This window comes from Lactuca sativa, chromosome 3, assembly GCF_002870075.4.
Source record: "Lactuca sativa cultivar Salinas chromosome 3, Lsat_Salinas_v11, whole genome shotgun sequence".
NCBI lineage: Eukaryota > Viridiplantae > Streptophyta > Magnoliopsida > Asterales > Asteraceae > Lactuca > Lactuca sativa.
The window spans coordinates 111,287,058-111,359,146 of record NC_056625.2 but is presented as its reverse complement, the minus strand read 5'-3'; the positions used below and the strand labels follow the sequence as shown (position 1 = coordinate 111,359,146).

Sequence of the window (72,089 nt, the reverse complement as noted above, 5' to 3'; positions counted from 1 at the left end):
GTCCCACAACACTCTTTTGCTGACTAGTAGATACTACGGTTCCCCGCAATCCCACAACACTCTCTTGCTGAATCATGAATGCTACGGCTCCCCATAGAATTACGATACCCTCTCGTACTGCCTCGTAAATGCTACGGATCCCCGTAGTATTACGATACTCTCTCTTACTGACATCATGAATGCTACGGCTCCCCGTAGTATTACCATACTCTCTCTAACTGACATCATGAATGCTATAGCTCTTCGTAGTATGATGATACTCTTTCTTACTCGCCATGGGCTCACCCCACGGTTTTCCTGACAGTCCTAAGTGATTACTCCCATTTGGATCCACTCACTCTCTTCTCACCCCACAATATCACCATCAAGCTACCACCATACCATGTTCACTAACTCATCCTCTGCGGTCCAACATAGATAGGTGCGCTCACCTTCCCAAATTTTGCATCACTATTATTGATGAAAATTCTAGTAGACAAAGCACTTTCCCTCGGTACAGTTCACGCCCCTGACAATCATCGTATGGCGACAATTAACTGATGGTCTCACATCTGGAAATATAGTCACTTGATGTTCCACTTGTCCTCTGACAAACCCAAGTCTCATAGTAATCCAACAATTTAGGGCATCATACTTGGATACCTCAATACACCATCATAGAATCTCACGATGTCTTGCCATGACCACTGATCTTCCACTCATACAACTCGAAGCCTTGAAGTGCTCCAACTCACAACTTGAAGCATGGAAGAATCATCAATGACTGAGAACACGTTGACGAAAATCTAAAGCCCCATCCTCTACTGATCAAGCTCATGCAAAACTACTCAATACCAACTCTGAAGTTGACTCGCACATCAACTGTTGCCCTTTCCGGAGTCACAGATAACAATCCATACATCGAACTATCAATCTCTCAGCAATCGAATATTGACCTCCGCAACCCAACCGTCTCGATACTCAACATTGGCATGCCAAAGAAACATGGGCCATCTTAGATTCATGTCCAACGGCCACCTACCGTGAAGACACTTATTCTCTCCTAAGCATATGCAACATGCATCATCTTGCTCTATACCTTGCCTTGACTACCACATAACTCAAATCTCATATACCCGGGATGCAGATCCTCCTATCCAATCTTTTGAACTGCAACTCAAGCAGATCGATGATCCTCCCAACAGAATACGTAGTTCTCCCCCACTTAGGTTTCGAACCATCGTCCATTGGCATGCCAAACAGACCATACTATAGACTGGCGCACCAGATATACCATTCCCGACTCATGGAACGTACCATGCAACACTCGATGATCTTCCAGATGATGACCAAATAAATCCAAGTATCCCTCATCTTATATGAAAACCTCGGAATCCTCCCAATATGACTGCCTCTAGTCACCAAAAATCTCATACCAACACATCACCAAACATCTCGACTGTCCCGAATTAGTTACAACTCTCGCACCTGATAATAATGAACTATCACACACACCTCATCTCTGATTCCTCAGCCAACATTTCATCGTGTGAATTATCATAGAAGCAGGAGACCTCCCCCTCATAGTCGATATACCACGTAAACAACGAGGGCCGCCGCCCCAATATACCCCTCTTGATTACCTGGAGTTGCTGCTAAAATATGCCTTACTGTTCTCAACTAAAGCATATCCTTGTTCTCATACATCTTAGTCCCCTATGATGACTCTCTCACGCTATAAGAAATACCTCGCAGCAGACATGCCACACATACTCTAGTGAAAATATCTCAACCATATGCTACCCCCACAGGGTTTACCACCAACTCTGAAACCAGAAGCTCATTATCTCTTTTGCTCTACACGTGAAACGAAATTCCTCTTCATAGGAAGTGACACCTCAATCACCGACCGATCACTCAATCCAGACCTCAATCCTCCACAAAGCATTATCTCCACTTTTCCTCGAGTCCTGCGACCCCATCTGGCACCTCACCAGTCAAACCCCTCGGGATCTAAACTTAATTTTTTTCCTTGCAAGGTACACTCTATTAAAGCTCGACTGACATGGCCGCTGGCCCAACAATCTACCACATCCACTCTCAGTCTGAACAACCACAACGGGATAACTGGTAAAGACGGAAGCACACTCCGCTACGAATCACGGTACCCGAACCATGTTATCTCCCCTCATTCTGCTACTTAGAACCTTTGGAATTCTCATTGTTTCGAGTATGGGTCCTCTGCTTTCAGTAGTACGGGCCCACACTACCTGCCACATCTACCCATACTTTTCACACGGATCGTCCCAGATTTCCTAAGTAGCTGCTCAACCTTCTCGATCACCAATCCCATTACACATGTTCGCTCTCGAGTGAATACTCACCTCTAATGGCGTACCCATCAGACTAAAATAACTCCCTAGACTCGCCATCAGCTGCTGAAGATCTCCTCATGATGCCAACCATCTACTTCCTGAATATCGTGATATTCACTTAGCAGCTGGCTCCCATCATTCAAGAGTTCCACAAAGCACAAAGCAAGCAACATTCGGGCATAGAATAATCTCCACCAACGCATAAAACCACTCTAGCATACAACTCCACTTTCTCTATCCACAACGCAAAAGGCATCACCGAACTCAGGAAAGCCTACCTCTCATGTGTATCTAACTACTCTCTCGATAGATTCCTCAAATGCACATCTAGGTATCTCTCATAGATTACTCTACTACTCAAAGCTCTCTTTAAAGGATTCCTGCTAGGTATTCCTACTCAGCACATACATAGAGAAAATAGCAGATAATATCAATCAATAGCATCCCCTAGGCTAAGGCATCATGAATCAGGCAACTCTAGCTCTAATTTCCTGAAATACCTAACCTATCCTCTAACATGCAGCTCTAATATCTCATAAGTATCTCATAATATAATCAAGTAATGGTATTTTGGGAAATCACAGTTCAGGCTCTAGTTGATTGTACACACTGATCCTTCTCGTTTTCTCTTTAAAGCTCTTACTCGTTTTAGAAAAATCATTTCTTATTATAAAATTTTCTCAAGTCCTCAGTTTGAGTTCAGACATACCCAAGAGTACATTCGAATCACTCAAACCAAGCCTCTGATACTAACTTGTAACGCCGTAAATTTTCAAACAAAATTTTCACTTTTAAAATCACATAAAATCCAATATCACATTTCTCAAAAACCACAAATATATAATTTGTCAAAACACAAGTCAACAATTGTTTGATAATATCCTAGAATCCTCAAAACATAAACTCCAACTTGTGTGTACAATCAAGCCGACGCCTTCCCGCGATCCTAAGAAGTACCTAAAACATATATGACACAACATGGTAAGCATGAATCTTAGTGAGTTCCTCAAAATACCACACATATCTCATTAGCCTCTCATGGCTATATCTCGATAATGACCCTCTAGTCAATGTGTCTCATTTGAGACCCTCCGGTCCCACAACTCGGGTTGGACTCTCCGGTCCTAACTCAATGAAGCTCAGAATACAACATAAATCACAAAGACATAATGCAGGATGTCATAATACTCAATAATACCATACAAGACCCTCCGGTCACACCAAGTTACCACTCATGGTAAGTATAGTGAGAAGACTCACCTCAGAAGTAAGCAAGTAGATCTAGTATTCCACGAACAGTCTAGACTCTGCCTACACAATATAATTATCTCTAATAAGCAAATCAAAGTAACCAATCCAAGATGCTAAGCTAACTCCTCCACTAAATCCCAAAAGGGGAAAAAGACCATTTTACCCTTCCATGGTCTCCAAGGTCCACAGTTAACCAAACCCTAAAAGTCAACAAAAGTCAACGCTCAAGTCAATAGTCCATGTTGACTAAACTCGTCGAATTCATCTATGCGACTCGTCGAGTTCCTTCACTTTCTCTGAAATATCGGGAAAATCCAACTCAACTCGCCGAATTGTAGCTCGTCCAGACTATCGGGTAAAACCTTTGCTGGCTCGTCGAGTTGGCTCATGTACTCGTCGAGTCCCTCTTGGCCAATTCTCATTCAGTCGATTCTAAGTAGAAATAATGTCCCAAAATCTAGATCTAGCCTACCAAGGCTGAGATACCACGTAAAGCTGTAAGCTTTACGTTCATGCATGACATCTATGGCTCAAAATGCAAAAACAAGACTCTATAGAAAGTTTAGTGCATAGAAGGTTGCCAGTAACCTGATAAAGTTTGGATCTTTGGGCTCTTGGGACCTTATATTGTTCAGATCTGGAGTCTCAACTCCATGGCAAGCTCAAGCAACTCAAAACCAAGAGATGGATGGGAAAAGCCATAAAACTCCCTAGAAAGAGATCTAACAAAAGAAATGATCAAGGTGGTGACTTTTTACCTTCAAACAGAAGCTAAGGATGAATGAACATTGAATCCAAAAGCTCCCTCTAGTCCCAAGCCTTTTGCTCCTCAACCTCTTCCCAAAAGTGCACCAAAGTATGAAGTGTTAGCCTCTTTTTTTCGCACATAAGGATATAGCTCGATTAGGGTTTCTTACAGAGTGTTAGGGTGATAAGGGAGGCCGAAATGAAGGCTTAAGGTCCTTTAAATAAGACACAAGCCTGGAAAATTAGGGTTTTCTTACTCAGCACCTACTCGTCGAGTCGGGGTCCTCCGACTCGTCGAGTAGACTCTAAAATCTCGCGACTATCTCAAACTCTACTCGACGAGTTGTGTCCTCTAACTCGTCGAGTTCCCCTTTCAAAATGAATATAAAAATAATTAGATAGTATACCTGGGACTCGGTATGTTAGATTTCGTTTTATGATGCAACGACTAGACTCATGTCTCTTTGAGTCGGATCCTCACACGAAGGATACCTTCCTTTATGTTCTAATGTGATATAATTACATTCTAGCATGTAGCACTTCTAGCTACAGGCTGCTTAATCCTCACGGCGACTGCGATACTTCTATCGTTCGCTTCGATTATCTTTTCCTTCAATCAAAAGTCGGACGCTACGTCGAACTTACCTTGTAGATTAGTCGGAATCGATTCATTTTGACTACTAGGGTCAGAAAATAAATCATCACTAAAACAAATTTAATGATGAAAATGAACAAGAATGAATACTCTCACTAGTGCCTTAGTAGCCTTGTGACTCTCCTGATCCAAGTACAAGTCATGTGTTTCCTGTAGTACAGGCCTATACTACCTTCAACACCTACTCATACTCATCTAGGCAGGATAACTTTCTTATTAATCACCATTTGACTTCCAATGAAGTGTTGTGGCGAGGTAATCACTAGTCAAACATCGTCGATTACGAAGGCTCATGGTAATACATTACAACAACAGTAGAGATCCGACTACCAAGAGGGACGCCTTAGAGTGGTAGATAAAATACGTTAGGATTAGTAAAACATCCTAAAATATAGTAAATTTGGATTAATAAAATATCCTAAAAGATATTAAATTTGGATTAATAAAATATTCTAAAAGATAATAAGATAAGATCGTTAAATATCATACAAAGATAGTAAATTAGGATTAATAAAGTATCTTAAAAAGATAGTAAGCTAGGGTTGATAGAATATTTTATGAAAGGTTTTTCTAAAAGAAAAATGATTCTTATTTTAATGCAAATAAATAAAGCAAAAAATTATAAAAACTCATGCAATCACCAACATTATGTTGACTTTTTCAAAAATACATGTATTCTCAGGGAGATGAGTGGGGAGGATAGTCGTGCCAAGGAGGATATCTTCTAAAGAAGCTTGACGGAGTCTAGTTTCGTCTGTTTGTCATTTCTAGTTATGTTGAGGATGTGTGCTTGACCTTTTAAATAATTTAATCCTAAATATATTATATTAAATAAAAGTATGATTGGTGATATACAACGCTCTCTATCTCTCTTTCTCTCTCTCTCTCTCTCTCTCTATATATATATATATATATATATATATATATATATATATATATATATATATATATATATATTAAAGCTCATTAATTTATTTTGTTTTTTTATTTAAATTTAAAAGAAAAAAAATCAATTTTAATAATTCATTATTTTTTTATTTTCTTATAAATCCAAAGTTCTTAAATATTTAGATTTTTATATTTAATTTTTTTAATTAACCCGTGTAATACATGTGTCTTATACCTAATATATATAATAAGTAGGATAGTACCATATCTCTGCCCGCCCCGCCCCCGCTTCAGGTATCAAATTTAAGCTTCATCCCCTCCCTGTTACATGTTTAGTCAGTCGGGAATGCCCACCATATTAGGGTCGGGTACCAGAATCCACGAGTCAAATTTGCATACCTAGTAATGTTAGGTATTTACTAAAATTTTGATTTCCATATATATATATATATATAGGATAGTACTGTATCCCCCCCCCCCCCCCCCCCCCCTTAGATCCCAAATTTAAGCACCATCCCCGCCCCATTACATGTTTAGTCGGGAATCCCCACCCCGTTAGGGTCGGATACCAGAATCCGCGAGTCAAATTTGCATCCCAAGTCCCAATTGCATGAAGTGGACATGTGTATTATGTGTCGATTCCTCTCATTCAACCAATTTAAATGTTAAACACATATCAAAATCATAAGTTGACATTACATTGAAAGTTACCTCTACCCATATCATGTCCATACTTTGTAGGACAATTATCAAGTCTTTGAAGTCTATATAAAGGCTTATGTTTAGGTAGATCCAGTTTAATTAAGCGTGTTTTAATTTTTTTTAATGATAATGATATACTCTTATTTGGAGATCTTAGGAATAAACGTATCCACAACAATAAGATGAGTTATGGGTCATTAGGTTAAGCGCTTAAGCGGTTTAGATGATGTCGTTTATCAACTTTTACTGATTGACAACAAATACCATCATGATGACAATAATTTGAGTTTGTATACAAGATTTGGACGTTCTACTAAATATTTTTGTTACGAATGATATAATACAAAATTTCATAGACCAAAAAAATATATGTTTAAAAACGAGTTTTAGAACTGTCATTAAAGCTATTATTATGACAAGGTGTTTTTTTAACTTTAAACATTTAATTAAGAATTTAGTACTTTTACGGAGAAAATAGTATACTATAGAGGCAAGAATTATGTAAGAGGTCTCAAGGAGTGATTCTTACTCAATCATTAATGATAGCCGATTAAGAAAAGATTTTAGTTATAGTTTTATAATTTATACCGGGCACCATCATTTCAAAATATCAAAACAAATATATATTTATGATTATTCATGGTTTAAGATTATTATTAGAATATTAGTCCAATAGTGTTTTTTGACATATTTTAGGAAAAAAGCAAACAAATAATAAAAACGTGTTTTTTATTTTTCAAGAAGAAATTATATATATATATATATATATATATATATATATATATATATATATATAAGAACAGGTGATGACTTTTTTTAAAGTGACGATTCGTGAAAACATTTTAAAAAAATTTAAAAAAAATACAAATCATAAAATCAAACACAATACTATATCGGAGAGAAAAAAATGTGGAATTTTTTTTTGGATCCTTAAAATTGAAATATGGATCATTTTTATGATCTATGATTCAGTTATTATGATCTATGATTCAATTTAAATGATGCAAATAAATTTTTCAATTTTTTTCCTCCCGGATATAATACTATGCTCGATTTTATGCTTTGTATTTTTTAAAATTTTTAAGGTGTCCTCACTTTAAAAAGAGTCCTCACCGAACCCTATATATATATATATATATATATATATATATATATATATATATATATATTTATATTGACTCAAAAATAAGTAAGGACTGCAATGACAAAGTTTTGCCGCAGGATTGAAAAAATAAAAGGTGAACATTTGAATTTATTTATCGTCAATATATCACGACCATATGGTTTTACTTTTGAGTTCTTTAAAAGATATTGGGAGGTGATCAAAGAAGATGCTTTCAATTTGGTGTGTAGTTTTCAGCCATGCAAGGGTATTCCTAAAGGATGTAATCAATCTTTTATTTCCCTTATTCCTAAAGTAAATGATCCCTCATTTACGTCTGATTTTAGACCTTTAAGTCTCATAGGAAACTTCTTGTCAATCGTCTTGTTGTGGTCATTGATTCAGTAGTGAGTTTTGGGCAATCTGCTTTTATCAAAAGGCGTCAAATTCTTGACAGTCCAATGATGTTAAGTGAGATTATTGCTCAATATTAAGGGTGTGGTAAAAAATTGGTGGTGTTTAAGGCGGATTTTGAGAAAGCTTGTGATTATCTTTCATGGGATTTCCTCTTTGAAGTTATGCAGAAGATGGGATTTAGTGATTTGTGGAGTAATTGGATTAGATCCCCTCTTAATTATTCTAGGATTTCAGTGTTAGTCAATGGGGCTCCTACCGAAGAGTTTGATATTTTCGTAGGTCTTTGTCAAGGAGATCCGTTTGATATTTTCATAGGTCTTTGTCAAGGAGATCCTTTATCTCCTTTTCTTTTTGTCTTGGCCATGGAGGTTTTCCATGTCTCTTAGAGGCTAGTCGGGCAGGGGCTTTTATAGGTGTGCTTCTTGGATCCTCGAGACTTGAGGTGTCTTATTTTTATATGCAAATGATGTTGTTTTACTTTGTGATTGGGAGGTGGAAAATGCTAGGAAGATTATCCGCATCCTTAGAGTTTTTCAAATGACATCTAGCTTAAAGATTAATCTACATAAAAGTAAATAAATTGGAGTGGGGGTTCACTTTGATCGAGTCCAAGAGGTTGCTTCTATGCTGGGTTGTAGTGCTATTGACCTTCCTTTTTGTATCTTGGAGTTCTGGTAGGTGCTAACATGAACAAATTTGCTAAATGGCAGTCTATAATGGATAATTTTTTGAGCAGATTGTCTTCTTGGAAGGCAAAATTATTATCCATTAGTGGTCATTTAACTCCTATGAATGTGGTTTTGGTAGTATTCCAATCTACTTATTAAGCTCTTGGAATCATTAAGAGCTAGTTTTTATGGGGGGCAGACATTGGAGAGAGAAAGCTACATTGGATTTCTTAGAGTAAAATGATGAGTTCTAAGGAAATAGGAGGTCTTGACATTGGAAGCATTTTTGCTTTTAATAGGGCTCTTTTATTCAGGTGGCATTGACGTTTTTTGCAAAATTTAAATGCTTTATGGGCTAAGGTGATATCGGCTTTACACTATTCTTCTGGAGGTCATGTGATTACTCGAAGTGTAGGTTTAAGTCCGTGCTGAATGTTATTAGGGGGATTGAACATTTGAAGCAGAAAGGTGTTTTTTGGAGGATATATGTACTAAAAAGGTGGGGAATTATGAGAACCCCTCTCTAAAACTACATCATATTACTTCAAAACATGCTACATGCATATTCATAAACAACATTTTACATTGATAGTTTAATTACAAAAGACTGGATACAAACTGCTTACGTTTTAGTATATTTTATAACTACCCAGGAAATTATAATATTATACATACACGATTACTAAATACAAAAGTAATATTATTAACTATTCTAAATCTTTCAACAGTATGTGTCTATATTGGATCCGTATTACCTGCAATAGTTAAACACCGAGAGGGATAAGCGGTAACTCTTAGTGAGTTTAAAAATAGATACAATATAACGTTATGTCATATATATACCAATATGACAGAAACAAAGAGGAACAAAGAACAACAAAGACATATGTGAATTATGTGACAAACTTTCCATATCAACAAATGATCTGATTAAAAGATTTACAATCCATGAGATACAACAATTTCAACTTGATATAAAACAATAAGACTTCTGCCTATGTGGCATAAAAAATAAACGATTTCTGAATAAATATTTTGCTAGAATTTACAGGCTTTCATCCCAATCCAGCATTCTGCCAATGCCAAAGTGATGCTTACTCATTCACTTCATGATCAAAGGCTACATACCAATACCCAAGTGATGATTAATCATTCACTTCGTGGTCAAAGGTATAGCTCATTATCATACTAACACGAGAAAGCATATTGCGCATATAACACATAACATACAACTGTTCCTATAATTTGAACCCACTGTGAAATAATTGAAGGTTAAAATAGTAATTTGGGCAACACTTTGTTTCTATAATTAACTTTATTTGATAAAATCCGGGAGCTTTATTGAAAATTGGGCCTTGCGAGGGTTGAGCTTCAAACCCAAAATATAAATTTCTCAGGGTCTTTGGGCACTTCGAGACGTTTTTCAGGTGTTAGGTATGATCCCGGGGCTTCGGGGGTTTAAAAGTAGCTTAAAATAAAGTTTAGGGTGTAAAAGTGTGCAAAATTCTAACCAAAAGCGGGAGGGTTCGCACCTCCCTTTTATAACCTAGGATCGGAGGGAAGAAGGAGCCACACGGCAGCTTCGCAGGCGAGGGGGAGGGCCAGGCATTGGACAGGAGGCGAGACACGCGTCTCGGTTCGGATTAGGGATGTCAACGGGACCAAACGGGAGCGGAATTAGCTGCCCCCGCCCCCGCTCCCGAAATCACTTGTTGCCCCCGCTCCCGGTCCCGCCCCCGGTTCCCCCGTTTAAACAGCCCCCGGTCCCGCTCCCGGTTACCTCCATCGCCCCCGGTCCCGCCCCCGTTCCCCCGGTCCCCCCGGTCTATGGGCTTAAACATGGAATTTTTTTGGTAAAAAATTGCTTTGTTTTAGACTAAAAAGACTATTTTTAATAACTTAAAAAGCTTAAAACCTAATCTTTTAGAAAAAAAAATAACATTAAAAATCCAACATTACAAAACACCAATTCCAACAATCTTACAAAGATAAATCCAATATACAAATGCAAAATACGACAAATCCAAAATTACAAATATAAAATACCAACATGTCCTACATCTTCAATATCCATTAATTTCCTTCAACCCTTCATTCATTGACATTTGAATATCCTCCCTAAATAAATAACAAAAATAATAATAAAATAAATTGTTATCTTAGTTTATTCAATAAAAAACCAGAAATTTAATAATTTTACCTCAATTCCCTCGTCGTCTTCATCGGAATGTAAATCATCACCATCAATAGCACCACCTAACCAAGAAAAAAATTAAAGGTAATAAGAAAAATATATTAAAATGAAAAAAACAAATAATGGTTCAAGCAAATTCATACATACATTTTTTTGCATAACTTATGGTGAGAATGCATCCCTTTGGTTCCATTTTTGGTTGCATAAGTAATTTCCTTTCTACAATACTTACAAACCGCCATTTTGGTTCCATTAACTTCTTCATAGGTGAAATGACGCCACATTGGAGATATAAATTTCATTTGTTTCTCACTATAGTTAACTGCAGAATTGGCGGTATCATTAACCGTGGTTGAATCATTGGGTTGATTCGGCTCTGCTGAAGACATAACTACAAAAATCTGAAAATGGTTCACACAAATATACTAATCATCATTATTTTTTCATAGAAATAGCAAAATCTATACACAACTACACTATGTAAATAACTACAGTAAGATCCCATAATCTGTAAACAACTACTATAAAACCTGTACACAACTAAAATCTTTACACAACTACAATATGTAAACATGAGTATATCATGAAATATAGTGAACAACTACAATATGTAAACATGACTATATTACAGTGAGTAGTGAACAAATTCAGATTTGCAGCCAATCAAAATAAACACGAGTATATCATAAAATATAGTGAACAAGAAACTAGCAGTCAACAACAATCAACAAAAAACCACAAAAAGTCAAAATACACATGACTTATTTCCGATTTAGTCATTAATGTAAGAATAATTTTTTGTATCAGAGATTTGAAGATGAATAACTTAAAATCATTGGAACCAATTTCAAATCTACGGTTTCAGCCCATAAGGTAGTGGTTTAATCTGGATTAAACCAACAGTGCAAGCATATTTTTTCTGCCCCTAAGCCCTAAGGTTCAGATACTGGATACAGGTAATTGAACTTGAGATTAAGAAACTGGAATGCATGAGATTGAGAAACTGGAATGCAGAACTTGAGACATTTGTGAGTTATTTATCAAATAGTCAACTGATCTTTAACAGAGTTAAACTTGAGATTGAGAAACTGGAATGCAGAAGGTTACAACATTACCGTGGAAAATGGAATGCAAAAGGGGGTCGCTGCAAGCCGACGCTGCCTTGTTGCCTCGTTCGTTGCCTACGGGAGTCGGGAAGAAAGGACGATGCCTCGTCTTCACTCTTCCGATTTCAATTCTTCATTCGTCGGTCGGAAGTCGGAACTCGGATTGTCGCTGTCGGTCGGAACTCGGTCACGCGGAACCTAGTCGTCTTCACTCTTCAGACTTCAATTTTTCATTCGTATAAGGAGTAATCGTCTAATCGAGTTATGGAGTAATTAAGTATTGTGTATTGACGGAAGTTGGAACACAGAAAAGTTCAAGCTGTGTCAAGGGGTCTGCGGTCAAGCTCAAGCACTCAAACCCTAATATATATATATATATATATATATATATATATATATATATATATATATATATATATATATAAACGGGGCCCCCGCGGGAGTACGGGACGGTAATACTCACTCCCGGTCCCGGTCCCGAAAATAAACGGGAGTTAATATCGCCCCCGTTCCCGCTCCCGCTCCCGAATTTTTTTAAAAATTAGTCCCGTGCGGTAGCGGGGTCCCACAGGAACGGGGTCCCACGGGGATTTTTGACATCCCTAGTTCGGATGCCTCCACCGCAATGGCATGCGTCGGATCCGACTGGGTTGTGCTTCGGATGTGAGGAGCTGGCAACACACGTCGGACACGAAGAAGATGCGAGAGGCGGGTAACGTGGCCAATTCTAGGCCGTGTGTATGCGAAATTTCTCAGATTTTGTGCCAAACTTCAAAATTTTATAACATACGCATACGAACTCTGTTTTTTGATGTTCTTTATATGCATACGTAGGCGAGATTATACTTTACAACTTTTGTTTGGACTCTGTTGGCTAATTTTGACTTTATTTTTAATATTATTATTTTTAACAGACCGTGACAGGAAAATCCGTTAAAAATTAATAACTTCTTCATCTGACGTCCGTTTTTGTCTGTCTTTCTACTGTTGTATTACTATTGACAAGACCTTCGATTTTTGTTTAGGTTGTGTCGGCTAAAAATCACTCAGTCTCATTTATTTCGAGTTTTTAGTTGTATACAGCTATACCGAAACTAAGAAAAATAATAAATTTCTCATACGAAGTCAGATTTTGACGTTCTTTTTATGAAAATTTTTAATTTAACGAATACTACGACTTTCAGTTAGATTACTAAAGCTAAAAAGTAGTTTATTGAAAATTCACTTTTTACGCTAAATAGTGTTTTGCCGGTTTTGTCATGGATCTTCGATTGGTCATAACTTCTTCGTTATAACTCAGATTTCGATGAGGTTTTCTCTTAAATGTTTCTAACGAGATGATCTACAACTTTCAATAATATTATTTTTATTTATTTCCAACTTTATATATTTGTTAATTTCGATAGTTGACTTTTGATTGGAATTTCATAAGACTTCCAATATTTTACGAATGATTCTAAACATAGTTTTACTTTAAATCCTCATAAAACTGTCTTGTTAGAACTCAAAACTCAAAATCATATATTAAATAATATTCGTTTTTAAACAAAACACGATAACTGAAAGTGTATGTTACAAAAACCTCCTCCTTTTGAGGATTTCGTCCCCGAAATTACAACGATTTAAACAAATGGGGATATTTCGCTCTTATCTCATTCTTATTTCCCAAGTACAATTTGGGCCTCTATGGTGTTTCCACTTGAAAAGCACCAACTCCACTTATTTGTTACGTAATTTAGTCGTTCTTTCATTTATGATCTCTTCAGGATCTTCTACATATCTTAATTTATTATCCAGTTTCACTTTGGATAACAGAACCGTTTCATCATATATGCTTAAATATTTACGCAGATAACTCACATGAAACACATCATGAATACCTGCCAAATCTTCAGGCAATTCCAAGCGGTATGCTTGCTTACCAATTCTCTGAATGATTTTGAAAGGACCAATAAATCTAGGACTTAGTTTTCCTTTCTTTCCAAATCGCATAATGCCTTTCCATGGGGATACTTTTAGCATTACGAAATCACCCACCTGGAATTCTATGGGTCGTCTCCTCTTTTGCACATAAGAATTTTGTTGATCCTAGGCTGCTTTCATTCTTTCTTGTACAATTTGAATCTTGTCAATGGTATCTTGAATCAATTTAGGGCCTCCAAGGATTTTTTGTCCTACTTCACGTCAACATAATGGAGTACAACATCTACGTCCATATAGGGCTTCATATGGTGGCATTTTGATTGAAGCGTGGTAACTGTTATTATATGAAAATTAGACAAGAGGTAAGTACTTGTCCCAGTTACCACCGAACTCTAAGACACATGTACGAAGCATATCTTCTACTGTTTGGATTGTTCTCTCCGTTTGACTGTCTTTCTGGGGACGATAAGCGGTGCTGAGAGCAATTCGAGATACTAATTCACGTTGCATACTCGCCCAAAAATGAGAAGTGAAGCGAGTATCACGATCGGAAATAATATTTAGTGGCACGCCAAGTCTTGCAATAATTTCATGTAAGCATACTTGTGCATATTTCTCCATTGGAGCTGTTTCACGCATGGCAAGAAAATGTGCACTCTTAGTCAGTCGGTCGACAATTACCTAAATGCTATCATTCTGTCTCGTAGTCTTTGGAAATTTGGTAATAAAATCCATGGATAGCTTCTCCCATTTCCATATAGGGACATTAATACCTTCTGGACTACCATATGGCTTTTGGTGTTCCGCTTTGATTTGTAAGCATACTAAGAATTTATGTACGTATCTTCCAATGTCTCTCTTTAATCCAGGCCACCAATAATCGGCTCGTACATCATAGTACATTTTACTTGTACCAGGATGTATTGACAGTTTATACTTATGAGCTTCATCTAAAATCTTATGTCTTAAGCCACCAATCTTTGGAATTCATAGTCGATTCTTAAATATTTTTAGTCCACGTGGATCATCAATTAAGATATCAGCATAATGTATCATCCCTTCATTCTTCACATTTTCTGACTTTCAGGCCTCTACTTGTCATTTTTCTAGTTCATCAAGAACAGTGAACTTTACGGTAGTGTGGGTAATAACATAACATACACTATTATGATAAACCTTCCTGCTAAGAGCATCGACAACTACATTGGCTTTTCCAGGATGAAACAGGATTTCACAGTCATAGTCTTTGATTAGCTTCATGGCTCGATGTTGTCTCATATTTAATGTTTGCTGACTGAATATATACTTGAGACTTTTGTGGTCGGTAAACAATTGACATTTTGTACCAAAAAGATAACGTCTCCAAAGTTTTAGGGGAGACACTACTGCAGTGAGTTCGAGGTCATGAGTGGGATAATTATTTTCATAATCTTTCAGTTGTCTTGAGGCATAGGCTATCAATTTACCACGTTGCTTCAGCACACAATCGAGTCCCAATCTTGAAGAATCGCTATACATGAAGAAATCATTATCAGCTTCTGGAAGTGATAAGATTGGAGCTTGAGTCAAAAGATATTTTAAAGTTGAGAAAGCTTTTTCTTGGGCTTCACTCCATTCGAACTTTGCTTCCTTTCGTGTAAGAATTGTGAGAGGTACAACTATACATGAAAAATCTTTAATGAATCTCCGGTAATACCCCGCGAGACCCAAGAAACTGCAAATTTCAGAAGCATTACGAGGCGCTTTCCAATTCTGAATGGCTTCAATTTTGGTAGGATCTACGGATATACCGTCACAAGAAATCACATGGCCGAGAAATTGAACTTGGCGAAGCCAAAATTCATATTTCGAGAATTTAGCATATAGTTTCTCCTTTCGAAGAAGTTCTAATATTTCATGAATATAAATGGCATGATCAACTTTAGACTTGGAATAGATTAGAATATCATCAATAAATACAATGACAGATTTATCGAGCATTGGACGGCATACCCGATTCATCATATCCATAATATGGCAGGAGCATTTGTCAAACCAAATGGCATGAAAAGGAATTCAAAATGCCCATAACGCATACGGAAAGCAATCTTCGGTACATCCTGCTCGTATACTTTCAACTGATGATCGCCAGATTTCAAATCAATCTTCGAGAAATAGCTATCACCTTGAAGTTGATCAACTAAATTGTCAATGTGAGGTACTGGGTACTTGTTCTTGATAGTTACCTTATTTAGCTCATGGTAATCAATACACATTCGCATCAAACCGTCCTTCTTCTTGACAAACAATACTGGAGCACCCCACGGAGAGGTACTCGGTTGAATAAAACCTTCGTTAAGTAATTCCTGCAGTTGGATCATCATTTCCTTAATCTCAAATGGCGCAAGACGATAAGGAGTCTTTGCAATTGGAGCATCACCAGGTACAAGATCAATTCAGAATTCTACTTGCCTATCTGAAGGAAGTCCAGGAAAATCATCAGGGAAAACATCAAGATATTCATTAACAACAGGAACGTCATTTACAGTTTTCTTCTCCTCTTTTGAGATATCAACGGTGTAGGCTAGATAAATAGAACATCCCTTTGATATGAATTTACGAGCTTTTAGGAAATAAACTATTTTTACGATTTTAAGTCTTTGTTCACCGTAGACATAAATAGGAGTCTCCCTTTCAATGGGAATATGTACTATCTTTTCATAGCACAAGAGTTCTGCATGGTTCTTTGACAACAAATCCATGCCAAAAATAATATCAAAGTTGGGCAAGGAGATAGGAATTAGGTTAGCAAGAAAATTATAGCCTTCAATTTCTACCACACAATCCCTATAGAATTTTATCAACAACTAATGATATACTTCCCGCAGTATCTACATGAAATGGTTGCACGAGTGCATAGCAAGAAATTTGAAAGGAATACGCAAACTCATGAGACACAAAAGAATCCGAGGCACCAGAATCAAATAAGATGTGAGCAGGTCTAGAGTTGACAAGAAATGTACTAGTCACAACATTTGGGTCTTTACGTGCCTCCTCCGTGGTAATCTGAAATGCACGACCTTTAGCTTTTGTCACCTCCTCCTTTTTAGTCGGAGTACTCTTTGGTTATTGAATGAAAGATTGAATCCTCGTCGGTTGTTGAACAGAAGCTTGACTTCCCGCCACTTGGCTAGTAAGAGTAGGGCATAAGCGCTTCCTGTGGCCAACAACATAACAAGCAAAGCATGTAACATTCTTCATCGGGCAAATGGACTTCATGTGGCCTATTTCTCCACATCCATAACAAACCATTGATCCTTTTTCTAATCAGAATTCTCCCGGATGATTCTTTCCACAATTTCGACACAATAGTGATTGAAGAGAAACAGATTGTGATCTACCACAGGCACGGGGGTATTATGAGATTGCACTTATTTGCAAGGATCAGTTTGAATAGATTGAGCTGGTGGAATAGAGGAAACAGGAATAGTTCGATCAATACGTGGATGCTTCGGTACAGAAAAAATGGCACCACGTATTTCTAAGTCATGCTCGGGCTTTCGGGCATACTCAACAGCTTTATCAAATGATAGAACATCCCGATTGCTCACGAAGTCGTGGATTTCATATCGTAATCCCTCCATGAATAACTGAATTTTATTGTCTTCAGTTGGAATATACTTTGTAGCAAACTGTACTTTTTGATTGAATTGAGTTTCATATTCATTCACGATCATTCCTTCTTATTTAAGTTTGAGGAATTTTTTCTCCAATGTTCTCCTCATGTCCAGAGGACAATATTTTTCTAGCAAGCGAGTTTTGAACATTCCCCAAGATAAATTCTCCTGGTCATACTCGTTGAGAGCTTCAAATGTTGCTTCCCACCAGACCAAGGCTTCTCCGTTGAACATTGCAGAAGCATAATTAACCTTATCTTCATTAATCATATGAGAGATACAAAATCTTTTTCCATGTTCTGGATCCAGGTAAGAACAACAATGGGATTAAGGGCACCTGAAAACTCTATAGCACCACTACTCTTGAAAGTTTTAAATGAGGGACGTTTCACCTCCCCTTTTGAAGATTCTCCGATGGCTTTCTCTTTGCCTTTATCACCATTATTTTTGTGTTCTTTGAGAGTCTTTCGAATAACACCAGTAAGTTTACCCAAGATTCACTCCTCACGAGGGGATAGTATTTATTTCATCAGGATGAGGATCTCCACCCACATCTGGTGTATAGCTACCTTCCTGTTCAGTCATTGTTCTGAAAATTTGGAGTAACATAGTATTTTAGAATATTAGGATTTATTATTACTTAATACTTTACTTAAGTCTTTCCTATGGTTTGTATCCATATACTTACAATGAATCCGTTCATATATTGAACTTCTTACGGTTTAAGTCTAAATATCAATCCGTGGTATTTAGTTCACTTAAACTACTACTCTGATACCGTGATTGTGAGAACCCCTCTATAAAACTACATCATATTACTTCAAAACATGCTACATGCATATTCATAAACAACATTTTACATTGATAGTTTAATTACACAAGACTGGATACAAACCGACTAAGTTTTAATATATTTTATAACTACCCAGGAAATTATAATTTTATACATACACGATTACTAAATACAAAAGTAATATTATTAACTATTCTATATATTCCAACAGTATGTGTCTATACTGGATACTTATTACCTGCAATAGTTAAACACTGAGAGGGATAAGCGGTGACGCTTAGTGAGTTCAAAAATAGATACAATATAACGTTCTATCATATATATACCAATATGATAGAAGCAAAGAGGAACAAAGAAGAACAAAGGCATATGTGAATCATGTGACAAACTTTCCATATCAACAAATGATCCGATTCAAAGATTTACAATCAATGAGATACATCAATTTCAACTTGATATACAACAATACGACTTCTGCCTATGTGGCATAAAAAATAAATGATTTCTGAATTAATATTTTGCTAGAATTTATAGGCTTTCAGCCCTATCCAGCATTCTGCCAATGCCAAAGTGATGCTTACTCATTCACTTCATGGTCAAAGGCTACATATCAATACCCAAGTGATGCTTAGTCATTCACTTTGTGGTCAAAGGTATAGCTCATTATCATAATAACATGGGAAAGCATAGTGCACATATAACACATAACATATAATTGTTCCTATAATTTAAACTCACCGTGAAATAACCGGAGGTTAAAATAGTAATTTGGGCAACACTTCGTTTCTATAATTAACTTTCTTTGATAAAAACCGAGAGCTTTATTGAAAACCGGGCCTTGCAAGGGTTGAGCTTCAAACCCAAAAGATAAATTTCTCGGGGTCTTCGGGCACTTCGAGACGTTTTTCAGGTGTTAGGTGTTATCTCGGGGCTTCGGGGGTTTAAAAGTAGCTTAAAATAAAGTTTAGGGTGTAAAACTGTGCAAAATTCTAACCAAAACCGGGAGGGTTCACACCTCCCTTTTATACATTGCGAGGGTTCGGATCCGAGGGAAGAAGAAGCCACCCGACAGCTTCGCAGGCGAGGGGGAGGGCCAGGCGTCGGACAGGAGGCGAGACACGCGTCTCGGTTCGGATGCCTCCACCGCGATGACACGCGTTGGATCCAGATTGGGTTGCACTTCGGATGCGAGGAGCCGACGACACGTGTCGGACATGAAGCAGATGCGAGAGGCGGGTGACGTGGCTAATTCTAGGCCGTGTGTATGCGAAATTTCTCGAATTTTGTGCCAAAACTTCAAAAATTCATAACTTTCGCATACGAGCTCCGTTTTCGACGTTCTTTATATGCACGCGTAGGTGAGATTATACTCTACAACTTTCCTTTAGACTCCGTTGACTAATTTTGACTTTAGTTTTAGTATTATTATTTTTAACAGACCGGGACAGGAAAATCCGTTAAAAATTCATAACTTCTTCATCCGACGTCTATTTTCGTCTGTCTTTTACCGTTGTACTACTATTGACGACACCTTCTATTATCGTTTAGGTTGTGTCGGCTAAAAATCACTCGATCTTTATTTCTAGTTTTGAGCTGTATACTGTTATACCGAAACTTAGAAAAATCATAACTTCCTCATACGATATTAGATTTTGACGTTCTTTTTATGAAAATTCTTGGTTTAACGAATAATACGACTTTCATTTAGATTACTAAAGCTAAAAAGTAGTTTATTGAAAATTCACTTTTTACGCTAAATAGTGTTTTGTTGGTTTTGTCGCGGATCTTCGATTGATCATAAGTTCTTCCTTATAACTCGGATTTCAATGTGGTTTTTGGCTTTTTGCCTAAATGTTTCTAACGAGATAATCTACAGCTTTCAATAACATTATTTTTATTTATTTCGAACTTTATATTTTCGTTAATTTCGATAGTTGACTTTTGATTGAAATCTCATAAGACTTCCAATATTTTCCGAATGACTCTAAAAATAGTTGTACTTTAATTTTTCATAAAACTATCTTGTTAGAACTCAACACTCAAAATCATATATTAAATAATATTCGTTTTTAAACAAAACACGGTAACAGAACGTGTATGTTACCTGAATGGAAGAAATACTTTGTTTTGGCTTGATAATCGGCATGGGTCGAATATTTTTAAGAACAAGTTTCATAAACTTGTTTGTTCTTGATACAAATCTAGAGGCGTGCTTATCAGATCGGTCCTCAAAAACACAGATTTTGGAGGTGTTTGTGAGATATCCACGAAACGGTGTTACGGGTTCTCAATGGGATGAGCTGCGAGAAATCATCCAGGAGGTGGTTTTATTCGATTCGTCTGGTTCTTACTCGTGGGATCTAGAAGTCAAGGAAGAATTCTCGGTTGCCTCAACGGGAAATTTTGTTGATGTACACACTTTGGAGTATTCTAACATTCCTACTAAATGAAATTCTTATGTTCCAAAGAAGTTAATGTTCATGTTTGATGGGTTGAAAGAGATAAGCTTCCCACTGGATTGAATCTAATTTGATCTTACAAAGTTAGAACCAAAAACTATTTTTTTTTTCATTTAAGAATTCAATTTCATCTTAAAAAGTTCAACCAAACACTGAAATACGATGAAACTGGGTTTCAATTCCCCACAATTCCATTACATTCCACCGAACCAAACAGCCTTTTAGTTTTCTTCTCATACTTTTTGTAATATAAGAAAAACTAGGAAGAAAAAAAAATGTACAAAATCCACAAAATGAAGTATAATAAAGGGACTAAATCTTTAAACTACTATATATATCTCTAGAGGTGGACCCTAATAAAATAAAAGGAAAACAAAGTGTGAAAAACACAAAGATTATGTAGAATCTTATGATGTGGTGACACCCACCAGAATACATCCCGCCTACAACTGTTCAACTTTTATAAATTCCTCATTTACATCATTCCATAATTTTATTTATTTTTCATAAATATTTTCTTGTCCATAACTCCAAAAAGAAGTCCTTTTTATTTCTGCAATTTCAGAATTTATTTTCTGTTCCCATTTTGCCCCTCTCGTCTCGTCTACCTCGTCCAACTGAAACACCCCTGCTTCCTCCCACAGTGAAAGCAAAAGCGAAGCCCCACCTTCCACTGTGTGTTCCTGCGTGAGAGAGAAAGCTTTACCAACAGTGAAACCCTAGGATAGGAGCGTATACAGAGATTCTGAGTTCTCATGAAGGGTTACAGAGACAATGGTGGCGCTGCTGGTGGTTTTGGAGCGCGAAATAAGACAGTGTATGACGACGTATTTGGTGGTCCGCCGAAGTTTGGAGCCACAACTCTTCCTCCTCGCCTTGAGGATTACACTGAGATTTTCCAAGGCTTTCACGCCTCCCGAGGCTCTTCAATTCCTATTCTAGATCTTCCGCCGCCGTGCAACGAGTCCGACGACGTTTGGTTTGATTTGCAGAGCTCTAAGCTTGATTACTCTGAGGTTTTCGGAGGCTTCAACGGCCTCGATTTTGCAGTTTCGTATGAAGAACTGTTTAAAATCTCCAAAGTTGGGGATGGTGATTCCTCGGATGATGTTTGGTATGGAATAATTTTACTACTCATATTTAGTTTATATGTTCAATTGATTACCTTCGTTGACATGCTTTAATTCACATAATCAAAGTACAAGCATCCGATTATCATTGAAATGATCGTTGCTATGCTGCTTTGAACTGAATTTGTGGTCTGTAGAAGTATTTTTGTAGATTCATCGTATCAAGGACCTGTTCACAAAGAATTCTCTGATAAAGCACCGAACAAAACTGTTGATCTTACATTGCTTTATAACTAGGCCTCTGTGTTTGATAGGAGTTTAGTTGCAGAATTAGTGTTGATTCCTGGTGGCTGTAGGTGGTAGGTGGTAGGGGCCGAGTTGGTTTTGAGCTTTATTATTTGACCTAGGGACCAATAACATGATTCTCATTGAACCTTCTGTCATTATCTGCAGCTTCATTCAAGCGTACAATGAGCATCAGACAAATATCATGAACTTTAGTAGGGTAGTCTTCTTTTAATTGAAGCAGGATAAATAAAGTTTATGTGCATTCATATAATTTGATAGTTATCATCCTTTTTGTCATACATTTCCATTTCTTCAAAGATTTGTTGTAATAAAACCAAGAATAATCTTAAATCATGGCAAATTTTTTCTTTCTTTTCTTGTGGTAGGACTCCTGCTGAAAGTGAAACATTATCAGATGAATTAGATCCTTACGCCTCAATGGAGATGAATCAACATGTATCCACTGAAGACCCCATTGAATTATTTGGTGTACAATTACAATCCGAGCCTAATTTTGAAGAAGAAAAAGATCTGATCATAAATGATTCTCAATTTCTTGATGTCCCTAATGAAATAGAAAATGAGAAACTGTTCTCATTGGCTAACAATAACAATGATGATTCTTCAAGTAATCATTTTGGTGGAGTTTCAGAAAGGAAACAACTCAAGAAATCTCTTTCACAACCCTTAGATAATGTTTATGACACAGAAAGATATAAACCACATCTTTCTGTATCTGATCTCAGCCTTAAAACTCAGCCTTCAAACTTACCACCACCCTCAAGGCCTCCACCTGTCTTATCTTCAAAAAAGGGGAATTCAAAACTGAAAACTTCTAAAACATTTGCTTTTGAAAAGATGAGAGGTGACAGATCACCACCTTACTTTGATGTTGAGATAGATGCAAGTTCTTCTGCTGCTGCAGATGCTGCAGCCATGAAAGATGCAGTTGAGCAAGCTCAAGCAAAGCTCAGAAGTGCAAAAGAGTTGATGAACAAAAAGAAAGAGGCTCTTCAAATCCATTCAAAGAATAATGTAGCAGATAAAAAGGAAAGGGTAAATGGGGATGAAAGAGAAAGAGAAAGAGAAAGACACAATAAAAAGATTTCACTTGAATCATCATATGAGCAGAAGGAAGATTTTGATTTTAAAAATGTAGAAGAAAGAGAGATTTTTAATGGATTGAATGAGGAAGATGAACACATAAAGGAAGATACTTTATCTCATAATAATATTACTTGCAAACAAAATGAGGAAGAAATTAAGACAAGTGAAGCTGATGAAAGTGAATTGTATGATAACTTGATAGAAATTCAGCTAAAAGATAATGACATGAAACCTGGAGTAAAACTAGTAGAGGAATTTTACAATAAAACCCCTGATGAGTGGGAAGATTATAATATTGCTGCATTTCAAGAAGCTTTTGAGAAAGAACACAAGAAGGAACTAAAGGAATCTGAAGAACAGGTGGGCCCACCTGAAGAACAAGATCATGATCATGAAAGTGAAGAAGAGAAAATCTTACATGAAGAAGATGAGATAATAACAGAGGAAACACAAAATGCTGACGTGGCACAGAAAAACGAGACAATACATGAAACGAAAGAAGGAAGTGAGGAAATGGTTTCTGAAAACGATGTAATTGAAAAGGAAGAGGAGTTGACTGAAGAAGTTGAGTCAAACATAGAGGAGATTTCAGATGTGGTTGACCAAGTGGATGATGAGTTGACTTCTGTATCAAAAAATGAAGCAACCCTAAACAACCCCATAAACAATATGCAAAGTGTGAAAGAAACATCAATGGAGAAGAATGATGAGAAAAACAAGGAAAGAGAAAAGATGGAGAGAGAAAGAGAGAGGATGAGAAAAGAAGAAGAAGAACGAGAGAGACAAATAGAAAGGGAAAAGGATCGAATGGCAATTGATAGGGCAACACTTGAAGCACGTGAAAGGGCGTTTTCGGAAACTAAGGAAAGATCAGAAAGGGCGGCTGTGGAACGCGCTACAGCCGAGTATAGACAACGGGCTTTGGCTGAGGCTCGGGAGAGATTAGAAAAAGCATGTGCTGAGGCTCGGGAAAGGTCATTGGCGGAAAAGACGATGGAGGGTAGGCTAAGGGTAGAAAAAGCAACCGCTGAGGCACGTGAAAGAGCCGAAAAATCGGTTGATGATAAGTTTAGTAATTCTAGAAGTATGGGGTTAAGATATTCCACTCAAAATGCATCATCTTATAATGGTATGAGAAGGGTATTTTCGTCTTTTGCTTATGATAAAAAACAAAACCCTTTTCTATCTTTTTGGATGAGACAAAAGTTTGCAACTTTTTGTCCTATTGACATCAGACTGCGATTGTGATTGCGGTACAAAGGTTCTGTCATGACCTGTCATAGTCCTGTCGTGTTTTAGCTTCAAGAATATTTAACATATGAGAAGGGCATTTATGTCTTTTGCATATATGACTGATAAAAAACAAAACCCTTTTTCCATCTTTTTGGATGAAACAAAAGTTTGCAATTTTTTGTCTTATTGACATTAGACTGCGATTACATTACAGTACAAACGTTTTGTCATGTCATGTCATAAGCTTCAAGAATATTCAATTTTTTTTGTTTTATCTATAAAAAAGATTTTTTATTTTTTTAAAAATATTATTGATACGACGGATAAAAATTAAAACCTTGTCCCATTTGATGGGTCAAACTAGTTTGATCTGTACCTGTTTTGTCTTGTCATGTCTGTCTATTGACAAAAATTTGAAACTTTTATTCCATTGACATCTGTCTGATGCAAATGCAGTACAATCTGTCATGTCATGAATTTTCGAAAAAATTCAGTTTTATTTATTTATTTATTTATATTTATAAAAAAGCGATGTATATATTTTTAATAATATTGTGTTGTATGTAGGAGGTGAAAGCGAATCACCACAACGGTGTAAAGCGCGCTTAGAAAGGCATCAAAGAACAGCTGATCGTGCAGTATGTTATTATTATTATTTATATAAATTTCTTGTTTGTATTTTTTATAAATTATAAATTATTATAAATATAGGCAAAAGCATTGGCAGAAAAAAACATGAGGGATCTTCTTGCCCAAAAAGAACAAGCAGAAAGAAACGTAAACATCTTTAAACTCTATTCCTCTTATAAATTTTCCTATTTTTAATTTTTTTAATTTCTTATTTTGTGTTTCTTTATTTTCAGAGATTGGCTGAAAGTCTTGACGCTGAAGTAAAAAGATGGTGTAGTGGGAAACAAGGAAACCTACGTGCATTACTTTCAACCTTACAATATGTATGTATGATTTATAATTATGATTAAATTAATTTATTTATAATTTAATAATTAATTAATTAATTAATAAAATTTCAGATTCTCGGGTCGGAAAGCGGGTGGCAACCGATTCCTTTAACCGAAGTTATTACTACTGCCGCTGTAAAAAAAGCTTACCGAAAAGCAACTCTTTGTGTGCATCCAGACAAATTACAACAACGTGGTGCAAGTATTCAACAGAAGTATATTTGTGAAAAAGTTTTCGATCTTCTCAAGGTTTGTTATTAATATTAATATAATAATATTAATATTAATATTAATTAATATATTTTTGGGTGGTGTGTAGGAAGCGTGGAACAAGTTTAACTCTGAAGAACGGTAGATGTGAAGGATTTGTGGTTTCTTGAGTTGAATCAAAAGCAAAAGGAAGTAATTTTTATATATTTTTGTCACGTGGTTTTTTCTATATTCTATAATGTATCAGTAATTCAGTATCAATTCGTTATTATTACCGATCTACCACTTGAATTGATTTGACACGTGTGGGTTGGAATCATATAAACGAGGATCAAGTATGAAGAATAGGGGTGATATATTATATATTCTTAATTCTTAATTAATGGAAGGTATCGATTCAATGGGTATGGATGAATCTTAAACCTTTTTTTTTGTGAAAAATAAAAATGCCAAAAGTTGTCTGATAGATTATGAAAGTTTAAGATCGTTGAAGGTGGTTGTGTCTATGAAGGTGGCAAACAGTGTTTGGGGAAGCAATAGAGTAACTAGGCATGGCAGTGGAGCGGCTTTGGAGCAGATCGGCTTTGATGGAAACCGTTAAGCAATCTTCAAATGATGATCCATACCTGACCCGTAACCTGCGTGGTTTTGAAAGATTAAATGCATGCTCTTATCCAACGGATCAACAAATTTCAATTCTTTTACCCGATCCATTTGCAATATTAAGTTTAGGCTATAATTATTCATTAAAACACACAATTGGATTCGATTTCAAAGATTCTAGAGTTGATTACGTTAGAATATTAGAAAACAAACCTGATTATGGATTGTGGAGTGTGGAATATGGAATGTTGATCACTCGATTGTAACATTTTATTCTTGTTCTTAAATCTTGATTGCACCATTTTCTTCTGGCTCTTGAGTCTTGATTGTGGAATATTGATTTCACAGTCGATTACTCGATTTCAAAGATTATAGAGTTGATTATATTGGGAGTCAACTGCAATTGGCCATTTGGATTAGGAACTTAACTGAGAAGTTAAAGTGAAATGGCTAACAATCTAACTCCTCCACTCTTGCATGTGAAGATTGATAAATGTATTATAACTTATTAATAATTAATTTATATTACAAAATTTTAGATGGAACGAGTCATAAATGGATCAAATCGATAATGATCCATAGCAGACCCTTTTAATAAAAGGGTTAGCGAGTATGGGTTGTTAACGGGTAAACGAATCATAAAATATGATCAAAACCATTAATTTTGTATGGATTTTGAGCAGATCAAGCTTAAAACCCGTTCCATTATTAAGTCTAAATTGCAGATGGGTTTCGATATGGCTTAATGTGCTTCCATTTTGGTAAGTTAGTCGTAAGTAAGTATATATATATATATATATATATATATATATATATATATATATATATATATATATATATATATATATATATATATATATATATATATATATATATATATATATATATATATATATATATATATTATTTTAGATTTTTGCCATTTTACAATTAGCGAAATCACAAGTGGCATATGGCCAACTGTGATTTCTTCTTACCAAAACTACCATTTCATTTTTTTAAGCCTATATGAGTTTGTATAAATCTTTAATCTACAAATTGTGCATTAAATACTTGTAAAATTGCAAATGGAAGTCCATGTGCAATTTCCTCTCTTCGAAATACAAGTTCTAAAAGCTTTAACTATAAGGTTTTGTAAATACGATGATGTTTCAACAATATCTTATACATACAAACAAAATAACTAAATATTAGACCCCATATGACATTATTAGATGGAAATGCGGTTTCAGTTATTAAAGAGAATTCCTAGAGCTTGAAAATGTGAGAATGAGGTTCATTTTTTTTACGGTTTAAATATATCGGGTTAATGAACCAAGAAATCACAACACATTAACCAAATTCAGAGAGCTGCCATATGTTTTTTTTGGCTATTTGAAATTTTGAATTATTTCCTTAATTTTTGGCTTTTTCTTGGAAATATTAGGATTTTGGCTAAATTTTTCCTTTTCTTTTTTTTTTTTTTTTTTTTTTTTTTTTTTTTTCTCTAGGATTATGAAAAATGATAAAGGTAATGATAATTGGTACTACCGAAGATTAAGAAAACATTGAAGCTGCAACACTTAGCATAGTTCCTTTCTCTTGACACATTAGAGTATCATGTTCTTGCATTAAATTTATACATTATGTTTGTTTTCTAGAATTTCTTTAGCATACTTCCATTTGAGAGATGAACACTTCTCCATCCTTTTTGTTCTATCTCCATGCCTAGAAAGTAACCCATTTCTCCTTGACAATGTTGCAACAAATCTAAACTTATTCTTGACAGTTGACACAAAACAAGCTAAACATCAACGAATTCTCAAGAACACGAAAACTAGGACCTATTTCACAAAAAAAACAAGATTTTAGTACATCGATCTCTTCTTGACCAAAAGCTTTCGAAAACATGCTATATTCATGCAATGCAACATATTCCTAGAATGCTCGCTAAGAAACACACAAATTTCACTTATTATTAGTATTATTTTTTTTTTTACCAAAATCACAACTTGGCATCTAAAAAATGAAAATATCTTCAAAAAAATTCTTGAGAAATAGCTTGACCTACCTTTATAAAGATTAGGTTCTTTTGGTGATAAACCCAAATCCGATCTTGCAAGAACGATTCTTCTCCAAAATTACCTTAATCTTTTTTTATCAACCTCTCCTTTTCCTCTCTTGCTTACAAGAACATGCTCACCATTATGCAGAAACCAACAAAATGCTCAACCTTTTAAGCTAAAACACAACTTTTCCACTTATGGTAATTGACTTCTAGCCCATTAATGCAACCAAAACTAAAAAATGTTAAGCTTTTCACTCACAATTATTACAAAAACACATTCAAATTATTATAACACATAAAGTATTCATATAACACTAGATGTGAGACCCATGTATTACATAATTTTATTTTAAAAAAATTAAATATGAAATTCTAAACATTTGAAGTTTGAATTTATAAAAAAATGAGAAAAATATTGAATTATTGAAATTAAAGTGTTTCTTTTTCTTAATTTTTTTTTTGATACCGCAATGCCATTTCGATACAATTGTTAAGTTAATACATCTTAGAAAAATAATTTAGATAAATAAACAAAGGAAACTAATGATATTTTAATTTAGTAATTTTAAAATTAGAAGGGAATTCCATTAATGAAAATAATATGCGTTTATTATTACATTTAAATATTATGTGAAACTTAAAAAAATTGAAAAACTATAAAATGACATTTGGAAAAAAAATTAAAATAATAAGAAAAAGCCATGTGACATAATACATTAGAAGAACACAAGTGACAAAATTATTTTCATTTATTAGAGATGATATTCGATGTAATTCGACATCAAATACATCAATTTACTGTTTAAAGAAAAAAAACAAATACATCAACTTACTATTTAAAGGAAAAAAAATAAATACATCAATTGTTTTTTGACATCCCTAATAATCAGGAAGTATAAGTGAAAATATTTCTAAGTATGTTAACCTTTTTTAAAGAAAAGAATAAATACATCAATTTACTATTTTCCCAAAACTTGAATAAAAGCGTCATTCTAAACTTCTCTAAAGTATTTATAATCTAACATTTGATAAGAGTGAATGATGATAATGGCATATTTATGGTTTCACACAGCCTTAACCATTATTTTAAATTCCTCACAAACAATAGTTTTTTTAATTTATTTTTATACTTTTAAATAGACTTGGCAATTTCAGACACGAAGATACGAATCTGTGAGAGACACGACACGACACGAATACACGACACGAATACATCTTAAAATTTGAGATAAAGCTTATTTCTCATCGTGTAATCGTATCGTGTAAAATTCGTGGCTGACACGTTTTCATGACATGAATACACGAATTGCCAGGTCTACTTTTAAATATGCATGTCCACATCCTATAGGAGAGTATATTTACACATGAAACGAAATAAAAACAAAAACGTGGACGTGCCGGAGTGGTTATCGGGCATGACTAGAAATCATGTGGGCTTTGCCCGCGCAGGTTCGAATCCTGCCGTCCACGATTTTTCAATATTTTTAGTTTGTATTTCTGAGTAAAATGAAAGCCTTTTTACCGAATATCATAAATAGTGATATTACAATTAACATACTTGATTTCTTTTTATTTATAGACAAAAGGGCTTTTAATATCATATATAAGTTAAACTGAATATTGCATATTTTACGTGACATATATCGTGATGCATTGTCTACTCAAGAAGACATCCAACACAAACTGAAGTGAACCCACAAATCCCAATTCACCAATTGAGATCATGTAACTTGTAAAGCAAAGAATGCCACTCAGAATCATGGTGTCGATAAATGAAAATACTAATATATATTTAGCAATATTACTTATTTTTAGTTCATTAAATGTTCCTTGAATGTGCTCTACCGGTCAAGTCATCAACATATCTATAATTTCTTTCTTTAAGAACATGTTTTTGTTTTCTCTTGACTCCTTAAAATTGTTTAAACTATTTTTTTTTGCCATTAAAAAAACATTATTTTTTATGTTGTTTAGAAAATATTATTTTTGAAATGACCGATGATAATGATGCTTGGAACATGAATCACTACTAACAAATTGTGATTTAGTGGCACAAAAGTGACACGCCTGATTTGGTTTGTTCTAGTTAACCACCTACATGCTATATGAACTTCAACATCACTATATGAACTTCAACCAACATCAATCTTCAACATGAACTTCAACCAAAATCATCGCTATCTCAAGCAAACAATTTGCCTCACCAACCAACGAACTTGACCCGTTCGTTAACATTTGACCCGTTTTGTTAAAACCAAATTTTCTAGTAGTGACTCACAATCTCCACATGGGGGTCTTGAAGCTTTGTGTAACAAATTTTTTCTTGGTGTGCAGATAGAAGAGAATCAAAAAATTACTTGGATTTTTTGGAAGAAAGTCCCAACGCATAAAAATAATGGTGGTTTAGGGGTGTGCATTTTTTTTTGCCTTAAATCGTGTTTTTTTTATTCAAGTGGGTGTGGCGGTTTCTTTCTAGCCATGACGCTCTTTGGGAGAAAGTTGTTAAGGCGATCCATGAAGAAAAAACTTTAATTGGGTGCTCTTTGCATACTGGTAGCTCTTTTGTTTGGATTGATATCTTGAAAGTGACTTCCCAATTGTACGAGAAAGGCATAGACTTATTTCAGTTTTGCAAAAAAAGGTTGGTGATGTTGCTCTTACTTTATTTTGGGAGGATGCTTGGCATGACGATTCTTCTTTTAAGTCTCAATTATCTAGAATTTATAATTTGGAGTTAAGTAAGTCTACTCAGGTTAAAGATATGTTGGAACATTCGTATTTATGGTTATCTTTTCGCCGGTTGCTTAGGGGAGGGGGGAGTGGGGAAACTCCCAATCGCAAGACTTTTTGGCTTTAGTTGGTAATTTTTCATTGTCTCCTTTATCAGATGGGTTTGGTCGCTTACAGGTGATGGGTATTTTTCTGTGTCGTCTGCGCACATTTTCTTGGATGACAAGATGTGACGTGTTTCTTCTCACTCCACTAGGTGGTGCAATGTGATTCCCATCAAGGTGGATATTCTAGCTTGGAGACTATCTACGGATAAACTTCCTACTATAATTAATCTTGATAGACAGGGGATTGATGTGCCATCTTTGCTTTACCCGATTTGTGATGCTGCTTTGATAAGTTCTTCTCATTTGTTTTTTTTCTTGTCGGCGCTTCGAAGTTACAGGTGCAAATTTTTCATTGGTAGGGCTTTGATGTTCATAATTTGCTCTCATTTTCAGATTGGTGCTCTTGGTTCATGTCACTTCGTCTTTCGGGTAAAGCAAAAATGTGGGTGGAGGGTATATTTTTTCGACTTGGTGGCATATTTGGAAATTTCGATATGCCTTGCTTTTTGCGATTCTCAAGCCGAAAATGGGAAAACTTTTTGATAATTTTGTCACTCAACTTTGTTTTGGTGTAATTCTAGGTTAAAAAAACATTAACTATGTGGATTGGCTCAAAAGCCCTATGCTTGCTATTTCTTGATGTTTTTGTTTGGTTAGTTTCTTACTAGTTGGTTTCTAATAAAATTTTGCCTTTCTCTCTCTCTCTCTCTCTCTCTCTCTCTCTATATATATATATATATATATATATATATATATATATATGTCACACACCCAAACCAAGGATGGCGGAAACGTCCGGGGGTGGAGGACTTCATGTAGAGTATCACAACAACGAGTATAATAGTGCTCAAAGTAAATACAACCATCATAAATATAATTGAAAAAAAATTACACCAAAGTATATGTTTACATGATTCAAATCAATTACATTATGATACAAAATGAATTGTTCGACGATTTATCGTCCCATCCTCAAAACGTGGTTGATTTCCTGTTTCACTGAATTCCTGAGAATATAAGTAGTTTTGAAAAGTGTCAACACAAAGGTTGGTGAGTTCATAAGCTTTTGACAGTAAGAGTTTGAAAATCGATCTTTGTAAAGAGATGTATGTTACCAAGAAAAATCCAATATTTTCCTTACAAAAGTTATGTAGTCCTAAATACCAGGACCGAAAATGAACAACTATTTGTCATACTTAAAAATATAAAAGTGGTTTTAAATCGGCATAAAACCCTTTCTGATGTGAGAAAAATCCCGTAATGAATGATGTGTAGTCTTAAATACCAAGACCGAAAGTATACAATAAAGTATGTAATTGTTGATGTAAAAAGTGATTTTAAATCGACATAAAACCCTTTTTGATATGAAGGCGTATAAGTATTTTTCCATACTTAAAGTAATTTCAGTGAGCTAAATAGACATAACTCGCTAATTTAAAGTTAGAACCCGTAAATCTTATGATTCGTTAATACCACATGTGAGCTATCATAACCATACTTGACATAGACGGCCTCGTAATACGACGTTCTTCAGGCGTCGCCGTTAAATGAGACTTGTCACCACAGACCTGCCGGTCTAGCTGTTGCAAGCAGCTCTGGTGTGGGTTTGTCAAACCCAATATAGATCTATACACAACTATCACGTTCTCTCTACAAGAGACTCTGGTTACAATTTACAGGACTTTTTGACTTTGTTACTTTGGAAGTAACCCGAAGGGAATGACTCACAAATTTATTCATTAACAGATTTACGTGAACTAAACTGAAAACCTTTGGTAAATAAGTTTGAGACGTAAATGATACATAAACTATACCTATTATAGTTTATCCAAAACGTTTGTAGTAGGATGATAGAATCCTTCCAAGTTTTACATATGATAATAAAAGTCTTACTCCCTCCGCCCCAAATTAATAGTCCATTTTTGACTTTAAAAGTTTTTTTTCTTCAATTTTGACCTTAGATAGTTTTATTTGTGTTATATATTACTTGATAAAACTTATAACAATGAAAAAATATTTAAAATACAATCCATTCATATATTTTGCATAAAGTATTATCTATAAAAAACAAAAATATTTAAGGTCAAAATTAAAGAAAAAAAACTTCAAAAGTCAAAAGCGGACTATCAATTTGGGACAGAGATAGTATTTTTAATGCGATCATGATTTATGGTAGTCCTTTTAAATTTTTAGACTAAATTAATGAAATCGTTCCTATGTTTTGATCAAAACTATATGTTTTTTTAAAGCGATCATGATTTTAATCTATATCCTTTGTAGTAGGATTATAGAATCCTTTCAAGTTCTACATATGACAATAAAAGTCTTATGACATGTACTCGCCCTGATGTGGCTTTTACTTTGAGCATGGTTAGTCGATATCAAGGGAATCCTGGTAGAGTACACTGGATTGCAGTAAAAAACATTCTTAAGTACTTACGAAAGACTAAGGACTGGGACCTTACCCTCGGTGGGAGCGATGCCTTGAGAGTGAAAGGGTATAGTGACACTAATTTTCAGACTGACCGAGATAATTTCCGCTTTCAGTCGGGCTGGGTGTTTATCCTGAATGGAGGAGCGGTGACTTGGAAAAGTTCCAAGCAGGAGACCGTAGCTGATTCAACGTGCGAATCAGAGTACATAGCGACGAGCCTATGGAGATTTTCTGTGACAACGAGGGTGTGGTCGCCTTAACCAAGGAACCGATGGATCATGGCAGATCTAGGCACATCGATTAAAAAATATCACTTCATAAGACATCGAGTAGAAGAATGACTCCTCGTAGTGAAGAGGGTATCGTCAAAAGAGAACCCAACAGATCCCCTTACGAAGGGACTGAGTAGGGTTAAACACTTGCAGCATTCTAGGAGTATCGGGCTGAATGACTATATTAGTTTTAGTGATTAGATAGTTGTTTAGAAACTTGTAATAGATAAAATGTAATTGACATTTGATGATTGAATAAATGAGTTTTATTTATGAGTAAAGTTACTATCGTTTGTCAATTGTTTACTATTGTTTCACTTTTGCATGTTTTGATTTTCAGAATAATATGATTATTCAAATTATCCACAATCGATCATGCTTTGGAAGTAGGTTATGAGACTAGACTGTCATGAATTGGCTTGTAGATTGTCTAAGGCGTTAGACATAGCAAAAGTTTGCTACAACGTTCATGAGTGCTCTTGAAATAATATTTGAATATTGGATTAAACTCACGCTCACATAAATCACTTCATGGAATTTATCACGAGTAATTGTGAGACGATAATATTGTATAGTAGTTAAACCGAGATATATGAATACGATTTATAGTCTTTAAACCGAGATATATATATATTACTTCATGGAATTTGTATTAAAGTTTCTTTAATAGTCATTTGGTAGGAGAAAATGGTGATATATGAATAGATTTATAGTTTCATAAAGCGTTATAGACTATCATAAATTGTTTTAGAGATGTTCATAAAAAACAGCTATTTTTTGTATACTTTTATGTTATAGATATTTTTTAAGTATGCATGTCTACCTTTTGCAAACGTTTATGTAAAATAAATCTCTGACAAATATTTATGCAAATCACGCATTGTAGAACAACTTGTGGACGTGCCGGAGTGGTTATCGGGCATGACTAGAAATCATGTGGGCTTTGCCCGCGCAGGTTCGAATCCTGCCGTCCACGGTTGGTTTCTTCCTTTTTTTGAGTTTCTGTTTTTGGGTAAATTGTATAACAATGGCATGCCCTTAAGAAAAGATTTCTACATCTTAAAAATGAATATTTCACATTTTACGTAACATATAATCGGTACGCATCGTTAAACCATTCGATTTACCTTTCCAATGTAAATGCTCTATTTTTTTTGGAACAACGATATATTATTAAAAAACTAATGATATGTTACAAAAATTATAAGACCTTTCTTCTGAGGGGCTTAATCCCTTACCCAACCAGTGAAAAAGTATGATATTTGTGACTAGCTTTTACTAAAAAAAAAAAAAAAATTTTAATAGTTTTTAAAAGCTTTTAACTCATAAAGTAATGTAATTCTAAATTCAAAAATTTAATGTTAATTTTTTTTCCAACAATTCTATAAAAATAAAAAGTTACATTTCAGTTGGGGCAAATAGAAACTTTCTAAACATTGGAAGCCTATTATTGATAAATATCAGTGAAAATTATCAATTTGGAAGGTCAAATGTCTTTCTTTGGTGGACGACTAACTTTATTTAATGCAGTTATCAATAGTCTTCCTTTATATTTTCCCTCTCTCTTTAGAGCTCCCAAAAAGGTGATTAATGTGTTGGATGGTATTAGAAGGCGCTTCTTATGGGGAGGTGAAGAAAATATGAGAAAAATAAATTGGGTTGCTTGGGATGTGGTCATTAACCCAAAACATATGGGAGGATTAGGTGTTAGATGCCTTGACGCAATCAACTTGGTGCTTTTAGCCAAATGGTGGTGGAGATTAGAAATCAGATATGATTCCTTTTGGTGCTCGTGTATTAAAGCAATTCACAATGTTCAACTTATTGATGGAAACTCTATTGCTGGAAAGTCTATAAGGGTGTGTGGTGTAGTATATCCGAAATTGGAAGTGAGTTTGAGAAGAGAGGTATACATTTTGAGAGTCTTTTTAAGAGGGCTATGGGAAATGATGATAATACCCTCTATTGGAAAGACCATTGGTGTGGTGGCAATGTTTTAAAAGATGTTTATCTGAACCTTTATGTCGTGGAGAAAAAAACGGACTGCCTTTTAAAAAAGAGGGTGTTTATTGAAAATGTGTATGTTATGTACCACTGTTGGGATTGGGCAAGACAACTTAGAAGGGGTCGTGAAACAGATCAATTTGTTGCAATGGTTGAACAGGTGGGCTGCGTATACTTTTTTTGATGGACGTGACAGATGGAAGTGGGAAGGAGATGGTGATACGGAATTTTCAGTGAAAGATTTGATGGGTATGATGCTAAATCAATCCAACATGGGGAACTCTCTACCTTTCAAATGTTTTGCGTGACATTTGTTTCAAAATAGAATTCTTACCTCCTTGAATCTTATAAAGAGGGGAATGACCATATCTTCTTCTCTGTGCCCTTTCTGTTGAATCGATGAGGAGGGTGTTGATCATATCTTTATCTTACACCATGTTATGGATAATATGGAAGACGCGAAATGCTATTGTTTTCAAGAACGTAAAGCGAACGACTATGTTTATTGCAGATGATATTAGTATGGATACTTTCAATTAGATTAAACATAAGTCTAAATGTAATTTTATTGTCTGGCATGCTTAGAACGCATCCCTTATCTTAGACTGTTTTTTGTAATTGCTCGAGCTTCTCGCTTGGGCTTGTTGTTCGTTTTATTTGTCAATATAATGCTCGCCGTTCAAAAAAAATCTATCAGACATAATATAAAAATCATCTTTGTTAATCATTTAGTACAATACTATCCAAATACTACACTACAATTACATTTAAAAACGAACAAAATATGGATATGGATATGGTTAATGATCGGATGATTTCTTTAGATCTATTAAAAATGTACAAGAATATGATATATATATGATCATTCATCCTTCATCCAATGCCTAAAAACATGTGATATAAACCCTAAACAGAAACAAAAAGCTCCAACAATTACAAGAATTCGAACCCACAAAATCGAGTTATATGCCTTGAAAACAATCGCTTCCCATGCTGAAAACCATAACACTGAAAAAATGGACCCCACAATTGCACCCACAACAACTTGGCTTGTAGTGTGATATCGTAGTAAAATCCTTAGCCATGACTGCATAAATAATCCAATTCGAAAGTTTGATTAAAAACAAATTCGCATTACACAAATAATTAATCCAATTTTAAATGTATGTAAGTATACTTACGAAATAAGAACCAAGAGCTACAACAAGAACACTAAAGACGCCTGTAACTACATTCAATCCTTGACCTTTGATCACTGTCATTACAACATGATGATGATGATGAAACACATAAAAGTTTCAGAAAAAGATGAAGTTATTAAATGAAGTGATGATCGAGTAGAAAAGAATGTTAATTACCTGACAATATCAAGATTAAGGTGGCGTAGAAGATGGATTGGGCATGCGAAGATGGCATTCCATGGCCTGAACTTACTCTAGAAACAGGGCGTTCTTGTTTCAAAATCTGCTTCAAAGTGATTGATAGTATAACATTCAGAACAGACCCCATTGCAGCCCATAATGCAAGAGCATCGTGTCTCAACAGAATGAATCCACCGAAAATTGCAGCTACCACCCATTTACTCTGATACGCAATTTCAACAATCCATAAGAGAGAATCGAAAACAAATGAATGATTTGAGGTTATTGTGTTTTCTGGCAGAATCTAATTTGGATATGGGGAAATAAATGTAAGGAAACAACAATACCAACCAAACGATTAACAACTGTGTGTAGCCCACCAACTGTTTGATGAAATGAATCACCTCCATAATCGATCAAAGTTTCCTGTTCTAAAGCGGAAACTGCAGGACTAAAACGTTCATTATCACCACCACCACCGCTGAGTATCCCCGTCTCAATCGATTCCTCAACCTTCATTTTCTTCAGTCTAACAGATTTCGGATATCCAATTGCAGATTCCTTCAAGGTACGAAAAACGGGAGTAGAAAAGGGGGTTTTCCGATGAATATCGAACTTATGAAATTGGTTCAAAATTGGTGGTGGGCTTATCAAGATCGACACCACTGCAAACAACATAGTGTAATTAGAGAAGATGACGAGGTGATCTGCATCGATTAGGGTTTATTTCCGGATATATTGGAGATGTTGAGATGGATTGAGAGGTTGTTATTTAAACAGGTAGGTAGTGTCGTGTAGAAAACTCCAAAAAGGGAATCGAAGTAGTTTGTTGATCTTGATTCCTGCATTCAAGATTAGTAATTAGGGTTTTGAAATTGTTGCAACTGGATCGGTAAGTCAACTATCCACGGCAGCTTTCATCAGCGGACCGGGTCAAAATACTTCAACTGGACACGAAAGGGCATATGCCTTATGCATATATGGATAGGGTTGTGTCACAAATAAATTACATTTCTCATTGTTTTTAGGGTTCATCTTGTTATTAACAATATAGCCTATAATCATATAATAATAGCCTTGCTTTGTGTTTTAAATTTGGCTACTAAAATGATATGTTTTATGTTTTTGTCTGGTTTTATATGATTATGTTGAAGAACCCGATAGGGTGAACTTAGTCCTTCATGTATACACACCACGACACCTTGTCATCTTCTTCTTCCATCTTCCTTTCATTTTCAATCCGGTATACTCACAACAAAAGAATATGGTGGGCAAAACGAGAGACCATGCTTGTGGTTTCAGATCAACACCACGAAAGGACCAGGATGGTGTTCACGGACAACCACCATGTCCACCTGGACCACGGAGGGTTTCGTGATACCTATACTGGACGGTTTTATAAATGAACCAATGTTGTAAAAATCGTTTGACGGTAGCTCGACGACGTTCGACTGACGATAAACAATTAATTAGATTAGACGGGGATTAATCAGGGACCCTAATATTAATGAAATTATTTAAAAAATTAATATTTCCTAAAAAATTAAGTATTTGAAAATTTAAAATTTTAAAAATATGAAAATTTGGAAATTTTAATATAATATTTTAAAATTTGAAAACTTAAAAATTAAAAAAATTTAAATTTTAGTGTAATAATTGAAAATAAAAATTTCGAATTTTTTTAAATATTTCTCGTCTATGACAGCCAAGCCCGAGTTTGACCAATTTCCGCCAAACAACATAATCATAATTAGTTCAAGACCGTCAAACAATTAATCGGTCACCAAGGCCAATTTCTACAACACTGAAAGAAACAAAAAAGATGGTAACATGTTGGATTTAAAAATATGATAAATACAAATAAATTTCTCAAGTTTTACACGTGTAGTTGGGAAAAACCTTAACAGGCTTTGACCATAATTTTCACGCAGAATTATCATTCTAGTCTACTTAACCACTTTCATGGTTAACTTTGTTATATATCTTGCAAAATCAATCCTAAAATTGGGTTTAAAGTTCAAATTTGGTCGCTGTAATTTGCAAAAAAGTCCACCATATGTCCAAAAAGTTTTCAACTTATACCACATGTCCCAGTAATTTATTGACTAATTTTGAGATTTTCCGGCGAGAATAGGATTCTCTAGTGAGGGTGGGTTTGTCCGCGATGGGGAGAGGAGTAGAAAGGTGATAGCGATTTAGAGAATGGAAGGGTGATGGAGGCTGTAACAACCGTTTGCAGGTGAGGGTGGGTTTTTGGAAACAAGGCTCTCCGGCGGAGCTAGAGACAACGAGGTTGGTTGGGTTGTGGTCGCAAGGGTGGGGCGAACATAGTGGAGGCCTCAATTTGTGGCTTAACGACGATTTAAGGGATCAATTTTTGAAGTTGCATGTGGTTGTGGCAGTGACTACGGAGACGTGAGATGAAAAAGTTAACCACAAGGACCAATTTTGCAAGAAAGATAACAGAGTTAACCATGAAACTGGTTAAGTGGGTTAGAGTGATAACTTTATGTAAAAGTTGTGGCAAAAGCCAACAAAAAAAATGTTAGGGCTTTTTCCAACTACGTGTGTAAAACTTAGGACTTTTATGGTATTTGTCCTTAAAAATAAACCAAATTATTATTCATATTTTTGAAATACATGGTTAGTTTAATAAAATTAAATGGTAACCGAAAGCTAGTAGCTGATATTTGTTAATTGTTAACAATTAGTTGAAAGCTAAAAGTTGATAGCTAAAAGTTGTAACTTTTATATGTTAAGAAATATTTGACAAACTAGTTGTAAGCTTTTAAAAATGTAAATCCATCTAAAAGCTAAAAGTTAAATCTCATAAAAATTAAATGTAGTAGCTGAACTTTTTGTTTAAAATAAAAATATTTAAGTTTGTATTTCTGAACAAAGATTTTTCTTTAATATAATTTGTTTTTTACCTCTATTTTCTTTTTGAAAAGTTAAATTATAAAAGCTTGCTTCCAACAACCCTAATAATCTATTGAAAAGCAAAATACATTTACGTGTTGAATTGAGCTATGAGGGAGCTATGAAGTCTAGTCCCACATAACACCATATTTTTTGCATATAGAGGTGAGCTTCCATACTTGTGGACCAGGACCTGGACCTATACCTTAAGCGACATCGGTTTTATACTATCAAGTCAGCTCTCGATACATCAAATCACACTCAGTCGGTTTCGGTTTTATTACCAACTCGGTACACTAATTCTCGGTTATTATTGTTTTTCATATTTTCAACATTTATATGTATTTTGGAAAACTTTTAAAAATAACATAACTCATTCGTTTGAAGCCGGATTGACATAGTATGCTTTCCAACATGTAATTTAGATTTTGTACTTCAATTTAGGTTATCATTTCATCATTTTTGGGATATTATTCAATGAGTTACATTCTCCTGAAACCAGGATATCAAAGTTGAAAGTTTTTCAACTTTTCAGCTTTTATGTGTAATCTGTAAAACTTTAAAATTTGCATAACTCATTCTTTTGAAGTTTGGATTAATATGAGATATTTATCATGTAGTTTAGAGTTTGTACTTCATTTTAGTCTATAATTTTATAATTTTTGGTTTAATATTCAATGAGTTACATCAACAAACCCTCTTTCTCCACAACCTGTAGCCACATATAAATAAAGAAACTATATTGATATGGTTGTTCATTATTTGGATATAAATTGATTATCTAGTCAACTAATTCGTATTGGAATGTATGCATAATATATTTCAATTATTGGATTAGGTTCAACGAAAACGTAATTAGTCTTATGAATTTCAGTTAGCAAGATGAGAACCAGATAGTTTAAAAAAGTAAATAACAATTATTTATTTATTCATATATATATATATATATATATATATATATATATATATATATACATACATACACACATAGGACTATGACCTACGTTTTTACATAGATGTGTGTGTGTGGGGGGGGGGGGATACGAAATAGATATAAATGTATAAAAAGTTGGCACAATAATAAAACAAAGATAAAGTAATAGAAACAAACTTAGCGTTATTGGTAATACTGAAATGTCTAAAAAATATAATGAAATGCCTAAATATCTATAATCATTGAAGGACCTCTTTGTAATCAAAATTTTCTATTCTATTAGTTGGATGACTTTCCTCATCACATAAGAGTACCTTCAAGCGTCTTTTACTTGTGACGCATGAAACAACGACATATAGCTAACCATGAGTGAAGACGAGTCTACACAAGTAAATTACAACATTTGACAATGATTGTCATTGACTTTTGTTAATGGTCATAGGAATCAAACACCTACGGGGAATTCCCTCTATTGAAAACAGAATGAAATTGTTTTTATCAGACATTCACTATTCTTTTTATCTTCACCACTCACATTCTTCGGCTTTTATTGCATAAAAAATGATGTGACATCCCCAAAATCACGGTCAGAAAAGACCGGTTTCATTTAAGCTTTTAAAATAATTTCAGAGTAATCCATTGATTTAAAAGAGTTGCGGAATTTATCCCCAAAACAATACATGATAAAATAAGGCTTATCAAAAAATTTCTTAAAGAAATGTATTTTCATTATATATCAAAACTCGGGATGTCATGTTCCGATACAGACACAAAAGCATAAACAATAAAACATAGACCTTACACAGTTATATACAATTACTGGTCTATAAACAAAAACATCTTCACAAGTTCTCTAACTTATGCTCTCGCGCCACTACCTGTAATACAAAGAAACTGAGTGGGTTAGGCTTGGGAGCCTAGTGAACATATAGGGTTTTCAACCCACAATAAATAGTTATATTTAATTTCACTAACCAACAATAACCTGATTACCCATTCCCGTTATCCTCACTTTACGTCCCTATTACAAGAACTATTACAAGGGACCTAATCTAGGATTTTCATCGGGACGGACACTACTGCAAAGGGGTTTCCTCAGCAAGGAATGTCCTACGACAACCATGAGGGGGATAGAATACAACAAATGAACACCCAAGTTCACTACACCTACAGGTTATGATCCTGCTACACCTACAGGTTATGATCCTGCCAGCGTTCCACTAAACTGTCTAGAAAAGTCCGTGGTCGTCATCCATATTCTGCTGGACGACTAGATCCATATACTTGTTTATATAAAACTTAAAACCTGTATAACATATTCATTCAATACCCATACCACATAACGAATAGTATATAGTCACATAGCACGTATATAGAGTATAACTCATATATGTGTGTTATCAGAAAGCAACTACACACTTACTTATATCATATATCTAATACATTCATCAATACTTGTATTAAAATCATGTATGTGAAAGGGACTATGCACTCACTTGATAAGATGATGCTCAGACAACACTACGGCTCTTTAAAACATCATTCTTTGGTGAAACCGGGATGCTTTACAAAAACCGGACTTCTCGCGGGCAGAGCTTCGGCTCGAAACTCTTTTCTTCTCGGGATCTCCGGAGCTTTGGGACTCGCTTCGGGTGTCAGGATGATACCCGGGCTTCGAGGGTATAACTTGCATGTAAATCGAGGTAATACGGAGTGAGAGGAGAGAAATTGAGCAACCAATTCGGCTGGACCCGACTCTTATTTATTTGGAGTTAAAAAACCATGCACATGTCGTGAGCCACTTATGCTCACATCGTGAGCCCGATATGTCATGGCATTCGTCATCAGACCACTTGCTCTGGAAGACGTCCATTACCTGCTCACGTCGTGAGCTCTGACACAGGTGGAAGTTCGTGCCCCGAACTTCAGAAATTCATATCTTTCGCATACGAGCTCTGTATCCGATGTTCTTTATATCCACGCGTAGGTGAGATTATGCTCTACAACTCTCGCTTAGACTCCATCGGCTAATTTCGAATTTAACTTTTATTATATTATTTTTAGTAGGCCGGGACAGGAAAACTCCATCAGAAATTCATAACTTCTTCATCTGACATCCGTTTTCGTCTGTATTTTCATCGTTGGACTACTATCGACGAGATCTTCGATTCTCGTTTAGATTGTTTTGGCCAAATATCACTCGATCTCAATTTTGAGATTTGGGCTGCATACCGCTAAGGCAAAACTTTGAAAAATCATAAATTCCTCACACGAAGTAAGATTTAGACGTTCTTTTTATGGAAGCTCTCGGTTTAACGTATTCTACGATTTTCGTTTAGATCACTAAGGCTAAATATTGCTCTATCGTAAATTCACTATTTACGTCGTGTAGTTTCGTGTCGGTTCTGTCGCGAAACTTTGACAGATCATAACTTTTTCGTTATAACTCAGATTTCGACATTCTTTATATTTTCGGAAACCTTGCCACGGCCACTACGTCTTCATGTATCGATATCAGTTTTATCTGACATTTTATTTTTATGCTTATTTTTATTCTTAATTCATTTAAGCGACACGATTAAGCATAAAACACATAATTCTCAAATAATACATTCTTATTATTTCTAAATGAGTTACAAAGATTAACCTAGACTATTACATCAATGTTAATGCCTAGCCTAGAAACACAGGCGTTACAATTCTCTTCACCTTAGGATGATTTTGTCCTCGGAATCACACATCAACAAACAAATGTGAATAGCGACTCATCATGTCACTCTCCCTCTCCCATGTGAGATTTGGCCCATTCGTTTGTTTCCATCGGACAAGCACTATCTCGACCATCTTGCGTCGCAACTTCTTAGTCTTTCGGTCAACGATTGCCGTTGGTTCTTCAATTAACCTCTTGTTCTCATCAGTTCTCAATTCCAAAAGTGGAATCATGTCGGGAACTTCTCCCATGAACTTCCTCAGATAACACACATGGAAAGTGTTATGTATTCCATTCAGTTCTTCGGGTAATTCTATCTTGTAAGCTTGGTTCCCAATCCTCTGAAGAACTTTAAACGGTCCAATAAACCTTGGACTCAATTTTCCCCCTTTACCAAATCTTATAAATCCCTTCCACAGTGAGACTTTAAGTAAAACCGAATCTCCAACCTCAAAAGTCATCGGTCTTCTTTTCTTGTCACTTGTCAGCATAACTCTTTTGACAATCCTGAGCTGCTAACATTCTCTCCCTAATCACTTTCAACTTTACAGTAGTTTGATGGACTATCTCGGGTCGCATAAACTGCTTTTCCCCAGCCTCAAGCCACCAAGACGGTGTACAAAATTTTTGTCCGTACATAGCTTGATAAGATGCCATCTTTATGCTCGAGTGGAAACTATTATTGTAGGAAAATTCTACCAAAGGCAAATGTTCATTCCAGTTGCCTTAGGATTCCAGGGTACATGCTCTCAGCATATCATCAAGTGTTTGTATCATTCGTTCGCTCTGACCATCAGTCTGTGGATGGTAAGCTCTACTCAAACACAACTTGGTACCTAATTCCTCTTGTAGACTTCTCCAAAATCGCGAGGTGAAACGACTGTCACGATCTGACACAATCGTTAATGGAACACTGTTAAGCCTCACAATTTCCTTCACGTAAGAGTTCACAAGCTTATCCATAGACCATTTCTCATTGGCTGCTATGAAATGCACACTCTTAGTGAAGCGATCAACGACCACCCAAATCATGTCATGACCATTCTTTGTTCTGGGCAGTTTAGTGACAAAATCCATAGCAATGTCTTCCCATTTACCCATAGGCACAGGTAAAGGTTCTAAACTCCCATATGGTTTCTGATGTTGTGCCTTGACCCGCACACATGTCACACGCTCCGCCACATACTTTGCAATATCAAGCTTCATCGTCGGCCACCAGTAATAGGGTTTCAGGTCCCTATACATTTTAGTGCTGCCAGGATGAATTGAGTATATGGTTTTGTGAGCTTCTTCCATCAGAAGATCTCTTATTCCTCCTAACTTAGGTACCCAAATACGATCTTGGAATACCTTCAGTCCATGACTATTTGTTCAAAACACCAACGTTTTGCCCAAACGTTCCTCCTTCCGATCATTCTTTTCAGAAGCTTCCTCTTGAGCTTTCTTTATACTCTCCACAATTGTCGAGAAAACTTCTATGCTCAATGCTCTTGTCTTTTTTCTTTCAAGATTGACTTTCCGACTGAGAGCATCAACAACAACATTTGCTTTACCAGGGTGGTAAAGTATCTCACAGTCATAGTCCTTAAGTAACTCTAGCCAGCGTTGTTGCCTCATATTCAATTCTTTCTGACTAAAGAGATATTGGAGACTCTTATGATCAGAGAAAAGCTTGCACTTTGTGCCATAGAGGTAATGCCTCCATATCTTCAGAGCGAAAACTACCGATGCCAGCTCCAAATCGTAAGTGGGGTAGTTCTTTTCATACTCCTTCAGCTATCGAGACGCATATGCTATCACCTTTTCTCTTTGGGTCAAAACACAACCCAACCCAACCCCAGACGCATCACTATAGACAGCGAAGTCTTAAACTCCATCGGGTATAGAAAGAATCAGTGCTTCACATAGCTTCTTCTTTAGCAACTCGAATGCTTCTTTGCGCTTATCGCTCGAAGAATAAGTAGCTCCTTTGTGGGTCAAAGCTGTTAGTGGAGTAGTGATCGAAGAAAAGCCTTGGATAAACCTTCGGTAATATCCGACTAATCCCAAAAAGCTTCGGATCTCTGTGGGACTTTTCGGTTGTTCCCACTTCATCACAACTTCAATCTTCGCTGGATCAACCATTATCCCTTTTTGTTGACCACATGACCTAAGAGTTGGACTTCTCGAATCCAAAAATCACATTTGGAGAACTTGGCATACATCTTCTCCTTCTTCAAGACTTCTAACACTTCTCGCAAGTGTTGCCATGCTCCTCTTGGCTTTTCGAGTAAATCAGAATGTCATCTATGAACACTATCACAGATTTATCAAGGAACGGTTTACAAACCCTGTTCATTAAATCCATGAATGCTGCTGGAGCATTGGTTAGTCCAAACAACATAACCAGAAACTCATAGTGTCCATATCGTGTTCTGAATACAGTCTTTTCGATATCTAGCTCTCTCACCTTCAACTGATGATATCCTGACCTTAGGTCGATCTTTGAAAAATAACTTGAACCTTGTAGGTGATCGAACATATCATCAATCCTCGAAAACAAATATCTATTCTTTATTGTTGCCTTATTCAGCTCTCTGTAATCGATACACATTCTCATACTCCCGTCCTTCTTCTTCATGAATAACACCGGAGCTCCCCAGGGTGAGGAACTAGGTCTTATGAAACCTTTGTCTAATAACTCCTAACATTGCATCATCAGCTCCTTCATCGCCGTCGGTGCTAGTCGGTAAGGTGCTTTTTCTATTGGCGTCGTTCCTGGTAACAAGTCTATTCTGAAATCCACTTGTTTATCAGGCGGTAATCCGAGAAGATCTTCGGGAAATACTTCCGGATAATCCCACACGACAGGAATGCTCTGCATCTCCTTTTTCTCCTTCTTAGCATCGATCACAAATGTTAGATATGATATACATCCTTTAACCAAACACTTTCTGTCTTTCATTAGAGAAATAATCCCATAATTTACTCTGCGTTTGTCCCCATACACCATAAATGACTCTTTCCCTGGCGGGTTTACTTTTACTATCTTCTTTTTGCATAATATCTCGACATCATTGGCACTAAGCCATTCCATTCCCAGCACGATGTCGAAACCATTTAGTTCAATAGGCAATAATTCCTTGTGGAACTTATTCCCATTCAAGTCAATGAAAATATTTTTCATGCGATGGCTTACAGGTATAAACTTGCCACTAGCAACTTCGATTAATAAAGCATTATCTAGTCTATCAACAGGCAACGCTAGTTTTCTACCAAATTCATGGGAAATAAAGGAGTAGTTGGCTCCAGAATCAAATAAAATTTGGGCAGGCAATTTGTTTACGAGAAAGGTACCTGAAGCGACATCAACTTCATCATTCGCAACCTCAAGTCTAATCTGAAAGGCTCTCGCCTTCGGCTTTGGTGGAATATTGGGTTTTGCAGACTCCTTCTTTTTAGGATAGTCTTTCAAAATGTGTCCCTCTTCGTTACATCCAAAGCACACTCTCTTGTTGGACGGACACTCTTTGGCATAATTCCGGGTTTTTCCACATTTGCAGCAGGTCACTTCCTCACTACATTTCCCCAGAGTGCTTTTCTTGCACTTTTCACACCATTTCGATTCGCCTCCAAACTTCTTCGAATTAGACTTCGAAGATTTGTTTTTATTGCTGGAACCTAAAGTTCCTTCAAACTTTCTCTTATCACCAACTTCAACCTTGATGGCAGTTCTTCCCTTGATCATGTCCTCAACAGACTTGGCATCCCAAATAGCTGCCTCCAGAGTAGGTGCCTGACGTACTGGCACAACGTACTCCCATGGGAGTCCCTTTGCATATCGATCAACTTTCGTCAACTCGTTTGGAATGATGCGCAAAGCAAACTCCATTTTTTCGGTGAAGGCGTTAGTGTAATCGTCGACTAACATGCTGCCTTTTGTCAACGTCAGAAACTTATTCTCCAACTCTAGTAGATTTTGGTCCGAGCAGAACTTGCGCTTGTATTGCACCAAGAACTCTGCCCAAGTCAGTTGTTGTGGCTCATTAGGGCTTAGGGTCTTCCCCATAGTGTTCCACCAACAAACAACTCCACGTCTGAACTGACGTACTGCGAAAGTGGTCTGCAGCTTGCCTCTACAACCACACGTCATGAAGGCTAGCTCCATTTCTGAGATCCAATCCATAAATCCGATCGGATCCTCCTTTCCAGTGAAGGTTGATGGTTTGCAAGTCAAAAAGTCTTTGTACATGCATCTAAGTCCATCTATTCCTCCCTCTGGGTGGTTTTGCCTAACAATTGGTGGGTTGGCTTGACCAACAGTCCCACTGAAGTTACCTCCTTCCAAATGCCCTTCATTCAACTCGGGATGTTCAATCGGCATTGAAAGTTCTTCACGATTCTGCCGAAGCAGACGTCTTGTTTCTTCCATCTGATGATCCAACATTGTTTGAATCATAAATTGTACACCAGCCATTGTTATTGACTCAGGTGCTGCTGCTACAACAGCCACTTGCTCAATCACAGGTGGTTGATTCCTGTCTTCGTTCACGTTTCCAGCTCCGCTTCTGGTTCGTACCATTTTTGATCTACATACCGAATAAGGTGAATTTAGATCCTCAGTCACGATAGATAATTAAATAATCATTATCACTCCGAAGCGTTTACATGCTAGTTCTAATACCGTAATCCTACGCTTAGAATCCTAAACAAATAAGGTCTCCAAATTCGGTTGGCAAAAAACCATTGATCCGAACAAATAATATCATATATGGAAAACATATAACATTTAGCACATAAAAGCATTTTAGGCCACTTTCCTAAAATAAACTAGTGCTTGTGTCTAAAATATACCAGTCACTCATCTCACAATCTTCACTTAGTATTCTAAGTTTAAGTCAAGAAATCCTACAAATTCCTAGTTCTCTTAAACTAATGCTCTGATACCAACTGTGACATTCCCAAAATCACGGCCAGAAAAGACCGGTTTTATTTATGCTTTTAAAATAATTTCAGAGTTATCCATTGATTTAAAAGAGTTGCGGAATTTGTCCCAAAATAATACATGATAAAATAAGGTTTATCAAAACATTTCTAAAAGAAATGTATTTTCATTATATATCAAAACTCGGGATGTCATGTTCCGATACAGACACAAAAGCATAAAGAATAAAACATAGAACTTACACAGTTATATACAACTACTGGTCTATAAACAAAAAACATCTTCACAAGTTCTCCTACTTATGCTCTCGCGCCACTACCTGTAATACAAAGAAACTGAGTGGGTCAGACTTGGGAGCCTGGTGAGCATATAGGGTTTTCAACCCACAATAAATAGTTATATTTAATTTCATCAACAAACAATAACCCGATTACTCATTCATGTTATCCTCACTTTATGTCCCTATTACAACAACTATCACAAGAGACCTAATCTAGGATTTTCATCGGGACGGACAATACTGCAAAGGGGTTTCCTCAGCAATGAATGTTCTAAGGCAACCATGAGGGGGATAGAATACAGCAAATGAAAACCCAAGTTCACTACACCTATAGGTTATGAGCCTGCCAGCGTTCCACTAAACTGTCTAGAAAAGTCCGTGGTTGTCATCCATATCCTGCTGGACGACTAGATCACAATCACATCGAGGCCTCTCATCATTTTTATTTTCATCACACATCACTATCTACCCATGTTCTACCCAAAATATTTTTAGATAAAATATACTTGTTTATATACAACTTAAAACCTGTATAACATATTCATTCAATACTCATACCACATAACAAATAGTATATAGTCACATAACACGTATTTCATAGAGTATAATTCATATATGTGTGTTATTAGAAAGCAACTACACACTTACTCATATCATATATCTAATACATTGATCAATAATTGTATTAAAATCGAGTATGTGAAAGGGACTATGCACTCACTTGATAAGACGATGCTCGGACATCACTACGACTCTTTAAAACAGTATTCTTTGGTGAAACCGGGATGCTTCACAAAAACCGAACTTCTCGCGGGCAGAGCTTCGGCTCAAAACTCTTTTCTTCTCGGGATCTTCGGAGCTTAGGGACTCGCTTTGGGTGTCGGGATGATACCGGGGCTTCGGGGGTATAACTTGCACGTAAATTGAGGTAATACAGAGTGAGAGGAGAGAAATTGAGCAACCAATTTAGTTGGACTCGACTCTTATTTATAGGGAGCTGAAAAACCATGCTCACGTCGTGAGCCACTTATACTCACGTCCTGAGCCCGATATGTCATGACATTCTTCATCAGGCCACTTGCTCAGGAAGACGTCCATCACCTGCTCACGTCGTGAACACTGTGCTCACGTCGTGAGCTCTGACACAGGTGGAAGTTTGTGCCCCGAATTTCAAAAATTCATATCTTTCACATACGAGCTCCGTTTTCGACGTTCTTTATATCCACACATAGGTGAGATTATGCTCTACAACTCTCATTTAGACTCCGTCGGCTAATTTTGAATTTAACTTTTATTATATTATTTTTAGTAGGCCGGGACAAGAAAACTCCATCAGAAATTCATAACTTCTTCATCTTACATCCGTATTCGTCTGTATTTTCACCGTTGGACTACTATCGACGAGATATTCGATTCTCGTTTAGATTGTTACTGCCAAATATCACTCGATCTCAATTTCGAGATTTGGGTGGCATACCGCTAAGGCGAAACTTCGAAAAATCATAAATTCCTCACACGATGTAAGATTTAGACGTTCTTTTTATGGAAACTCTCGGTTTAACGTATTCTACGACTTTCATTTAGATCACTAAGGCTAAATATCGCTCTATCGTAAATTCACTATTTACGTCGCGCAGTGTCGTGCCGGTTCTGTCGCGAAACTTTGACAAATCATAACTTCTTCGTTATAACTTGGATTTCGGCATTCTTTATATTTTCGGAAACCTTGCCACGACCACTACGTCTTCATGTATCAATATCGGTTTTATCCAACGTTTTATTTTTATGCTTATTTTTATTCTTAATTCATTTAAGCTACACAATTAAGCATAAAACACATAATACTCAAATAATACATTCTTATTATTTCTAAATGAGTTACAAAGGTTAACCTAGACTATTACATCAATGTTAATGCCTAGCCTAGAAACACGGGCGTTACAAATGAAGGCTTTGGTATATATACAAATAAACGACAAAAAAATAACAAACTTATTATAAAAAACACCATAAGAATGTCGGTATTAACATTGAACTTAATTGCATCACCTGCAAACACATGAACATAGATAATACATCCTTGTTTTCCGTCCCTAATATCAAATAAAACAAGCATGTCAACAAATATTATACTTGAAAAAAATATATACAGTTAAAACATTGCAGTTCCATAAATTTTCTTATTAAAACATTATACTTTCATTTAAAAGATGAAGGATTTGGTATATATTACAAATATAAGGAGAGAAATAACAAACTCATTATAAAAAACACCATAAGCATGTCAATATTAACATTGAACTTAATTGCATCAACTGCAGCACGTGAATGCAGATAATACATCCATGTTTTCCATCCCCAATATCAAACAAAACAAGCATGTCAACAAATATTTTACTTTAAAAATCTATATAGTTATAGCATTGCACTTCCATAAATTTTCTTATTAAAAAATTATACTTTCATTTGAAAAATGAAGGCTTTGGTATATATTACAAATATAAGGAGAAAAATAAAAAACTCATTATAAAAAACACCTTAGGCGCGAAGGGGGGGGGGGGACATATACGAAATAGATATAAAGGTACAAAAAGTTGGCACAATAATAAAACAAAAATAAAGTAATAGAAACAGACTTAGCGTTATTGGTAATATTGAATTGTCTAAAAAATACAATGAAATGCCTAAATATCTATAATCGATGAAGGACCTCTTTGTAATCCACATTTTTTGTTTTATTAATTGGACGACTTTCCTCGTCACATACGAGTACCTTCAAGCGTCTTTTACTTGTGACACATGAAACAGTGTCATATGGCTGACCATGAGTGAAGATGAGTACCTTCAAGCTTCTTTCACTATTCTTTTTATCTTCATCACTCACATTCTTCAACTTTTATTGCTTTTAAAAAAATGAAGGCTTTGGTATATATTACAAATACACGGCAAAAAATAACAAAATCATTATACAAAACACCATTAGCATGTCGGTATTAATATCGAACTTAATTGCATCACCTGGAACACATGAACACAAAAAATACATCCTTGTTTTCCGTCCCTAATATCAAACAAAACAAGCATGTCAACAAATATTATACTTCAAAAATCTATACAGTTATAACATTTCACTTCCATAAATTTTCTTATTAAAAAATTATACTTTCATAAAACAAATCAAGAAAAGTAGGTTGTTCTTTCTTTCATTTAATACCTTTAACCATGCATGAAAATGTAAGGAAGTAAGTTTGACGAAATTGGGTTGATCTGTATGAATATTCAAACTCTGGCTTTGGTTAATGTAGCATCTACGATCAACAACCATATCCACCAATGTGTAATGCTCATAGATTTTGGATTAGTCAATTAGAGACAATAAGCGTTAAAAATGACTTTTGATGGAAGGTTATTTAGGATAAATAACCTTAACCAAAGTTATAGTACGTGAGACAAGGATTTCTTACATATAAAGAACGCTAAAATCCAACTTCGTATGAAGAAGTTATGCTTCTTTGAAGTTTCACGATAAAACCGACACGACTCTACGTATCGTAAAAGGTAAATTTTCGATAGATTACTTTTTAGCCTCGGTGATCTAAACGAAACTGAGAGCGTACATATAGAGAACATCAACATCTGATTTCATAAAGGATGTTATGATTTTTCTAAGATTAAGCGTAGTGGTATACAAATCAGATTTCGAATTTTAGATCGGTTCTAAACAAGAATCGAAAATCTCGTTAATAGGAGTCTGTCAATATAAAGACAGTCAAGAATGACCGTCGGACGAGAAAGTTATGAAGTTTTAACGGACTTTAACAATCTAAGTCTATTAAGAATATAACTTTCAAAATAATGTCAAAATATCCGATAGAGTCTAAATGAATGTTGTAGATCTTGTCGATAGCTATGTGTGGATATAAAACCCGTAGAAAATGGAGCTCGTATGAAGAATTTATGATCTTTCTAAGATTTTATAAAAATTTGCATGCAGTCGCGCGCACAGACAAGATGTACGGCGCGTATCGAAAAACTACGAGGTTGTGACACATGTTACCACTAGATGAACTCCATGTCACCACCTCCGACATAGTGCGCAGAGCACATCGACAAAGTGCACAACGTACATTGCTTTTTCAAGCTATAAAGGAAAAAGCCAAGTGCTAAAGCGAAGCGCTGCCCAACTTTCCAATCATCCACTTTAACAAGTGAGTGCATAGTTACTTTCATCTTACACATTGATATGAAGTATGTAGATAATTACCTGGTTATGTGCTTATTATCTGTGCTGAGAATATTATGTGTTAGATAAGATATTATGAGATGATATTTAACTAGTTTAATCATATAAGTATTATACACTTATAAATATGTATTGGGTAGTAATAGGCGATGGCAGATAGAGATGATAGATAGTTGATGGTAGATAGGCAATGATAAATAGGTGATGATAAAATATGAGATGACTAGGAGATGCCCTGACCTTGACTTGAGATGTTGTGATATAGTCATCTACCAGAGTATAGATAACGACCACTGACTAATCTAAATAAGTCATGTGGAAACACCGGCAGACTCATAACCTATAGGTGATGAATTACGAGTTCAAGCGATGTAGTAACTATGTAGTCATGTGATGATACTCTAACCCTTTGGACACATATTGTAACGCCTGTGTTCCGGGCTTGCCATTTGTAGCAATGTAATAGTCTAGGTTAACCTTTGTAACCCGTTTTGAAATAATAATAATGTATTATTTGAGTATTATGTGTTTTGTGCTTAATTGCTTAATTATGTGGTTTGATTAATTAAGAATAAAAATAAGCGTCGAAATTTAAGTTTAAAATAAACTTGATATCATTGGATAAAGTTGTAGTGGTCGAAACAAGGATTCCGAAGATATAAAGAATGCCGAAATCCGAGTTATAACGAAGAAGTTATGACCTGTCGAAGTTTTACGGCAAAACCGGCACGGCACCGGGAAGCGTAAATAGTGAAATTACGATAGAGCGAGATTTAGCCTTATCAATCTAAACAAAACTTGTAGAATATGTTAAGATAAGAGCGTCAATAAAAAGAACGCCCAAATCTGACTTCGTATGAGGAAGTTATGATTTTTCTAAGATTCGGCTTAGCAGTGCACGGCCCGAAACTCGAATTTTAGTTCGAGCGGTTTTTGGCTTACGCGACCTAAATGAGAGTTGAAGGTCTCATTAATAGGAACTCAACGGTAAAAGTATGGACGAAAACGGAGTTCGTATGAAGGAGTTACGAATTCTTCGCGGTCATTTAACAGTCTAAACACCTCCTACTGTTAAATTTGAGATCGGTCAAGATTTAGCCGACGGAGTCTAAACGAAAGTTGTAGATCTTGATTTTACCTACGCGTGGATATAAAGAACGTCAAAAACGGAGCTCGTATGCGAAAGTTATGATTTTTCTAAATTCGAAGGCTAACACGCGATAGGGGTGACGTGGCTCCACCCAGAGTTTGACACGTGGCACCAGCAGAAAGCCGCCACATGGACCGACTCGGCGAGTAGGTGTCCCCTACTCGGCGAGTATGGCCGACTCGGCGAGTAGGTGTCCCCTACTCGGCGAGTAGATCAGATATTTTCACTATAAATAGGATGCGAGGGTTCAGGGAGTATTTGCTCATTTCTTCTCTTCTTTGCGCCGAAGCTCTGCATTTTTACACCCCGAAGCCCCGGTATTATACTCTAGCCCCGAGGCAAGTCCCGAGATCCCGAAGATCCCGAAAAGTGCGGTTCCCGAGTCGAAGCTCTGCCCGCGAAAAGTCGATTTTTGTGAAGATCTTCCAGATCTGCTGAGGAATACTACTCCTATAAGCCGTAGTGCTGTCCGATCATCTTCTGATCAAGTGAGTGTATACTAACTTTCTTAAACACAATAATAATACGAGTTTGGTTCGAGTGTATTAATTATATTGTTGTTTATAAGTGTGAGTGTGTAGTTATTTCTTCTAATACAATAATACGAAGTATTTTATATAAAAATACGTGCTATGTGTATATATTTGGTTGTGTTATGTGTGAATGAGTATTCACTCTCTTCTATCTTATAGATCTGCTTATTTCTTTATGAGATACGTGTTATGTGTGTGTGTGCCTCATCTGTTATGTGATATATGTGTTGATTAAAGCATGCTATACAGGTTTTCTTTAAACTATGTATACAAATGTATATTTTTATCTACTAATATGTTGGGTAGAACATGGGTAGACAGTTGGTGTGTAATAAACAGATGAGAGGCCTCGTTGTTGTTTGATTGAGTCATCTAGCGGAGTTTAGATGACGACCACTGGCTATTCTAGACAGTCTTGTGGAAACATTAGCAGGTTCGCCACCTGTAGGTGTTAATGAACTTGGGTGTTCATTCGCTGTACTCCATCCCCCTCATGGTTGCCTTATTTGACTTATATTGCTGAGGTACCCCCGAAGCATGTGTTGTCGCCCCGATGAAATATTCTTAGACTAGGTCCCTTATGTTAGTTGTTTTAGGGACATTAAAGTGAGAATAACGGGAATGGGTAATTGGGTTATTGTTGGTTGGTGAAAATTAAATATGATATTTATTGTGGGTTGAAAACCCTATATGCTCACCAGGCTCCCAAGCCTGACCCACTCAGTTTTAAATTGTATTACAGGTAGTGGCGGAAGGGCATGAGATGGATGAACCATCAAGTTGTTTTGTTTACAAGTCTGCATATGTTTATATTTGTTATATGACTTGTAATGTATTCGTTTATGCTTATTGGTCTGTATCGGAACATGACACCCCGAGTTTTGATTATAATGAAAATACATTTCTTTTATGAAATGCTTCGGTAAACAATGTTTTATCATGTTTTGTTTTTGGGAACAAATTCCGCAACTCTTTCAAATCAAAAGGATTTACTCTGAAAATATTTAAAAGCATAAATGAAAATCGGTCTTTTCTGGCCGAGATTTTGGGGATGTCACAGTTGGTATCAGAGCATTAGTTTAAGCGAACTAGGAATTTGTTGGATTTCTAGACTTAAACTTAGAATGCTAAGTGAAGTTTTGAGATGTGTGTCTGTTGTGATTTAGACACGAGCACTAGTTTATTTTAGGAAAGTTGCCTAAAATGCTTTATGTGCTAAATGTTATATGTTGCCATATATGATATTATTTGTTCGGATCTATGGTCTGTTGCCGACCGGATCTAGAAACCTTATGTGTGTAGGATTCTAAGCGTACATCTACGATATTAGAACTAGCATGTAAACGTTTCGGAGTGATAAGGATGATTTGAATATCTATCATGATTGAGGATCTAATTTCACCTTATTCGGTGTAGATCAAAATGGTGAGAACAAGAAGTGGAGTTGGAAATGCTGACGAAAACAGGAATCAACCACCAGTGATTGAGCCAATACCTGTCGTAGCAGCAGCACCTGAGCCAATAACCATGGCTGGTGTGCAATTGATGATTCAGACGATGTTGGATCGTCAGATGGATGAAACTAGACGGTTGCTTCAACAAAATCGTGAAGAACTGTCGATTCGTGTGGAAGAGCCTGAACTGAATGAAGGGCACTCAGAAGGAGGAAACTTCAGTGGGTCTATTGGTCAAGCCAACCCACCGATAGTTAGGCAAGATAACCATGAAGGAAGGAATGATGGAATGGGATGCAAGTACAAGGACTTTTTGACTTGTAAACCATCGACCTTCAATGGAAAGGAGGATCCGATTGGGGTTATGGATTGGATCTCCGAAATGGAGTTAGCCTTTATGAGATGTGGCTGTAGAGGCAAGTTGCAGACTATCTATGCCGTGCGACAATTCCGAGGTGGAGCCGTTCGTTGGTGGAACACTCTAGGGAAGACCTTAAGCCCTAGCGAGCCACTGCAATTGTCATGGGCAGAGTTCTTGGTGCAGTTTAAGCGCAAGTTCTGCTCGGCTCAAAATCTGTTGGAGTTGGAGAACAAGTTTCTGACATTGACGAAGGGTAGCATGTCAGTAGATGAATACACCAATAACTTCACCGATAAGATGGAGTTTGCCTTGCGTATCGTTCCAGACGAGCTGACAAAGGTGGATCGGTATGCGAAGGGACTTCCATGGGAGTACGAGGTGCCAGTACGTCAGGCACTTACTCTAGAGGCAGCTATCTGGGCTGCCAAGTCTGTGGAGAGCATGATAAAGGGAAGAACCACCGTCAAGGTTGAGGTTGGTGAGAAAAGGAAGTTTGAAGGAACATCTGGTTCCAGTAAGAAGAGTAAATTTTCGAAATTTGATTCGAAAAAGTTTGGAGGAAAAGGAGGCGAAGCGAAGTGGTGTGATAAGTGTAGGAAAAAGCACTTTGGGAAATGTAGCGAGGATGTAACCTGCTACAAGTGTGGAAAGGTTGGACATTTTGCCAATGAATGTCCGAACAACAAAAGGATGTGTTTTGGGTGTAATGAAGAGGGGCATATTTTGAAAGACTGTCCGAAGAAGAAGGAGGCAGCTAGGCCCAACGTTCCACCAAAGCCGAAGGCAAGAGCCTTCCAGATGACACTTGAGGCTGCGAAAGATGAAGCTGATGTCGCTTCAGGTACCTTTCTCGTAAACGAATTACCTGCTCATATATTGTTTGATTCTGGAGCCAACTACTCCTTTATTTCGCATGAGTTTGGTAGAAAGCTAGCTTTGCCTGTTGATAGACTAAATAATGCTTTATTAGTCGAAGTAGCTAGTGGCAAGTTTGTACCTGTTAGCCATCGTATGAAAAACGTCTTGATCGACCTTAATGGGAATAAGTTTCTCGAGGAATTATTGCCTATCGAACTAAATGGTTTCGACATCGTCTTGGGAATGGATTGGCTTAGCGCCAATGATGCCGAAATTTTGTGCAAGAAGAAGATAGTTAAAGTAAACCCGCCTGGGAAAGATTCGTTTATGGTGTATGGGGACAAACGACGAGTGAATTCTGGGATCATTTCTCTAATGAAAGCCAGAAAGTGTTTGACCAAGGGATGTACATCATATTTAGCATTCGTGATTGATGCTAAGAAGGAAAAGAAGGTGATGCAGAGCATTCCAGTGGTGTGTGATTATCCGGAAGTGTTCCCCGAGGATCTTCCTGGATTACCACCTGATAGACAAGTGGAGTTCAGAATAGACTTGTTACCAGGAACCACGCCAATAGCAAAAGCACCTTATCGATTAGCACCGACGGAGATGAAGGAGCTGATGATGCAACTTCAGGAGTTGTTGGACAAAGGTTTCATTAGACCTAGTTCATCGCCCTGGGGAGCTCCGGTGTTATTTGTAAAGAAGAAAGATGGAAGTATGAGAATGTGCATCGATTACAGAGAGCTGAACAAGGCAACAATAAAGAATAGATATCCGTTGCCGAGGATTGATGACCTGTTTGATCAATTGCAAGGTTCGAGCTATTTCTCGAAGATCGATCTTAGGTCAGGATATCATCAGCTGAAAGTAAGAGAGCAAGATATCGAGAAGACTGCATTCAGAACTAGATATGGACACTACGAGTTCTTGGTTATGTCGTTTGGACTAACCAATGCTCCAGCAGCGTTCATGGATTTGATGAATAGGGTTTGTAATCCTTTCCTTGATAAATCCGTGATAGTGTTCATAGACGACATTCTGATCTACTCGAAAAGCCAGGAGGAGCATGGCAGACACTTGCGAGAAGTGTTAGAAGTTTTGAAGAAGGAGAAGCTTTATGCAAAGTTCTCCAAATGTGATTTTTGGATTCGTGAGGTCCAATTCTTGGGTCACGTGGTCAACCAAGAAGGGATAATGGTTGATCCAGCGAAGATCGAAGCTGTGACGAAGTGGGAACAACCGAAAAGTCCCACGGAGATTCGAAGCTTTTTAGGATTAGCCGGATATTACCGAAGGTTTATCCAAGGCTTTTCTTCGATTGCTACTCCATTAACAGCTTTGACCCACAAAGGAGCTACTTATGCTTGGAGTGAGAAGCATAAAGAAGCATTCGAGAAGTTAAAGAAGAAGCTATGCGAGGCACCGATACTTTCTCTACCCGATGGAGTCGAAGACTTCGCTGTTTATAGCGATGCGTCTGGTGTTGGATTGGGTTGTGTTTTGACCCAAAGAGAAAAGGTGATAGCATATGCATCTCGACAGCTGAAAGAGCATGAAAAGAATTACCCGACTCATGATTTGGAGTTGGCAGCGGTAGTTTTCGCTCTGAAAATATGGAGGCATTACCTTTATGGCACGAAGTGCAAACTTTTCACTGATCATAAGAGTCTCCAATACCTCTTTAATCAGAAAGAATTGAATATGAGGCAACGACGCTGGCTAGAATTACTTAAAGACTATGACTGCGAGATACTTTACCACCCTGGTAAAGCTAATGTTGTTGCTGATGCTCTCAGTCGGAAAGTCAATCTTGAAAGGAAGAGGCCAAGAGCGTTGAAAATTGAAGTTGTCTCGACTATTGTGGAAAGTATAAAGAAAGCTCAAGAGGAAGCTTCTGAGAAAAATGACCGAAAAGAGGAACGTTTGGGTAAAACGTTGGTGTTTGGTACTAACGGTCATGGACTGAAGGTATTCCAAGATCGTATTTGGGTACCTAAGTCAGGAGGAATTAGGGATCTTCTGATGGAAGAAGCTCACAAAACCATGTACTCAATTCATCCGGGTAGCACTAAAATGTATAGGGACCTAAAACCCTACTACTGGTGGCCGACGATGAAGCTTGATGTTGCAAAGTATGTGGCCGAGTGTGTGACTTGTGCGAGAGTCAAGACACAACATCAGAAACCTTACGGGAGTTTAGAACCTTTGCCTGTGCCTATGGGTAAGTGGGAAGACATTGCTATGGATTTTGTCACTAAACTGCCCAGAACAAAGAATGGTCACGACATGATTTGGGTGGTCGTTGATCGATTCACTAAGAGTGCGCATTTCATAGCGGCCAGGGAGAAATGGTCTATGGAGAAGCTTGCGAATTCTTACGTGAAGGAAATTGTGAGGCTTCACGGTGTTCTGTTAACGATTGTATCGGATCGTGATAGCCGTTTCACCTCAAGGTTTTGGAAAAGTCTACAAGAGGAAATGGGTACCAAGTTATGTTTAAGCACAGCTTACCATCCGCAGACTGATGGTCAGAGTGAAAGAACAATACAAACACTTGAAGATATGCTGAGAGCATGTACCTTGGAATTCCTAGGTAATTGGGATGAACATTTACCGTTGGTAGAATTTTCCTATAATAATAGTTTTCACTCGAGCATTAAGATGGCACCTTATCAAGCTTTGTATGGACAGAAGTGTCGTACGCCGTCTTGTTGGCTTGAGGCTGGGGAAAAGCAGTTTATGGGACCGGAGTTGGTTCATCAAACTGCTGAAAAGTTGAAAATAATTAGGGAAAGAATGTTAGCAGCTCAAGATCGTCAAAAGAGCTATGCTGACAAGAAGCGAAGACCGATGACTTTTGAGGTTGGAGATTCGGTTTTGCTTAAAGTCTCGCCGTGGAAGGGACTTATAAGATTTGGTAAAAGGGGAAAGTTGAGTCCAAGGTTTATTGGACCGTTTAAAGTCCTTCAGAGGATTGGGAATCAAGCTTACAAGCTCGAATTACCCGAAGAACTGAACGGAATTCACAACACCTTTCATGTGTGTTATTTGAGGAAGTTCACGGGAGAAGTTCCCGATATAATTCCAATTTCGGAATTGAGAATTGATGAGAACAAAAGGTTGATTGAAGAACCAGAGGCAATTGTTGACCGAAAGACTAAGAAGTTGCGACGCAAAATGGTTGGGTTAGTGCTTGTCCGATGGAAACACACGAATGGGCCGAATCTCACCTGGGAGACGGAGAGTGACATGTTGAGTCGCTATCCGCATTTGTTTGTTGATGTGTGATTCCGGGGACGGAATCATTCTAAGGTGGAGAGAATTGTAACGCCTGTGTTCCGGGCTTGCCATTTGTAGCAATGTAATAGTCTAGGTTAACCTTTGTAACCCGTTTTGAAATAATAATAATGTATTATTTGAGTATTATGTGTTTTGTGCTTAATTGCTTAATTATGTGGTTTGATTAATTAAGAATAAAAATAAGCGTCGAAATTTAAGTTTAAAATAAACTTGATATCATTGGATAAAGTTGTAGTGGTCGAAACAAGGATTCCGAAGATATAAAGAATGCCGAAATCCGAGTTATAACGAAGAAGTTATGACCTGTCGAAGTTTTACGGCAAAACCGGCACGGCACCGGGAAGCGTAAATAGTGAAATTACGATAGAGCGAGATTTAGCCTTATCAATCTAAACAAAACTTGTAGAATATGTTAAGATAAGAGCGTCAATAAAAAGAACGCCCAAATCTGACTTCGTATGAGGAAGTTATGATTTTTCTAAGATTCGGCTTAGCAGTGCACGGCCCGAAACTCGAATTTTAGTTCGAGCGGTTTTTGGCTTACGCGACCTAAATGAGAGTTGAAGGTCTCATTAATAGGAACTCAACGGTAAAAGTATGGACGAAAACGGAGTTCGTATGAAGGAGTTACGAATTCTTCGCGGTCATTTAACAGTCTAAACACCTCCTACTGTTAAATTTGAGATCGGTCAAGATTTAGCCGACGGAGTCTAAACGAAAGTTGTAGATCTTGATTTTACCTACGCGTGGATATAAAGAACGTCAAAAACGGAGCTCGTATGCGAAAGTTATGATTTTTCTAAATTCGAAGGCTAACACGCGATAGGGGTGACGTGGCTCCACCCAGAGTTTGACACGTGGCACCAGCAGAAAGCCGCCACATGGACCGACTCGGCGAGTAGGTGTCCCCTACTCGGCGAGTATGGCCGACTCGGCGAGTAGGTGTCCCCTACTCGGCGAGTAGATCAGATATTTTCACTATAAATAGGATGCGAGGGTTCAGGGAGTATTTGCTCATTTCTTCTCTTCTTTGCGCCGAAGCTCTGCATTTTTACACCCCGAAGCCCCGGTATTATACTCTAGCCCCGAGGCAAGTCCCGAGATCCCGAAGATCCCGAAAAGTGCGGTTCCCGAGTCGAAGCTCTGCCCGCGAAAAGTCGATTTTTGTGAAGATCTTCCAGATCTGCTGAGGAATACTACTCCTATAAGCCGTAGTGCTGTCCGATCATCTTCTGATCAAGTGAGTGTATACTAACTTTCTTAAACACAATAATAATACGAGTTTGGTTCGAGTGTATTAATTATATTGTTGTTTATAAGTGTGAGTGTGTAGTTATTTCTTCTAATACAATAATACGAAGTATTTTATATAAAAATACGTGCTATGTGTATATATTTGGTTGTGTTATGTGTGAATGAGTATTCACTCTCTTCTATCTTATAGATCTGCTTATTTCTTTATGAGATACGTGTTATGTGTGTGTGTGCCTCATCTGTTATGTGATATATGTGTTGATTAAAGCATGCTATACAGGTTTTCTTTAAACTATGTATACAAATGTATATTTTTATCTACTAATATGTTGGGTAGAACATGGGTAGACAGTTGGTGTGTAATAAACAGATGAGAGGCCTCGTTGTTGTTTGATTGAGTCATCTAGCGGAGTTTAGATGACGACCACTGGCTATTCTAGACAGTCTTGTGGAAACATTAGCAGGTTCGCCACCTGTAGGTGTTAATGAACTTGGGTGTTCATTCGCTGTACTCCATCCCCCTCATGGTTGCCTTATTTGACTTATATTGCTGAGGTACCCCCGAAGCATGTGTTGTCGCCCCGATGAAATATTCTTAGACTAGGTCCCTTATGTTAGTTGTTTTAGGGACATTAAAGTGAGAATAACGGGAATGGGTAATTGGGTTATTGTTGGTTGGTGAAAATTAAATATGATATTTATTGTGGGTTGAAAACCCTATATGCTCACCAGGCTCCCAAGCCTGACCCACTCAGTTTTAAATTGTATTACAGGTAGTGGCGGAAGGGCATGAGATGGATGAACCATCAAGTTGTTTTGTTTACAAGTCTGCATATGTTTATATTTGTTATATGACTTGTAATGTATTCGTTTATGCTTATTGGTCTGTATCGGAACATGACACCCCGAGTTTTGATTATAATGAAAATACATTTCTTTTATGAAATGCTTCGGTAAACAATGTTTTATCATGTTTTGTTTTTGGGAACAAATTCCGCAACTCTTTCAAATCAAAAGGATTTACTCTGAAAATATTTAAAAGCATAAATGAAAATCGGTCTTTTCTGGCCGAGATTTTGGGGATGTCACACATATTAGGGGAGTAATCCCCGAAACATTACTGTCTATGCGATGTAGGCAATGATCCTTAGGAAAAATCCTTAGCAACAAACATATAAGGAAAGGCGATGTAGGCGATGATAGGTAAACGTGATATAGGTGATGACCCGTAGGATAACCCCTTAGGGAAGAATAAATAAGAAAGTGAGGATATGTAATTGGGTTAATTGTTTGGTTGATGATTAAACATATTAACTATATGGTTGTGAGTTGAAAACACTATGTACTCCCACGTTTCCCATATTGACCCACTCACTTAATTTGTATTACAGGAATCGATGCAAGTATACATTAAAAGAGATGTAAATCATTAGAGTAAATTAATGTAAGATCTGTTTATGCTTATGTTCTCCCATGTTCTGAAAGAATATCAATAACGAACGTTTCTTCGGAAATGTTTAATGTTAATATTATCTCACATTTAAATAATATTTTTGGGACCAATTCCACAACAAAAGAAATACTATGTTTTTAAAATAAGCATAAATAAAACTTAAAAAATGACCATAAAAATGGGGATGTCACACAATGTCCTTTGCTTGATTTCCCAAATAAATCTGATACCACATCACCATTCAAGAAACATAATTACAATACTATTATATAAAATAAAATAAGATTAAAACAAAAACTCAGAATCCATCTAAATCTGAATCTTACTTTAGAAGTTCCCTGTTCATTCATTTTATTACATATAATTTCTTAAATTATCAAAAAAGAGTAAACGGATGAACAAACCGGTGTTTGAATTTTATAAAAAGATGCTATATTTAGGCCCGGTTATAAGCAGGGGCAGGCTGTGCATGTGCACAGGGCCTGATTTCTGAAAGGGGCCCATTTTTTTAATGTTATATTCAGGATCCGACCCAAATGCTCTCTAATCGATCAGTTGTAGAAGGCAGAAGCGATCATTAAAGCGAGGGTGATTAATCGATTACGGAAACTCACTCGATCATATGACGATTAATTTCAGTCTTGCTAATCAGGTAATCGATCACCATAGTAATGAGGTATCTTCTTTCTTTTCACCTTTATATCAGTTATGATGAACAGAACGCCACCATGTCTTACTCGTTTTTGTAGAACATTAATCTGCATTATTTTACAAATTAATAGAAAATATGAAAATTATATTTTTAAATTTTCAGGTGGTTCAAAGAAACAGTGCACAACACATACTATTTGAATGTTGAATACATGAATTAATTTTCTGCTTGATGTGGGCGTAATATATATGCATTATAGGTGGTTGATGTTTTGCGTCACTATAGATGTATAAATGATATAATAGAATACATAAAATGAACAAAGAAAGAGTGTATATGCCTAGTTTAATTGTCATAACAAGACCCTAATCTATGCTATAATCATAGAATGAATAAATAAACAACTATTAACAACATTTTGTGTTTGGATTTGCTAATCGGCTGGGATTATGGCTACTCTAATAAAAAACATATATACTATGCCTTGAATTTGATTAAAGAATGACCACTAGTCATTGCCTGTTATTTGAATAAAATTTTCATTTCTTTTATATATACTATCAATTAGTTGCCAATTTTCAAAACATGTCTTTCTTTTATGGTAGAAGTAGGGTATGTATGGATCAACCAACCTGGATAACATTTTTGGAATTTTGTAACTGTATGTTGAACGGATATAGAATTCTGTAACTTTAGTTTATATCATTTAATTTGTTACACGTTAAGGCCTAAGGGCCTAAGGACCTTTTTTTCCGGTTCTCCCTGGGCATTTGAATCATCGGGACCGGCCCTGGTTATATTACATGAATAGATTAACCCAAGAAGTGTAACCGTCTAAAAAATGACTTAAAGATGTCTTTTTTGGAATCAAATATTCCAACCTGTTTGTGTCCTGAAGAATAAGTAAAATACATCAATTTCACAAATGCAATCATATAAATAGAAAAACTTTTTCCATCTATATTATATGAATAGATTAATACATGAATTTTAACTGTATTACTTGATTATACTTATAAAGCATATTTCTTGGTGAAGTATCTATGTATCTTTTCCTTTTACAAGCTATCTTAATCAATTTGACTTATAATTGAATCACCCATGTAGGCAAAGTATCTAGAGAATCATTCTGGAAATAAACCTACAACAAACAAGCACATACAACCTTATTATATATATATATATATATATATATATATATATATATATATATATATATATATATATATATATATATATATATATATAATATTGTATTATTTTGTTTAAAATTAAATTTTTAAATAGAAAAAGAAAAAGAATACATATATTTCTAGAGTTTATCAGTAACCTATTTCAAACACATTTTGAAAAAACTCTCTTATAAGCTACCTATGTGGTCTCACTGGAATAAGCTTAAAAGGTCATGTTCACATCCAAAGGAGATTGTGATAATTCCTGATTGTCTCCACAAAACTTCTCATCATCAGAATGCCACCTAACATAGTCATTTCAACTATTGCATCTGTTGACAAATAAGCTGTTAAAATGATTCCTAGGAAAGCCTCTTTGTACCTAAAACCTAAATCATATAAATTTCATCAATCGACATCATTTATAGCAATAATTGATTGATTCCATACATACGATCATATAATTTTTACCTCATCCATAATCTCCTTCATTGGTAGAAATTCGTCCCAAGAATATGCATCTAGTTTATATCCACTGTAACTTGCAATGTAACATACATTTTTAGCCGTGGAACAATGACTGAGGTATCCAAGCCACCATTATAAGCTAACACAACTTTGCTTTTGCGACGTAGGCCCAATTCTTTGATTCCAATTGATGCATTTGTATCTTTATCATTGGCCAATACTACTTGAATTGTTGTCCATCAATCACATTCCATATATAAACAATTTAACACCATAAAATATCAACGCAGTTGAAAAAAACTCTTAGGAAAATCTGACAAGGTTGTCTCAAGATCAAAGTAACATTTTGAAGGGGTGTTTGGATGTGTGTGTTTACAAACTGATTATCACAATTTGAGAGTTTGAATCAGCGCCAAACCAGCCTCCAACAACCACGGACGACACACCGTTGTCTGGTGGCCTAACACCCTCATCCACCACGTTGCCGCCCAATTTTTCACCGAAAAACTAGCAACTAATGTTCGTCTGTGCTCAAACATACAGACCGTCGACTGTCCAAGACAACGTGGGCCCAACGCTTTCCTGCAAACATCCATGTCGCTGGCTATCAAAGCCACCGGTAGACCCAAAGCTTTCCTACAAACATATATGTCGTTGATTGTCTAATCTGTCGGTGAATCTAGTGCTTTTCTCCAAACCTCCATGCCGTCGATAATCTAAGCTGACGATGGACACATCGCTCCTGTTCAAACACCCATACCGCTGACAAACCAAGCCGCCAGCGAATCTAGCGCTCTTGCTCAAGCATCCACACCACCGATAATCCACGCCACCGCTGGCGCAAACACTTCCTTTCACACACCCACCTACCCCGGCGGAACACAACATTATACTTGTCCGAATAACCCTATTCAAGCTCGAAGTGATACCATTTACCATACATGGGGTGCTAAAGTTTAGCACAACCAATGGTCCATGAACACTCCTCTCCACCCCTCCAAGAGAGTTGCAATGCCACAAAATCATGCAGGTAAAGGATATCACAGAGGAAATCCGGAAGACATAGTCAGAAGTAACAAGCAAAAAGGAGGTGATCAAAATAAAATACTCGAACCAACCAATAAGTGTAGGAGTCAATTCTCCTGGGCAACGAGGGAAGCACGAATAAGCCTACTCAATAAATGCAAGCATGTTTCCATACGGACGCCCATATACATGGTATGAGTGGATAAAAGGGTCATAAAGCACAAGTTAAACATCAAAGCAGGAGCCAAAGAGGTAAAAAAGCAAGTTCAAGGAGGAGACAAGAATAGAGAAATCAGCATCGAGGTGGCCAAGCTAACTAAAGAAGGAATACCCCGAGAGGAAATTTTCCCGATGTGGATTGCAAACCCAGTCATGGGACAAACACATGACTAAACATGGAGCATGTGTATCAATTACTCGGATCTGAACAAAGCTTGTCTGAAGGGTTGCTACCAGCTCCTAGATATTGATCAGAAAGTGGAATCCCTACAAGGGTTCAAATGGAAATGTTTCCTCGATGCTTACAAGGGGTACCACCAGTTAGGGATGTTATTCGGGTTGGAACCGAACTGAACCGAAATGAACCCGAATAACCTGAAAACTGAATAAGGGTAATTGCACGAACCAAAACTGAACCAGTTAACCAATACGGGTTCGGTTCGGTTTGGGTATTAATCGGTTCAGTTTGGTTATTACCCAAATAACCCGAATAACATGTACAAGATGATTAGGACCTAATATAACCAAAACAAACCGAATAAACCATATTAGGATTCTATAACCCGAATAATAAAATAACAATGTACTTTTATACATCAACATAAAACATTTAAAGACTAACATAACACAACAACACATTAAAATAATAGCATTTACATAGTAGATTAAAATAATGAGAATTAATTGCTTACTTGAGTTTCTTGAGTTGGAGCCCAATTTTCCATGACTAGAAAAAGTAGGAATTCATGAATCCTTAAAGGCAATAGGAAGGGTCAATTTTTCAAAGTCTGAAACAAGAGGAAGGATCAACAGAAGTGATTTCGAGTTTGGAAATAGTTAAGAAGATTGGTCGATTTTGAAACGACAAGGATGAGCGTAGGATTTTTTTATCTGTTATGAACGACGAGGACAAAAGTGTGAATTGTGATTTTGATTTTCGTCGATTAGAGAAAGGGGACGAGGAATGCTTATTCAGGTCGGGTATTTAGAACCGAATAAGCTCTTATTCGGTTAACCGGAACTGAATAATCCGAGAACCGAATAAGCATAATATAGATACTTGAAACCAGAATCAAATTGCTTATTCGGGCCTAATTTGGTTTGGTTCGGTTCGTTTTCATTTCGGTTCAGGTTTTCGGGCCAAATTCTCATCCCTACCACCAGTCCTCATGAGTTAGGAAGACGAAGAGAGGACCGCCTTCTACATGGACCATGTCACTTTCTACTACCAAAAGATGTCATTTGGATTGAAGAACGCAAGGGTAACCTATCAACGCTTGTAGAATCACTTTTTGCAAGGAAAATAGGTCGAAGTAAAAAAGTCTATGTAGACGACATGGTTATCAACAGCCCTGATGAGAAAACGCCACTCAATGATGTTGAGGAAACTTTCAAGACCATAGAAACGTTCCATATGAAGTTGAACCCTGGGAAATGTACCTTCGGGGTAGAAGAAGAACAATTTCTAGGATATTACATCACCAACGAAGGAATTCAGCCAAGCCCTACCAAAGTAGAGGAGTTGATGGAGGCAAGATCACTACGTACCTTAAGGGACGTCCAAGTTCTAAAAGGAAAATTGACTGCATTGAGCCGATTCATTTCCATGCCGGCAGAGAAGGCTGTTTCGCTATTCTATATGCTCAAAGGATGCATCGGGAAGAGCAATTTCCATTGGACTCTAGAGGCTGAAACAACACTCCAATGCCTGAAGGAAGCCCTGCACATGCTTCACACATTTGCTAGTCCTATTCCAGGAGAAACACTCCAAGTATACTTATCCGTGTCTAAAGAAGTCATACCATCAATGCTGTCGGTGGAAAGGGAAGGGAAGCAACTCCCGAGCTACGTCATTAGCCAGGCCATCCAGGGCCCGGAAGTCAATTATCCCATTCTTGAAAAGTTGTTGTTAGCACTAATTTATGCCGCTCGGCGCCTACCACGGTATTTAAAATCAGGCACACCAGATAGAAGTGCTAACAAGCTGCCCAATCAAGTAGATACTCCTCAAGCTAGAAACTTCATGGTGCCTAGCCAAATGGGAGATTTAATTAGGAGAGCACGACATCGACTACCGTTGATACACGAGCATCAAGGGGCGAGAACTAGCATACTTTCTTATAGAAATACCAGGAGACCCAAAAACACAAGCCCAAGTGAAAGAGTGGGGGGAGAGACCAATTCAGGGTCAAGAAAGAAATCAAACATGGACCTTGTACACCGATGGAGCATCCAACAAAGAAGGTTCAGGTGTAGGTTTGATATTGACGAGACTGGAAGGGGAAGAAGTCACATATGCACTCTGCTTCGACTTCAATACCTCCAACAATGAAGCTGGATACAAAGCCTTGCTGGCAGGATTAAGATTAGAAAGTAAGATGGGGACAGAAAGGGTAACGACATTGACATATTCGAGATTAGCAGCCAACCAGATGAATGGAGAATTTGAAACAAAAGATAAACGAATGGAGAAGTATGTGAGAACCGTCAAAAAGTTACTAAGTGAGTTTAAAAGCTTCTTTAATCAAACAAATACTAAGGGGTAGCACCCGGTGGGAAGATTGCTATTGTTTCATTAATTTATCATAACAGAAAATCAACTCATATAAATCAATCGAGTTTTTTGAATAAGTAATATTATCATATAAATTAGAATTTTCAGATTTAATAACTAATTCAAATTAGCATGTTTGCCACGTAAGGTATCCTCATGTTATCCTAAATATACGAAATCAAAGTATTTTGGCGTTGTCAATCCAGAAGTAGATTAATAAAAAAACTAGGGGAACTCATCGATTCATCTAGTATTTAAATATTCCCTTAGCAAGCTTGCATCAACATGCTTCGACCACCTCTCCAACAACGTTATAGTCGAGTTACTAAAGGAGACAAGTATTGATGAACGTCAGGTAAACACACTATCATCAGTGCATTCCAATTGGATGAGACCTTTTGTAGATTACCTCCAGCATGGCATCCTACCGGACAACCATGACGAGGCCAGAAAGTTAAGGATAAAATCCCCCTCAATATGCGATCCTTTAAGGAGTAGTATACAATAAAGGATTTACAACGCCATGGTTGAAGTGCATGGACGAAGTCTGCAGTAAGAAAGCGCTCCAGGAAATCGATATCCGCCCAACAGGGGCACCTGAAGGAGTAAGGTCCCGAACAGGGAAAGTGCTTCAGATAGGGATCTACTGGCCCACCATCCTCAAAGAAACATTGAAACTAATAAGAACATGTGTAGAATGCCAGGCTTTCTCTCCAGTACAAAGTGTTCCCCCGGCACCACTAACAAGTATTACTAGCCCATTGCCTTTCTATCAGTGGGGGATTGACATTGTTGGTCCCTTCCCGTAATCTCCTAGAAAAGTGAAGTTCTTAGTTGTAACAATGAATTATTTCACTTAATGGATCGAAGACAAACCATTAACATGCATAGCCGGGATACATATGATTAAATTCCCATGGAAAAACATCTTGACACGATTCAGAACACCAAAGTTATTGATAAGTGACAACGGGCTACAATTCGCAGAAAACTCATTTAGAAGCTAGTATGCCAATAGACACATAGAACAAAGATTCACGTTAGTAGCACACCCTTAGGCCAATGGTGAAACATAATTGTCTAACAGGACACTAGTGAATGAAATCAAGAAACAACTGGGAAAAGAGAAAGGTAATTGGGTGGATGAGCTCTATGAGGTCCTATGGTTATACATGACAACACCAAGAACAAGTATGAAGGAGACCCCTTTTAGCATTGCCTATGGCACATAGGCAGTGCTACCAGAAGATTTGATGATTACCTCGCTACGCATAACCCACTTCCAAGAAGACAAAAACAAAGTGGATCGGAGGCAGACCTCAGACCTCATCGAGGAACTGCAAGAGCGATCTAACATCCGTCAGGTGTCCTACAAGAATGCCATAGAAGGATACTATAATCAACGAGTAAATGAAGATGTTTTCAAAGTAGGAGACTATGTTCTTAGAAGAAATGAAGCAAGCCATGTCGTACCAAGGGGAAAGATAGGACCAACAAGGGAGGGACCCTTCAAGATCATCGAGGCATATGAAAACAGGTCCTAGTCACTCGAAACAAATGAAGGACGAGCAATTCCAAGAGCATGGAATGCTAGGAACCTCAAGCGTTTCTTCTTCTAGAGATGACAAAGACCCCTATTTAGAAGGGATGATTGTAAGTTAGAACCTCTACCTAGAAGGGACATTTACTGAAATACGCCCTACTAGAAAGGATGATTATAAGCCAACCCCTATTTAGAAGAGATAATTGTAAGTTAGAATCCCTACATAGAAGGGACGGTTGCAACGTTGTAATGCCTTACTGTCACATTACTAGTTGGGCTGATCACCCAGACTGAAGATTAATACTTAGTGTATATTTTCTCTTGAAAATACTTAGTGTATTTCTTTTGCAAACAACAAATAAAGTCAGACTCGAAAGGCTCATTACCTTAGTCTCAAAAGATGCCTGGCAGTCAATCCCGTCTTGTAAACTGGCCAACAGTCCCAAAGAGAGGGACGTAGTGGAACAAAAGATATAAGGCGGCTAAGCCCATACCATGAATACTAAATGACATAAATTTCACGGCATCAACACCAAAAGCATAAAATGGAAAAATCCAAACAATAGTAAAGAAGAAGCTAAATGAGTAGATAAGAAGCAAGTTTTTCCCATAACTACATGCATCAACAACACAAGGGGGGGGGGGGGGGGAGAAAACCAAGCAACGAGTCCATGCTACAAAGGTCTTACAACCATCAAAACATACCGCATGTGGGATTACAACAACGATTAGAGTTTCA

General features: G+C 36.6%; 2 protein-coding genes and 2 non-coding genes across 4 annotated transcripts; 3 read left to right on the top strand and 1 right to left on the bottom strand.

Moving 5' to 3' along the window:
- Positions 1-21,432: 21,432 nt before the first annotated feature.
- On the top strand, positions 21,433-26,189 carry LOC111916157 (auxilin-like protein 1). The gene is made up of 7 exons (XM_023911793.3): positions 21,433-22,029; positions 22,660-24,509; positions 25,181-25,251; positions 25,325-25,390; positions 25,477-25,566; positions 25,645-25,821; positions 25,892-26,189. The coding sequence occupies exons 1-7, from the start codon at positions 21,671-21,673 to the stop codon at positions 25,925-25,927; spliced, it is 2,649 nt and encodes an 882-aa protein (XP_023767561.2). The 5' UTR covers positions 21,433-21,670; the 3' UTR covers positions 25,928-26,189.
- A 3,631-nt stretch (positions 26,190-29,820) lies between these two features.
- Positions 29,821-29,902, top strand: TRNAS-AGA (transfer RNA serine (anticodon AGA)). The gene has a single exon. It is a non-coding gene; the product is annotated as a tRNA-Ser (tRNA).
- Positions 29,903-34,869: 4,967 nt separating this feature from the next.
- Positions 34,870-34,951, top strand: TRNAS-AGA (transfer RNA serine (anticodon AGA)). Its single transcript has one exon. It is a non-coding gene; the product is annotated as a tRNA-Ser (tRNA).
- Positions 34,952-36,776: 1,825 nt separating this feature from the next.
- Positions 36,777-38,294, bottom strand: LOC111916156 (lipid phosphate phosphatase epsilon 1, chloroplastic). Its single transcript, XM_023911792.3, has 4 exons — positions 37,692-38,294; positions 37,338-37,563; positions 37,161-37,234; positions 36,777-37,066 (listed from the first exon to the last, which is right to left on the bottom strand). Exons 1-4 carry the CDS (start codon positions 38,016-38,018, stop codon positions 36,842-36,844), a joined length of 852 nt encoding a protein of 283 aa, XP_023767560.1. The 5' UTR covers positions 38,019-38,294; the 3' UTR covers positions 36,777-36,841.
- Positions 38,295-72,089: the final 33,795 nt, after the last annotated feature.

Coding starts and splice junctions, on each gene's coding strand:
- LOC111916157 (XM_023911793.3), top strand. CDS start 21,671: ATGAAGGGTTACAGAGACAATGGTGGCGCTGCTGGTGGTTTTGGAGCG. Junction 22,030..22,659: donor GATTCCTCGGATGATGTTTG/GTATGGAATAAT, acceptor TTCTTGTGGTAG/GACTCCTGCTGAAAGTGAAA. Junction 25,822..25,891: donor AAGTTTTCGATCTTCTCAAG/GTTTGTTATTAA, acceptor GGTGGTGTGTAG/GAAGCGTGGAACAAGTTTAA.
- LOC111916156 (XM_023911792.3), bottom strand. CDS start 38,018: ATGTTGTTTGCAGTGGTGTCGATCTTGATAAGCCCACCACCAATTTTG. Junction 37,235..37,337: donor CTTAATCTTGATATTGTCAG/GTAATTAACATT, acceptor TTGTAATGACAG/TGATCAAAGGTCAAGGATTG. Junction 37,067..37,160: donor TAGCTCTTGGTTCTTATTTC/GTAAGTATACTT, acceptor TTATTTATGCAG/TCATGGCTAAGGATTTTACT.